General features: G+C 41.2%; 1 protein-coding gene across 2 annotated transcripts; it reads right to left on the reverse strand.

The window, feature by feature from the left end:
• Nucleotides 1-1683: 1683 nt before the first annotated feature.
• LOC140494589 (uncharacterized) lies at nucleotides 1684-32489 on the reverse strand. 2 transcript variants are annotated; one of them, XM_072593931.1, is made up of 9 exons: nucleotides 32100-32489; nucleotides 23573-23824; nucleotides 14352-14599; nucleotides 13797-13955; nucleotides 12521-12623; nucleotides 11971-12117; nucleotides 6676-6870; nucleotides 6150-6325; nucleotides 1684-2709 (listed from the first exon to the last, which is right to left on the reverse strand). In XM_072593931.1, exons 1-9 carry the CDS (start codon nucleotides 32344-32346, stop codon nucleotides 2560-2562), a joined length of 1677 nt encoding a protein of 558 aa, XP_072450032.1. In that variant the 5' UTR covers nucleotides 32347-32489; the 3' UTR covers nucleotides 1684-2559. The 2 variants fall into 2 exon arrangements, with proteins under 2 accessions (XP_072450032.1, XP_072450033.1); XM_072593932.1 differs by lacking the exon at nucleotides 6150-6325.
• Between the last annotated feature and the right edge of the window lie 39600 nt (nucleotides 32490-72089).

Below are 72089 nucleotides of genomic sequence, written 5' to 3' on the forward strand. Positions count from 1 at the left end.
TGGACTCCATCTTTCATTTAATGTTTAGTGAGGACCTTGTCATCCTTGCCTAATGTTTCCCTGCTTGTCCCTGCATATTTTGTATCCCAGTTATGGCCAAACCCTGAACCATATCTCCTGCCTGGGGAGGAACAGGTGTTTAGTCTGGCAGTCCACTTGAGTGTCTGAAAGCTTGGGTTTTTCTTCCTCCACCATCTGTGGACACATTAGTGATGTGCTCACCAGATTGTCACCTCAAGTGTACTCTAGTTAAACATTCAATGAAGGAAGGTGGGAGTGAATGCTTTATTAGTGAGTTCTATGAAGTGTCAGAGGCTTTTTCCTCAGAGTTGCTTGAGCTGGGCAGTCTCTGTGCCTGCTTTAATTTGGCTATCTGTTGACCCTCATACCTGTGGAAGAGGAGAGAGAATTAGATGAAGAAAAATGACCACTTATATAAAGTAAGTAAAGGAGAGACAACTGATGGTGGTTTGAGCTGAGCATCACCATGCCTCAGGTGAGGACAAGGTTGAGAAGGCAGGACTTTCATGGTGATCTGAGCCAGTGCGGGAACTTTATATAGAGGAATGTAAGAGTGTGGCTGCATTTGTGAGAATAATAATATTGCCTGCTGGCTTCTGCCATGCCTATCTCCCCTTCAGCACAAGATTGGTCTTGATTCTCATTTGCTAGTTCACCCATGTTTCTCCAATGTAGTGAGGACATGGAGATAAGGAAGCCCTCTACTAGTTGGATCTTCTCCTTCATGTTGTGCATCAGGTTGACCTGCAATGTGAGAAAGAGAAAGTTTAAGTGTGATGGGAATGTGTGTACAAACACGAGAAAGCATAATCTTGCCAGGCAGTGAGCCATCTCCTGTCAGTAGGATGTGCATGTACATGTGAACTATTAGAGGAATGGTAGTATAATGGGTGTGAGCCCTTCAGTGCACATCATGCATGTAATGATGAGCTGGGCATGTCTATGTAACATGATTATAAAGTTAGACCGAATAATGACCCTGAGCATGAGGATGCAGTGAGAAAATGTTGGCACTTATTTTTACAGAGCGATTATCCTCTTTCTACAATGGTTTCCAGTGCATTGATGTCTACTGGAGTTGCTAACCTCTACAAACTGGGCCAAGGCATAATGGGAGGACTTTTTCTGCCCTTCACAAAGGCTGCATCAGTGTGACATCATTAAAGCATCTTGAGATGCTTGGAAACATCTAGGCCAAGGGGATCTCTGGCTTGCAGCAAGTGGAGGAATGCTGGAATTCCCTTAAAGATGGTGCCAGAACCTTCAACACTGGAAGGTGCCAGGTGCAGGTGAGACTGGCTGTCAGCCACATGTGATTAACTTGCTATAGAAGCTGCTTACATACAAAAAGAGCTGAAGAGTCAATGGTAGCTCCAAAAAAACTTGTCACAGGCTGTAGTGGATGTGACACTATATCTGAACCCCAAAGTGGAAACCCTCACCCTATGTCAGTAATGTACACATTTCCAAAAATTAAATGGTCATTGCGCCACCTAGTCAGACTCTTATATATTTATTAATGAAACACCATGCAAACTATTCATTAAAGGACAAAAAGTGAGAACAATTGTTTCCTGCCAGTATTAAAAAAATGTTGTTTTAGGTAGCAACTATATTATTATATATTGTACATATTAGAAAATGTATACTATTATACATTTCTATTATTTGGTAGTTACACAGGAAAGAGTTTTATTTTCAAAATAAGTAATCCCCTTCCCACAGAAACATTATACATAAGTCACAAATTTTATATGTTTTCAATTTACATTCAGAATTGTATGAAAGGTTTAAATGAGGTATTCACTGACCTGATATTTGAGTTCTCTGTAGATACAAGTCTAAAACCAAAGAAACTGCTGCAGAACAGCTGTAAATAAATTTTAAAATTTTCTCTGTCATGGGGTCTTACCTCCACAGTTTTACCTTCCAAGTGTATGTGAGGAGGTTTCATTATAAGCTGTTGTGGTCTCAGGGATATATTTTTGGTAGTAACAAAATTGATTGTGTCTCATTTTTATTGTAGAGATGTAAAAGACTGGAAGTTAGATTGGAATAAACATTGCTGAGATTGAAAACTTAGCAGGAGTCTGGCTAGACAGCAGCAACATTTTAGGGATTGAGGGTTAAGTTTGTTGAGATGCCGGGTGCTGGGAGGTGGGACTAGATTGGGTTGGGATAGCTGGTCGGCATGGACTGGTTGGACCGAAGGGTCTGTTTCCATGCTGTACATCTCTATGACTCTATGTTGCTAATGAAATTTACTTATAGAACAGAGTAAAATGAGATAAGTTCCAGACCTAATTGTCAAATTAGTCTCAGCCAATGATCTCTTATCAAATACATCCCATATCTGTTCACCAAACACCGTTGCTGCCCATGCCCACTCTAACAAATAGCAATGACCTCACCGCATTGTATCCCACTGTTTCTGTGATGATTAAGTAGAGATAGAGCAATAGTCATAGTTTCTGATCTGCCTTTACTCTGTTAATGATTGATCTCTTCGTTTGGGTTTCAGGAAATGTTCCTTTCTTGCTAAATTAGCTTCCTGTACAAAACACTGGTTCCAAATTCTTCAAAGTCTTGGCGGGATACACACATCTGGTGGAAATTGGAAAGACCAGACAAAATGGCTGCTCCTTTCCACGAAAGGTAATTCCGGTTGGGAGGTGCATGAACCCTCACCTGTTGAAGGAGAGAAAAGAGCTTCAGATAAAGAAATGTGTTGGAATCTAGTTAGACCAGAAAGGAATTTGACTGAGTCATAGTTGGTTGTAATTAAAAAGTAATTTGCAATTTATTCCCCTTTGTCATAATTTAATTTGATCTATGCAAATCTTGCTAAACAGATCCTATCGGTCTCCCTGGTAACCAATGGGTGCTCAAGGCTACATCTGTCAAATATGTAGAATTATTCTGCTGTAAGATGCTTCTAAAGTGAACTTGAGCAGCTTTGGAACCACTAAAATACAAGTTTGCAGAAACAATAAATCTGCTTTCTTATTGAAATTAGAAATTTCAAGCGAGTCAAATATGAAATAAATTGCTGGCAAAAGCAGTTATTTCTGAACTAACTGAATAGCCTTCATTTGTTTTGGCAAATATGTTTTGATGTGAAATAGAATTGGCAATACGTATAGAGATAGTCAAATGCTGTGTGGAGCTAGATTTATTAAGCAAGAAGGAGCTAAAATAATTGCTAAAAACAGATATGACAGAAGTATAAGCATGAATATAAATTAGAAGAAAGTGAGGACTGCAGATGCTGCAGATCAGAGTCTCATTCCTGATGAAGGGCTTTAGCCCGAAATGTCGATTCTCCTGCTCCTCAGATGCTGCCTGACAGACTGTACTTTTTCAGCACCACACTCTCGACTCATGAATATAAGTTGCCTACCCTGAATTGGCAATTGGAGCAATATCCTGCCTATTGGAGCCAAGTTAACTAAACAAAGTGCAATGGGTTTGTCATAACTTTCTGATCTTTCTACTCTGATGAAAGGTGTCTAACATATGTTATATATTTTAATCATTTATAGAATGTAGACTTTACAATAGTGGGCATATGGAATTAGTTATTTTTATAGAGTTTTTAAAAAAAACTAGGTTAGACAGTCCTTTCATAACAGTGATCTACTCTGGTTTGTCAGAGAGCAGGGAATCCTGTGCTGGTTTATGACAGGGAATGTAAGAGGGCTATTGGATTGTTTTTGGTTCAGGATAACCATGGATTGATTTTGATTTGAAAATCTGGAGATAAAATGATTTTTGGGTGGTTAAGAGAAGATCTGATTGGGTTCAGAACTAAATATTGTTTATCTCATAAAGGGAAAACAGCAACCTCAAGAGAAAGGTTTAGTTTGTGCAAATTCTGGCCTGGAACTGTTTATTTAGACATCTATAGGTTACTAAAACACTGAGAAAATCCACTCTCTCAATTTATGAATATTCATATAAGATGACTTAACAGTTCACAGGAAGAAACTGGAGAGAATTGGCTACATCAAACTTAACGATATGATATTGAGGGATACTTTCTCTGTAACATGGTTGTGTTGGGGAATAGACTGAAACTGTATTTTGTTGGGTGCTTTCAATTTTTTCTCTGTGTTCTAGATCTGGATAGCTTGTTTTTGTCCTTTTGCAATAATAAACCTCTGTTGTTAAAAACAATCTGCAGCCATGTATGACTAAGTTACAGTAAATGACCATGATGTTAACTAACAAAAACATATGATCTATCAGGCCAGATTGGGATCTGAACTGTCCAGTTGGACCATCAGTTGGGACTTTACAAGTACATTAAAAAATATACCAGAATTTGAGAGACAATCAAATACTGACACCCATATCTAGGAAAGGGTAAGGGCAGTCCACCTATCTGTTGGACAGTCAGTTTAACATCAGTGGTGGGTAAGGTTTTGCAAAATAAAACAGAGGATAAAGAGGAGAGCCAGCATAGGTGTGTAAAAAGCAGACTGTGTCTAAATAAATGTTTGATGTATTACCAGAAAATCAGTTTGATAAACTATTTGACAAAGTACCGCATAAAGCTGGTTGACAGAATTGAGACTCAAGAAAAGGCAATGTCAGCGCCAGGATCAACTTGAATCAATAAAACACTTAAGGACTAAAAACAGTGTCAGGCAAAATGGTTGCTTATCATATTGGAGGATGGTAAATAGGGTTCTTCAAGGGTCAGGGCTATGGTCGTTAATTTATTTATAATTTATTTTTGATTTAAATAAATTGCTTGGATATTTGAATTGAGTAAAATTTCAAAATTTGCCAATGACATCAAATTTGGAGTGAGGATGATCTACCAATCAACTATAAATGGACATAACCTAAAAGAATGGGCAATTAGTAGGTGGTAATTTAATTTATAGATGTGAGGAAATATATTTTGGTAGAAGAGATGCATAAAGGCAGTATAAACTTAATGGCAGAGGATAGAGCTAATGCAAGGACAGGGAGTTTTGTGGATAGATCTTGGAAGGTCAAAAGACACAGTATGAGAGTATCTAGCAAAGCAGATGGGATTCTGAGCTTCACGAATGGAATTTTGAGTATGAAACCAGGGAGGGTCTGGTTCAGAAAGGGCAGAGGAGAATTACCAGAGTAATTCTGGAGTTCTGAGGTTGAGAACTTTTAGCCACAAAGTTAGGTTTGACATACTGTTTTGCCTAAGAAGAAAGCAATAGGAAGGAGGTTCGATAAAAATATACACGTTACAATGGATTTAGTAAGGTTGACTAAAAAACAACTGTTCCCTTTTGGCAATATACAAGGACTAAGCAATACAGTTTTAAGCATTTTAGATAGTAAGCATAGGAAGTTGGACTGGCATTCAAATTAACTAAACATGCAGGGAATAGAGCAGGTCAGTGCGTCTGTATGGGTTGGTGGACGGAAGGATAATGTGCACTTGAAGTATCAAACAGCTTTCTTTTATGCCATAAAGAACATTTCAAAAGATATATTAAGAATGATCAAAGAATGGATTGTGCCTGCACCATGAAAGACACTAGTTCAATGATGTGAATGGATCTTTTTATGCTGTGCTCGAAGCTCCAATGGACCAGCAATAGTGCCTAACCCAAGATTGGTTCGAATTTTCAGAGCAAGCAATGGCAGTTCTGACTTACCCAAAAACACTAACTTGTAATATTTGGCCCACACTATTAATACTGAGCTAAGAAGTCAGGAGACTATTAAATGCATAGCTGGAGAGAGAAAAATTGAGGACCATCTGGAAACTTCAGATTTAACCATTTCAGCAAGTGCTTGCTGTACAACAAAGAAATGATTGGGTTGATCTGATAAAGAAAAAGGGTTTGTTCGAGTCACATAGGCTGTTTCAATATTAACATTTTATTTGACCTTATATATTTGCAGTTTAAACTTTTACAAACAAATGACCTCCACTGGAACTTGTGTAAATGACTGGTATCTACAGGAGATGATTCGGAGGTGATCAAATAGCCTTAAGTCACTTTATATCTAGGCACATCCTGGGCAAATGAAAATGTAACTGAGAATGTAGGGGTGCTACAGTCAAAGAATCATATCCCATTAAGAGTCGATACCCTCTGGAGAAGATAGTAGAAAATATGGAAAAATACCTTTATCCCTGTTTTTACAAGGTTTGACATCTCCTGTTGTAGTCGTTCTTCCAAATTTCTAAACATATTGTTACCACCAGCTAGTACAATGTTGGTGTACAAGTCATTGCGGATCTCCTCACTGCATCTCTCAATCACTGAATGTGTCAATGCAGGCAGGTTCTGGATATCTTTGCCTGAAACAATGTGAGGTTTTTCATTGACGTACATTGTGCCAAAGCAAAACTTTTCTTTTAAAAAACTGCTATTTCACCCCACACCATCTGTGCTATTTCCAGCATCCATTTTTGAAGACTGTTGTAATTAAGTAATTCTGAAGAATCATGTTTAGAGATGAAATAAAAACAGAAATGAAAAGAAGTAATGAGCCACTTGTATTACAACTAAGTTAATTACCAGTTGAGCAGTGTAAAGTCAGGAGACAGATGTCACAAAGGAGATATTTTTCACTGAAACATTGTTCTACTGTCGATAATCTATAAACAGTGAAAAATGATCAAGAGTCCGGTTAAGTGCCTCAAGTTACCTATTAAAAATGGCTTATAGATGACTTCAGGGCAGATGAATTTTTGACTTGTGATAATCATATTTTGTCCATCTGGAAGCACATACTCTTCCTTTATTTCTTCTGGATTATTCTTGAAGTTCTCAAGTTCTGCTTCAAAATCACTGGCAACGTAACAAAATTTCTCCTTGATGTTTCTGATGATATCTAACCCAGCTGGAAATTGACACAAAATACAATTCAATATGTACAGAGTGGATCATTTAAATTATTGCTAGTGCATTTAAAGATTTCCCAGATCAATAAAATACTTTTGGAGTCAGGTTGCTGGATTGTATTTTCACATTAACTTGATGCAAGGGAATTGCATCAAGCTGTTACTACCTAGAGCAGGTAGGAGCATATCAACACCTTGTTGGTCTGCCTTGTTCTGTACTACGTTGTACGTTGCATCTTTACCGTGAGCCATCAGAAGTTGAGTTTTAACTGGTATACTTTCCATGTTAATAATTGAGATCCCATTATTTAATATTAGATCAAACCATATCTGATAAAGTCAGGTGGGAAGAGGATTGTCAGGGGAAAAAAAATCAAAGGCACTAACAGATTATACCAGATGGCTTGATTCTGCATGCAAAATGCTATGTAATATAAGAAACTTTAATGGAACATAGTGTCCTTTGCTGAGTTAACATGTTCACTTATGTCTCTGTGCTTCTCCTCCAGTCTGTTAGTGTTTTTTTAAGGAGACAGATAACAAACGAATGTCAGAAGAAAAACATCCTGTACTTCAGTGATTTTTTTTTACACAACGCAGTAGAGCTGTTATTCTTCAGCTTCACATTTGATCAGACTGACATAGGATACACATCATTAAATGCATGTGGGTGATGTTTGATGTTAACTAGTAAACTATTATATATTAAAATATAGTGGTAATTGGCACAATAAGCAATTAAAGTTAACAAAGAGGGACACTGAAACTTTTAGCTAGGTTGACCTTGCATTTTTTTAAACCATACAGGTCGTTCTTCTATAACTCCTGTTTCGTTAAATGCGAATTTGCTATAACATGATTGACACATTGGCAACACTGTTTCTAAAGCACAAACTTTTAAAGCATGTATTGGTTACAACACGATTCTGGCCCTATTTGTTTAAATGATGCTGCTATTACGCAATTTTCCTGAATACGGGACTGAAGGAGAACAGAAATACCGGGTTATAGCAGAACTGACTGTCGTTATATTAATTTTTCTATGAGCTGGATTTTTGGAAGAGTAATAGCCAGATTTTCACCTGCTTCTATAATTTATAGAGTCATAAAAGTCATATAGCACAGAAACAGACCCTTCAGTCCAACTTATCCATGCCGACCTGATTTCCCAAAATGAACTAGATCCATTTACATGTGTTTGGTTCATATCCCTCTAAAACTTTCCTAATTATGCACCTATCCAAATGTAACTGCATTTACCACTTCCTCTGGCAGTTCATTCCATATCCACGCCACCCTCAGAAAAAGTTGCCCCTCAGTTCCCTTTTAAATCTTTCCCCTCTCACCTTTAACCTATGGCCTCTGGTTTTGTACTCCCCTTCCCTAGGGAAAAGATATTTGCTATTCACCTTATGTATGTCTTTCATGATTTTAATAAACCTCTATAAAGTCACCACTCAACCTCCTATGCTCTAGGGAAAAAAGTCCCAGCCTATTCAGCCTCTCTTTGTAACTCAAAACCTCTAGATGTGGTAACATCCTCGTAAATCTTTTCTGTACTCCTTACAATTTAATAACATCCTTCCTGTAGCAGGCTGACCAGAACTGTCCATCTGTAGCACTCCAAATGTGGCCTTACCAATGTCCTGTATAGTTGTAATATGATATCCCAACTTCTTTACTCAAGGTTCTGACCAATGAAGGCAAGTGCGCCAAATGCCTTCTTCACCACCCTGTCTCCCTGTGATTCCACTTTCAAAGAATCGTGTATCTGCACCCCTAGGCCTCCGTGCTTGACAATACTCCCTAGGGCCTTACCATGTACTGTGTAAGTCCTGCCCTGGCTTGTCTTACCAAAATGCAACACCTCACGTTAATTTAAATAATTCTGCAGCTGCCACTGGCCAATTGGCCCAGCTGATCAAGATCCTGTTATACTCTTAGATAATCTTCTTGAGCTCTGACAAGAGATTTCAATTACGTTTCCTTCAGAAACACAGGAAACTTTTCGTTGAAGATTCTGATGAACAATTACCCAACACCTTGAACCCTCCAAAAGTGTCCATTTAAATTGTAGAATTCAGATAGCTCCATTGCAGTTGAGTAAATAATCACACAGGAAAAGTCCGATTATTAAATACCTAATCTAAAGCTTGAGTAGCTATTAAAGTGATTTCCACACTAACTTAACAGTTAGGCAGTCCCAGTTGATGTTTGGAAATTTAAAATCCCCTACCATAACTACCCTATTATTCTTACAGATAACTGAGATCTCCTTACAAGTTTGTTTCTCAATTTCCCTCTGACTATTAGGGGTGTCTATAATACAATCCCAATAAGATGATCATCCCTTTCTTATTTCTCAGTTCCACCCAAATAACTTCCCTGGATGTATTTCCAAGAATATCCTCCCTCAGCACAGCTGTAATGCTATCCCTTATCAAAAATGCCACTCCCCGCCTCTCTTGCCTCCCTTTCTATCCTTCCTGTAGCATTTGTATCCTGGAACATTAGAGAACTGGCCATTTGGATACAGAACTGGCTCAAAGGTAGAAGACAGAGGGTGGTGATGGAGGGTTGTTTTTCAGACTGGATGCCTGTGACCAGTGGAGTGCCACAAGGATCGGTGCTGGGTTCTCTACTTTTTGTCATTTATATAAATGATTTGGATACAAGCATAAGAGGTACAGTTAGTAAGTTTGTAGATGACAACAAAATTGGAGGTGTAGTGGACAGCAAAGAGGGTTACCTCCGATTACAACAGGATCTTGATCAGATGGGCCAATGGGCTGAGAAGTGGCAGATGGAGTTTAATTCAAATAAATGCGAGGTGCTGCATTTTGGGAAAGCAAATCTTAGCAGGACTTGTACACTTTATTGTAAGGTCCTGGGGAGTGTTGCTGAACAAAGAGATCTTGGAGTGCAGGTTCATAGCTCCTTGAAAGTGGAATCGCAGGTAGATAGGATAGTGAAGAAGGCGTTTGGTATGCTTTCCCTTATTGGTCAGAATATTGAGTACAGGAGTTGGGAGATCATGTTGCGGCTGTACAGGACATTGGTTAGGCCACTGTTGGAATATTGTGTGCAATTCTGGTCTCCTTCCTATCGGAAAGACGTTGTGAAACTTGAAAGGGTTCAGAAAAGATTTACAAGGATGTTGCCAGGTTTGGAAGATTTGAGCTATTGGGAGAGGCTGAACAGGCTGGGGCTATTTTCCCTGGAACGTCAGAGGCTGTGGGGTGACCTTACAGAGGTTTACAAAATTGAGGGGCATGGATAGGATAAATAGACAAAGTCTTTTCCCTGGGGTCGGGGAGTCCAGAACTAGAGGGCATAGGTTTAGGGTGAGAGGGGAAAGATATAAAAGAGACCTAAGGGGCAACCTTTTCACGCAGAGGGTGGATAAGATGGTGTTATTTTCTGGGTCTGTAGATTGTGAAGGAGCAAAAATGGCCTTTGCAGTGATATGTACTTTGTGTCAGATGTGTGAGTTTAAAGAGAGTTTAAGGGTTACTGCAGATTATATCTACCATAAATGCCATTGGATGCGAATCTTTTCAGATCGAGTGGATTGGTTGGAGAGACAGATAGAAGCGATGAGGAATTTGCAACAGCAACAGTATGTGATGGATGGCAGTTATAGGAAGGAGGGAAAGTCTCAGATACAGTCACATAGATGGGTTAACTCCAGGAAGGATAAGAGAGGTAGGCACCTAGGGCAGGAGTCTTTTGTGGATATAACCATTTCAAACATGTATGCTGTTTTAGAAAATGTAGGGGGTGATGGATTCTCAGGGGAACGTAGCATGAACAGCCAAGTTTCTGGTATTGAGATTGGCTCTAATACAACAAGGGGTATGCCAGCTTCCAAGAGATTAATTGTGTTAGGGGAAAGGGGATTCTGTAGTCCGAGGTACAGACAGATGTTTCTGTGGCCAGCAGACAAAAAGCAGAATGGTGTGTTGTTTCCCTGGTGCCAGGATCAAGGATATCTCAGAGAGGGTGCAGAATGTTCTCACGGGGGAGAGGGGCCAGCTGAATTCATCTGCCTTCCCCATTAGGCTCCTTGCATTGAAATAAATGGAGTTTGACTCACTTCTGTTCTCAACTTTACCAGTCTCAATTTGATCTCTTTCCTCACTATCTCCCTGGAGCCACCCCCCCCAACCTTACTAGTTTAAATCCTCTCAAGCAGTTCTAGCAAGTTTCCATGCTGTACATCTCTATGACTCTATGACTACAGATCTCCAGCTACACTTCCACAGAGCCATTAAACTTCCTCAGATCCTAACCCAACTCCCATCCCGATCCCTGAGTCCCAAAAGCCTGCCAACATCCCTCCATTGTTCTGAACTTGACTCACCATGACCCCATGACCTCAACACCAGGAAACGCATCTCTCAAATTGACCCCATTATTCAACCACTAGACCAAACCATCTACTCTGCCTCAGGACCAATGTTATCTCTAAACAGCAAGGCTTCTGGTCGTGCCAATTTTGCTGCTGACACATTGGGTTCCACATGGGCCTCAGCAATCTGTGGAACAGGAAAAAAACTAGGTGAACCAACACCCTGAGACCTGACACTCCACATCCAGTGGGATCCAAAGCCCACTCCCTCCTACCCACACCCACCAACCCTAAATGTTGCACAATTTAACTGCCGACCATGTGCCCAGCATCGTACGTACCAGGCACTCAACCCCTTGAAACCCTACCCAACCTATTTGGAAACCTACCCACCTGGCATCCTACTTACCTGACACCTTAACCTCGCACTTCCCTTACACACTTACCTTTTCAAAGAAGCTGTCAAAGTGGCTGACTGTGGTGCTGGACCTTTAAATCACAGATCATGCAATGGACTGCTATGAAAAATGTGTGGTTTGACTTCCCTCGAATTTTTATTTTGTGCATTACCTATCAGAAACTAAGTACAGTCTTGGATTTCTTAAGGAACCCTGATTGGAATCTTTCGTTGTGCAAAAAAGTAATGAAGTGGCAAGTCACATGTGATTTCCATGCCTCCGAGTATATGACTCAATCTCCCTATTCTGGGTGGTACCAGAGGTGGATGTTGGTAAGTTGTGAACATTACCTTTGGAAGTGAAGGACCAGCTATTATTTTCAGCCAGAGATCTCATCATGTACTCTGTCAGGTCCTCTCCTCCCAGGTGTACACTCTGAGTAATGTTCTCTAAAGCATCTCCTTCAATAATGGGAACTACATGTGTCACAGTTGATCCTGCAAGCAGTAAAATTAGGAAATAAATTCATTTTATGAAACAATTGATAATTTGGTATAGGAACAGGATACTAGCATCAACTACAAATGTTAACAGTTTACTGACCTGCTGCATTGTTTTAACAAAATCCTCTCTCAAAATGTAGTTTCTTTACTTTTTGTGGAAAGGTTTATGATGGACTACTAACTATATAAAGTTTGAAATCTAGAAGCAAATCATCAATAGGAGAGTTAAACACATTGATGAAATGTGATCTTTTTCAGCCATCCTACTTTCTGATCAGCTTAAATCCACTCTACGAAAGATTGAGAGACTGTCACCTGCAGTACAAGATCACCAGCCCTGGAATATAATGGATAGTTATTGAAATAATTCCAAGATCAATTAAGAAGACGTTGTTACCTGAATCAATAACAGTTCCTGTAACTTTGCCAGTGGAGTGTAGTGCCAGCACTGCCTGAACACCCAGAAATAAAGAAGGAACTTGAAATGCTTCAAAAAGAATCTATATTGAACAAAACAAATGCAACAGAATGTTAGTCGCAAAATTTAGATGAAATACACTCAAAATATTCATGTGGAATATTATCATATGTGCCTGAGAAATAGGAGTCAGGTTCATTTATGAACTAATTATGGAGAGGGTAGACAATCATTTCTGTGACTTTTAAAAAGGGTCATAAATATTTACCGACAAAGGTTAAGAACAGAAAGGCAGTCTTTATGTTGCTGTCCTTTGTTTGGTATGCATTCATTCATATTGTATGTAGGAACAGAAACTGATATATCAAGCTTACAGGTACAGCACTGGAGCATATTGATTGAGTAACTGGACTCGTGATCTGGAGACATGAATTAAAATCCTGGAACAGTAGTTTGGAAATTTAAATTTGGTCGATTAAATAAACCTGGAGTAAGAAGTTAGTATTGTGATTGTATAACTATGAGATTTATGTTAAAAACTCATCTAGATCACTTTTTCACTTTTATGAAATGGAATGTGCCATTCTTATATGGTTTGACCTAAATGCAACTCCAGGTCCACAGAAATATGGGTTGACTTCTGAAATGGTATATCAAGTCACTTATTTTTCAAGATCTCACCATTATCTCAAGGTCAATTATGGGTAATAAATGATAGCTTTGCCTGAATGGATAAGACGTGACATGAAGGAGGCACAACAGATTGTGTGAATTGGTTTGATCCTCATAAAGGAACATAAATAAGGAGGAAAAACATAGCAGATAAAATTTGAAGCAGGGAAATGTGAGATAATCAACTTTGAATATTTTCTTAATAATGAGGAAACCAGGACTTGTAAAGGAGCAAGAAATTTAGGCATTCTTGCGTAGAAGTCACTGATAGCTAATGCTCGGGTGCAAACGGTAATCAAAAAGGCTAATGGAATGTTAATCTTTGTCTCAAGGCAGTTGGAAATACGAAGCGAGAAAATGATGCTTCGGCCAGAATCTAGCTGAATTATGTTGAGTTTCGTGTATCAACCTTCAGAAGGGGTACACTGCCAATTCACTGGAATGAGATTAGTACTTAAATTGTGGAGGTAATTTAAATGAATGAAGGGTGACCTGATTAAAGTGCTTAAAATTATAAAAAAGATTTGAAAGCGTAGTCACAGAGAAACAGGTCCTCTGGTGGAGCTTGTTACTAATTTATTACCTCAGTTGTTCTCTCTCTGTTTTGCTGGGGGTTATTTGGTGGTTCTGTCATAACAATTGGGTGCTCCTGAATGTCAACACGCAACTCATTTTCAAACGCATGCCTCCAGAGCACTTCCATTTCTGTCCAGTTTGCAATCAGTCCATGTTGAATTGGATACTGCAACCAAACACAACTTCATCAAATATCTGAATAAGCACCTACTAATCAGCCCAGGAATAAGATTCTCCAAAGCTGCTATTCACCCCTTGTACAGATTGTATTTTCTGATGTACATATTTCAGCATTTTGGTTGAACTTTTGATGGATAAATATCATATTTGGGAAATTAAACCTTCATTATTTTCATCCAGTAGCAAACACGGTGATAGTGAATGAAATACGGCTATGTCTATTCTTTCTCAACCTAATCTAACCCAAGCCAAAAGTCTGCACTTACCTTAACCTCATATTGCAGCCAATGCATCCTTGTTGAGTGAAACTAACAACATGCCAAAGTAAGTGGGTAAATTATAAGAGGTTATCCCAATATTGGCACATAAGCATTTTACTTACAACCAAATGAAGAATGGTACGTTTTCTTTGGGCTTCTTCTCCAACATAAGTGCACCTTTCTGATAATCCAAAAACGTTCAATGTTGTGTTCTTTGGTCTTCCTACCACACTTGGAAAAACGTGCGTTGGTGAATGATTTCCTGAGAGTCCAGCTTTTATCAGCCCACTGCCATTATCAATTACAACTGGAGGATACAGGTCACTAGCTAAGCTGGAAGAAGAGCTAGTCAGCCTAAAAACTGAACAATCTGGAAAGAATTTGAATGAATGAAACAATAAGTATAGCAAAACATAGTTATGACTGCTGAAAACTGACATGTATCTGCATAACAGCACATCTAACCCAAGTAAAATCTATCTAAAGCTTAAAATTCAATGACAGTGAGTCTATTGTGCCTCAATACTGTAAGTTAGATACAAGTATGAATGGACAATATGCAAAAGAGATTGCCTTGGCCTAAAGAGGAGATAAACAATTAGTAATTTTCAGGTTATCACATTGGTAAGTATTATGATCTCTATGTCACAGAGTCATAGAGATGTGCAGCATGGAAACAGACCCTTTGGTCTAACCCGTTCTTGCCAACCAGATATCCCAACCCAATCTGGTTGCACCCAGTCCATATCCCTTCAAACCCTTCCTATTCATATATCCATCCAAATGCCTTTTAAATGTTGCAATTGTACCAGTCTCCACCACTTCCTCTGGCAGCTCATTCCATATACGCACCACCCTCTGCGTGAAAAAGTTGCCCCATAGGTACCTTTTATATCTTTTCCCTCTCAATCTAAACCTATGCCCTCTAGTTCTGGACTCCCCCACGCCAGGGAAAATACTTTGTCTATTTATCCTATCCATGCCCCTCATAATTTTATAAACCTCTATAAGGTCACCCCTCAGGCTCCGACACTCCAGGGAAAACAGTCCCAGTTTGTTCAGCCTCTCCCAATAGCTCAAATCCTCCAACCTTGGAAACATCCTTGTAAATCTTTTCTGAACCCTTTCAAGTTTCACAACATCTTTCCAATAGGAAGGAGACCAGAATGGCACACAATATTCCAACAGTGGCCTAACCAATGTCCTGGCCAATGAAAGAAAGCATACCAAACGCCTTCTTCACTATCCTATCTCCCTGCGACTCCACTTTCAAGGACTATGAACCTGCACTCCAAGGTATCTTTGTTCAGTAACACTCTCTAGGACCTTACCATTAAGTGTAAAAGTCCTGCTCTGATTTGCTTTCCCAAAATGCAGCACCTCGCATTTATCTGAATTAAACTCCATCTGCCACTTCTTGGCCCATTGGCCCACCTGATCAAGATCCTGTTGGAATCTGAGGTAACCCTCTTCGCTGTCCACTACATCTCCAATTTTGGTGTCATCTGCAAACTTATTAACTGTACCTCTTATGCTTGCATCCAAATCATTTATGTAAATGACAAAAAGTAGAGGAGCAACACTGATCCTTGTGGCACTCCACTGGTTACAGGCCTCTAGTCTGAAAAACAACCCTCCACGACCACCCTCTGTCTTCTGCCTTTGAGCCAGTTCTGTATCCAAATGGCTAGTTCTCCCTTTATTCCGTGAGATCTAACCTTGCTAACCAGTTTCTGATGGGGAACCTTGTTGAACACCTTACTGAAGTCCATATAGATCACATCTACCACCCAGCCCTCATCAATCTTCTTTGTTACTTCTTCAAAAAACTCAATCAAATTTGTGAGACATGATTTCGCACGCACAAAGCCATGTTGACTATCCCTAATCAGTCCTTGCCTTTCCACATACATGTACATCCCGTCCCTCAGGATTCCCTCCAACAACTTGCCCACCACCGTCAGGCTCACTGGTCTATAGTTCTCTGGCTTGTCCTTACTACCCTTCTTAAACAGTGGCACCACGTTAGCCAACCTCCAATCTTCCGACACCTCACCTGTGACTACCGATGATACAAATATCTCAGCAAGAGGCCCAACAATCACTTCTCTACAGAGCTCTAGGGTACACCTAATCGGGTCCTGGGGATTTATTCTCTGAATGCGTTTCAAGACATCCAGCACTTCCTCCTCTGTAATCTGGACATTTTGCAAGATGTAACCATCTGTTTCCCTACAGTCTATACCTTCCATGTCCTTTTCCACAGTAAATACTAATGCAAAATACTCGTTTACTATCTCCCCCATCTCCTGTGGCTCCACACAAAGGCTGCCTTGCTGATCTTTGAGGGGCCCTATTCTCTCCCTAGTTACCCTTTTGTCCTTAATGTATTTGTAAAAACCATTTCGATTCTCCTTAACTCTATTTGCCAAAGCTATCTCATGTCCCCTTTTTGCCCTCCTGATTTCCCTCTTAAGTATACTCCTACTGCCTTTATACTCTTCTAAGGATTCACTCAATCTATCCTGTCTATAACTGACATATGCTTCCCTCTTTTTCTTAACCAAACCCTCAATTTCTTTAGTCATCCAGCATTCCCTATACCTACCAGCCTTTCCTTTCACTCTGACAGGAATATACTTTCTCTGGATTCTTGTTATCTCATTTCTGAAGGCTTCCCATTTTCCAGCCGTCCCTTTACCTGCGAACATCTGCCCCCCAATCAGCTTTTGAAAGTTCTTGCCTAATACTGTCAAAATTGGCCTTTCTCCAATTTAGAACTTCAACTTTTAGATCTGGTCTATCCTTTTCCATTGCTATTTTAAATCTAATAGAATTATGGTCGCTGGCCCTAAAGTGCTCCCCCACTGACACCTCAGTCACCTGTCCTGCCTTTTTTCCCAAGAGTAGGTCAAGTTTTGCACCCTCTCCAGTAGGTACATCCACATACTGAATCAGAAAATTTTCTTGTACACACTTAAGAAATTCCTCTCCATCTAAACCCTTAACACTATGGCAGTCCCAGTCTATGTTCGGAAAGTTAAAATCCCCTACCATAACCACCCTATTATTCTTACAGATAGCTGAGATCTCCTTACAAGGATCGGAGAAATTTGAACTTGTAGTTAATAGCTTGAAGAATGCCACATTAAAATGTCATGTTTTAAAAGTTTTGCTGTAACAAATGACTAAAGTAAAACATAATTGACTAAACACTTTTTTAGGCCACCTTTGCTTTAAATTAATGAAAAGAGTACTTTCAAGTATCATCAAAAATATAAAGTTAAAAATCACACAACACCAGGTTATAGTCCAACAGGTTTAATTGGAAGCACACTAGCTTTCGGAGCAAAGCTCCTTCATCAGGTGGTAGTGGAGGGCTCAATCCTAACACACAGAATTGAGAGCAAAAATTTACAGTGTGATGTAACTGCAATTATACATTGAAAAATTGATTGTCTGTTAAGCCTTTCATCTGTTAGAATACAGTGATAGTTTCACTTCTTTCATGTGTAAATCACAAAATCTTTTTTTAAAAAGTTGCATTCTCGGGTTAGCTGTTAACAATGGTGATAGCTAGACAATATGTTGAAGGTGTTGGCCCCCTGTGTGTTCTCTGTCTATGACCTGATGTTTAGATTGATTCTAATCTAAAAAGTGAGATAACGGAGTTTTCCATAAATTCATGCAGTTTTTGAACTCCGAGTTCTACATGAATGCATGCAGTTTTTGAGCAAAGTACAATGTAACCCTGAAAGTACAAATTCACCCCACAAAATGTATGTGTGCATGTGGGTCTTTGTCTGTCTGGGTTGGGGGTTGTGAGTGTGAGAAAGTGTATGTGTGTGTGTGCAGTGAGTGCAGAGTGTCTTAAGTCTGTGAGGGGGTGCGTGTGTGAGTGTGTGTGTCTATAAGGGTGTGTGTGGGTGTCTGTGTGCATAGGAGTGCCTATGTGTGTGAGAGAGTGTGTGTGTGTGTGAGTGTGTGCGTGTGTAGGAGTATCTGTGTGTGTGTGTGTGTGTGTGTGTGTATCGTGCAATGGTGGTCACCTGTAATGTGACATGAACCCAAGGTCCCGGTTGAGGCCCTCCCTATGGGTACCGAACTTAGCTATCAGCCTCTGCTCAGCCACTTTCCTCTGCTGCCTGTCCCGAAGTCCACCTTGGAGGATGGTCACCCGAAGGTCCGAGGCTCAATGTCCTGGACCACTGAACTGTTCCCCAACTGGAGGGAACCCTCCTGTCTGTTGATTGTTGTGCGGTGCAGGCAGCAGAGAAAAGTGGCCGAGCAGAGGCTGATAGCTAAGTTCGGTACCCATAGGGAGGGCCTCAACCGGGACCTTGGGTTCATGTCACATTACAGGTGACCACCATTGCACTAAACACACACACACAGATACTCCTACACACACACACACACTCACACACACACACACAGGCACTCCTGTACACACATACACACGGACAAACATACACACAGACGTGCACACAGACACCCACACACACCCTTACAGACACACACACTCATGCACTCACACATGCACCCCCTCACAGACTTAAGACACTTTGCACTCACTGCACACACACACACACACACACACATACACTTTCTCACACGCACAACCCCCAACCCAGACAGACAGACAGACACACACAGACAAGCAAAGACCCACATGCGCACATATATTTTGTGAGGTGAATTTGTACTTGCAGGGTTACATTGTACTTTGCTCAAAAACTGCATACATTCATGTGGAACTCTGAGCTCAAAAACTGCATGAATTTATGGAAAACTCCGTTATCTCAATTTTTAAGATTAGAATCAATTTAAACATCATGGCATAGACAGAGAACACAGGGGCCAACACCTTCAACATATTGTCTAGCTATCACCATTGTTAACAGCTAACCCGAGAATGCAACTTTTTAAAAAAACGGTTTTGTGATTTACACATGAAAGAAGTGAAACTATCACTGTATTCTAACAGATGAAAGGCTTAACAGACAACCAATTTTTTAATGTATAATTTCAGTTACATCACACTGTAAATTTTTGCTCTCAATTCTGTGTGTTAGGATTGAGCCCTCCACTACCACCAATTAAACCTGTTGGACTATAACTGGTGTTGTGCGATTTTTAACTTTGTACATCCCAGTCCAACACCGGCATCTCCAAATCATCAAAAATATACTTCTACAATTATATATGTTACACCATCCCTTAAGTGGACAATTCATCCTCCAGGAACTATTCAAATTATTATGAACTCTTAGTGACTCGCTTTCTATTTTTTTCCTTTTAATCCCAGAACTGACTTCAACTGTGACAGTTATATTGTAAATTATTTCCCCAACCCAAGCTAGCTAGGTTTTCCGGCTTCCTTTTAATCCACAAAGACTTAGAACACCTCAATTTGGCCTTGAGCTCCCAATCATTTTCTATGTGAACAATAAAGTTAGCACTCCCTTCTGCTTCAGCTGCTGCACTGGCTGCTTGGCCCTCAACTGGCTGCAGTTCTGTAAGTTCTGAAGAAACGTCACAGAATCTGCTTTCTTTCCACAGAGGTTGCCAGACCTGCTGTATTATTCCAGCAATTTCTGATTCTGTCCATGATATTGGACACAGATTTAAGGTGAGTGGGGAAAGATATAAAAGGGACAACGTTTTCACGCAGAGAGTGACGCATGTATGGAATGAGCTGCCAGAGGAAATGGGAAGGCTAGAATAATTATAGCATTTAAAAGACATCTGGATAGGTACATGAATAGGAAGGGTTTAGAGGGATATGGGCCAAGTCCTGGAAAATGGGACTAGATTAGGTTGGGATATCGGTCGACATGGATGAGTTGGACCGAAGGGTTTCTCTCAGTGCTGTACATCTCTATTACTCTATGTATTGATTTGTAGGGAAACCTACAAGATGAGATTCTTTTGCCACCTTCCTCAAGACACCATGAAGCACACTAGCCTTGGATCTGCGTAGAGTTATTAGTTATCTTTAGATTACACTCCCTTATGGTATGGAAACAGGCCCTTCTGCCCAACACGTCCACACCGACCCTCCAAAGAGTAATCCACCCAGACCTATTCCTGTATTCACCCTGACAATGGGCAATTTAGCATGACCAATTCACCTAACCTACACATCTTTGGATTGTGGGAGAAACCAGAAGAAACCCACGCAGACACAGGGAGAATGTGCAAACTCCACACAGTTACCCAAGGCAGGAATTGAACTTGGGTCCTTGGTGCTGTGAGGCAGTAGTGTTAACCACTGAGCCACCATGCTGCCCGGATCCCGACTTGATCCCAACTCACTTTCATCTTAGAAAAGATAGTTTACAGCAAAGGTAATAGGATCATAGAGTCCGACAGCATGGAGACAGGCCCTTTGGCCCAAACTGGTCCATGCTGACCAAAATGTCCATTAACACTAACCCCATTTCCCTGCACTTGGCTCATATCCCTCTAAACCTTTCCTATCCATGCAGTTGTCCTAAAGCCTTTTAAATGTTGTTAATGTATCCACCTCAACCAGTTCCGATGATAGATCATTCCGTATGCATAAAACGTTGCCCCTCAGGTTCTCTTTTATTTTTTTCCCCTCTAACCATAAACTAATGCCCTTTAGTCCTCGATTTCCCAACCCTGGGAAAAAGACTGAGTGAATTCACCCTATCCATGCCTTTCATGATGTTATACAAAGATCTCCCCTAGGTCTCCTATGTTCTAATGAAAAAAGTCCTAGCTTGTCCAACATGTTCCTGTAACTCAGACCGTTGAGTCCTGGCAAGATCCTTAAATTTCTTCTGCACTCTTTCAATAACATTCTTCACAATTCTCCAATGTTAGCCTCACCAACGTCCTGTAGAATTGCATCATAACTTCCCAACTTCTGACTGATGAAGGCCAGAGTGCCAAAAGATTTTTTCACTGCTCTGTCTACCTGTGACTCCACTTTCAGAGAACTGTGCACCTGAACTCCAAGGTCCCTCTGTTCCACTGCACTCCTTAAGGCCCTACCATTCCACCATGAAACTCCTACCTTGATTTGACTTTCCAAAATGCAAAGCCACACACTTATTTATATTAAATTCTATTTGCCATTTCTTGACGCACTTTCCCAGCTGATCAAGGTTCTGCTGCAATTTCTGATAACCTTCTTCACTATCCATTGTACCACCTATTTTAGTGTCATCTGCAAACTTACTAATCACATCTTGTACCTTCTCATCCAAATCATTGATATAGATAACAAATCGTAATGGGCCTAGCACTGATCCCAGAGGTACTCCACTAGTCACAGGCCTCCAGTCTAACAGGCATCCTTCCACTATTACCCTCTGTTTCCTGCCATCAAGCAACGTTTGTGTCCAATTTGCCAGCTCCCCATGAATTCCATGTGATGTAATCTTCCAGGGCAGCATACCATGTGGAACCTTATCAAAGGCCTTATTGAAATCCATATAGACTATGTCTACTGCCCTGTCCTCATCAATCTTTCTGGTCACTTCATCAAAGAGCTCTAACATATTTATGAGGCACGATCTCCCACTCAAAGCCATGCTGACTACTCCTAATCAAACCCTGTTTTTCCAAATGTATGTATGTCTGATCCCTCAGCATCTTCTCAAGTAACTTACCTACCACAGATGTTAGTCTTACTGGTCTATAATTCCCAGGCTTTTCTTTGCAGCCCTTCTCGAATAATGACACAACATTTGCTACCCTCCAGTTTTCCAAGACCTCACCCCTGACTAATGATGATGCAAAAATATCAGCCAGGGCCCTGCAATTTCTTCTCCAGCCTCTTGCAGTGTTCTTGGATATATCTGGTCAGGACCAGGAGAATTATCCACCTTCATACATTCTAATACATCCAATACCTCCTCTACTGTGTAACAGACTGTCCCAAAGGTATCAGTATAAACCTCCCCAAATTCCCAAGTCTTCATGTCTTTCTCCATTTATAGTACAGAGGAGAAATATTCATTGATAACCTCCCCCATCTCCTACGGTTCTGCACATACATGTCCACTTTGGTCCTCGAGGGGTCCTACTCTCTCTCTAGTTATTCTTTTTCCTTTAATATGCTTAAAGAACCTCTTTGGATTCACCCTAATCCTCTCAGCCAAGGCTAACTAGATACTTACAACGTCTTTCCGGGACTTTGGGAGACTCGTTATATACTCTCATGACACTCTCAGAGTGCTATCATTGTCTCCATGGGTCAAACCTTTGCAGCTTCCACTCAATAAAACAATATAACTCTTCCTTTGTTTCCTAACAACCATTCTACTTAACTGTCAGGCAGACTGCAGAAAATATTACATGATCCCCTTAATATATCCTCAATTTCAAACTAAGGTTCCAAAATATAATTATGTTTTAAACCTCATAATAGTATCAAAAGTGTACATGAAAATCAATTAAGAACAATATTAGGGCTGTAAAGTTGTGATTATTACTATCCTGGCAGCACTCCCTATGTTTACAAAGGAAAATTAGCCATTTTAAGGAGGTGCAGGAGAACACCAGATAAATGAAAGAATATCCATTGAGAGCTCATGCCCGAAACGTCGATTCTCCTGCTCCTTGGATGCTGCCTGACCTGATGCGCTTTTCCAGCAACACATTTTCAGCTTGTAACAATGTCAGCCAGGTGAACTTCATAGGATCCGAGTTCCCTGATTGGGGAGGGGGGGAAATTGGGGAAGCTGTCCTAGAGGTGGTCGGAAAGTGTGTAGGGGTGGACCAAGAACTGGAAGGGGCATAGGGCGGACTGAGAGCCTGAAGGTGTGTAGGGATGGGCTGCCTTAGAATGGCCGGAAGGTGGGAAGGACGGGGGGCACTTGCTGGGTTTCTGGGGTCTGCATTGTATGCACTGTTTTTTCTGTAATTGGACTGTCTTGTATGTACAAATGTCATTGTTACTGTTTGGTAATGTTTGAAACTGGAATTTGAGGTTTGTTCTCATTTCCCTGAAATCAGTTTGAACGGTAGGGGTTAGGGCCTGGCTTTGCTGCTCCTCTCCCTTGTAAAATTGCTGTTTCTCTGATTACAGCTGTTAATGTTAATTGTTTTGTAAGCTGTGAATTGTTTAATAAAATTAAAGAAATAAACAGGAGTGTCTGAAGTTCTATTCCATATGAGAGCTGGCACTGAGGAGGCCGAACCAGTGTCAAGTACTGAGCATGTGTAGATAAATGGGACTTGGTGATGGGATATCATCCTCTGCGGAGCTATTTCAAGAATAAGCAGCTACAGTAGACGATGGGGGAATAAAGAAAACTACAGGCAATAGCACTTGATGTGAAGTTAAATGAATAAACGTATTTCTTACCATCATGTCTCATAAGCAGGTCTCTCTCACAATGTAGCATTTGGTTATGGAAATTAGCATTTTGTGTCTTGGTTGCTTCTGGCTGTGTTGGGTCATTTACATCGACCTGAACATTCACATTGACCTTGCTGATAGTCTGGCCCTGATCCTCAGGAACCAATTCTAGATTGTCTTTCAAAACATACTGCTGCTCTCCCAAATTCCTTTCATTACTCCTTTTGTTTCTCTCCACAGTAATTGAGCTGTTTGAATCTAAAATTAAAGAATTTGATGAGACTCATAACAAGAGACTTCTTAAAATTAATTCCCAGGATTGATATCCCATTTTTAGATGTGCCTGGTTTTACTCTTGATATTACTATATGCCCTCCTGGCCTTGTAGTGCCAGAGTTAATCCCAGCCCCACCCTTCATCTCCCCTCCCCAGCTTATTGGTAATGGTAGAATGGGGAGATATTACATCATATCTTTACAGAAGGTGGTTGATTCTTTTGCTGCCCAATATCATGTCTTTGATGCCCAGTTCTGAGTTGCCAAATCTGCTTTAAAACTATTCAATTTAGCACAATGGTAGTGCATTTCACACTAAAGGAGGATATGCTGAAAATGTGTTGCTGGAAAAGCGCAGCAGGTCAGGCAGCATCCAAGGAGCAGGAGAATCGACATTTCGAGCACAAGCCCTTCTTCAGGAAACACATGCTCATACCCGAAACGTCGATTCTCCTGCTCCTTGGATGCTGCCTGACCTGCTGCACTTTTCCAGCAACACATTTTCAGCTCTGATCTCCAGCATCTGCAGTCCTCACTTTCTCCTAAAGGGGGATATGCTCAATCGAAGGTGGATACTTTGCCTCTTCAATTACTATGTAGTGGTCACTCCAACCAGTAATGTTATGGACAGATATATCTATAGCACATTAACAGGTGAGGTCAAGTAGGCTTTTCCATTTTGTTAGATCATTCATCACCAGGACAAATCCAATCCTTTAAGATTTTAAAACAAAAACAGAAATTTTTGGAAAAGCTCTGGCAGCATCTGTGGAGTGAAATCAAAGTTAACGTTTTGAGTCGAGTGACCCTTCCTCAGACACTAACCATTTGGTCAGTGATGGTGCTACTGAGTTAATGAGGTGATAGTTATTGAAGTCCCCACCCAAAGAACATTTTATGTCCTTTCAGGTGCTTTCAAGTTGCATTCAACATGGGGGCATAATGCTTTATCAGCTGAGGTGCTGGTATATGGTACTAGGTGATCATCTCCAAGCTGCCCATGTTTGACCTGTTGGCATGAGAATTCATAATGTGTGCAGTCAATAATAAGTGCTACAAGGGTAACTCCAAAATGACTATATATTGCTAGTGGGTCTGTCAACATACCAGAGGGGATTGTAGTGTCTGGCACATAGTCATATTCATGGATTCATATCTGGCAATGTGAGGTTGTTGCTTGATCAGCCTGTGGGGCAGCTCTTCCAATTTTGATAAAAGTCCCCAGATGTTGGTAAAGAGGACTTTGTAGTGCTGACAGGGTTTGCCATTGTCATTTCCAGTGTCTAGGTCCATCCAAGTTCATTCCTTTTAGACATTTATCTGGCGTTTTTTGATACAACTGATTGGTTTCGTAGGCTCTTTCAAGGGGTATTTTTTTAGATTAGATAACTTACAGTGTGGAAACAGGCCCTTCGGCCCAACAAGTCCACACCGACCCGCCGAAGCTTATACCACCCAGACCCATACTCCTACATTTACCCCTTTACTTAACACTACGAGCAATTTAGCATGGCCAATTCACCTAACCTGCACATTTTTGGATTGTGGGAAGAAACCGGAGCACCCGGAAGAAACCCACTCAGACACGGGGAGAATGTGCAAACTCCACACAGAGAGTTGCCTGAGGCGGGAATTGAACTCTGGCGCTGTGAGGCAGCAGTGCTAACCACTGTACCACCGTGCTGCCCGTAAACAGTCAACCACATGATGCATCAAAAATGCCAGCTGTAAATTCCTTGATTCAGACTCTTCGTGATCCAGTGCTGAATAAATGGATCAAAAACTCAATCTTTTCCAACTGAACACTTGTCTTCAGCATTTTATCATTGAAGCTGCCAACCGCAACTCAATTGCTGAACTGGTGAACCATCGTTTGTTAATTACTTTTTTTTAAAGATAGGAAGTCTTTAAAATAAGATGTCTAATTTGGATAATCTTTCAATGGTCCTTGTGATGCTGAGTAAACAGATTGGTGTAATATGATCCATGCCCATGGTCCTAATTATACTTGGTTATTCTTAATCTCTCTAAATTATGTATTTAGATTAATACTAAACAGTGACAGTGAATTGTTTGCACAATTGGAGTTACTTTGGGTCTATGCATAAAAAGGGGAGAGGGAAAAAACAGTTACTATCAGTGCTGTCACATTATTTCTTTCACCTACAACATTTTACAAATCGTCTATTAAATTTGCTACCATAAATTTTAATTTTGGACAGACTATCCAATTGGTTACCAGCTGTATCTAGACTTTTTCTCTAAATCACCATCTGTTAACCCCCTTCTGAAATTTATATGTGAACACTAGGTGTGGACAGGCTGAGACTCAACTTCTTCTAATTAAATATCTTGGCACATGTATTCTGCAGTTTGCTTGCCAATTCTTAGGGTTGATCTATACTCCAGAAAGAGGAGGCAGGACAAATAAAAACCTTATATTTTAATATTAAAAAATTGTAATATTAAAAAATTTCCTGTATATTTAAATTTACACATCTACATATAGTCATATACAATGCTCTTGCACCACTTCTTATTTTGTGACTGAAAAGTAATGTATGAGTCTTGAATCTATATTCATAGTATTAAATCCAGCTTCCTTTACATTAATATAAAAAAAACTGCACCTGTAATTTTGCTACAGGCCAAGCTAGCTGGATTTAGAAGATAAATACTTTGCCACATTGAAATCAAAAGACATGGGATGCAGATTAAATCATATGTTTTAATTCTGCAGGTGATGAATATTCATTGAAACATCATTAAGCAATGGGTCAACATCTTTAAAAAAATGGGAAAAATGACTATCCCATTTGCCTTCTAGATATTTTTGGGTAATAGAAATCTCGAGTCCACAATTATGGGGGTAGCACTATAATGTGTAATCTCCAAATCATTCAAAAGACTTATGTTCTGCTATTAAGTAAAAATTTAAGAGTAAGGTGAATCCTCTTATGAACAAGGTCACAACATCTTTAACTTTGATAATCCTAATGCATTTCTTTCTACCTGGTTCTAAATCCTAGCCTTTAGCTGTCATTTAATTCTGACACTTGTTACAGAGTTAACTTCTGACTCGTGGAATCATGGATGCAGAGTACTTTGAAAATTAACTTTTTTGTTGTTAATTTTCACTAACAATATGAATAAAAGAAAAAGGAATCAAATCATTCAGATACTCAGAATTACAGGCTATGCAATAATGCTGGAGGTGTGACACTTTCAAGAGTTTTAAATCTTATCCTTCATTCAGACTATGAAAATAATATGATTTGTTGCTGAAACGATTGTGATTAAAACACCCCTAAACAGGAGGAATGGACTGCAAACATGAAGTTTTTATTCAGTGGACTTAAAGTGAATATTATAGAAAACCATATTTTTTCCTGATTATCCAAGGACATAGAAACATTGCAGTTGTGGATCTATGTTTTCAACATTGTTTCATTCCAACAATACTTGTAGGGATTTTCATTTCATTTTACCACTGTGCTTCCATAAAGGATTCTCTACATGTCCAAGCAAAACATATCTTTTGAAACACTAAAATATTTGAGGTATGAAAACAATATATAAATGTACTGGTGTTTTTTCATTTCTGCATTATTTCCCTCAGATTCCGTTCTGAAAATAATTCTGTCTAGTAATTTGATCAACAGCATGAACAAATATATTTCACTTTACTGGAAACAAAAACCTGCTGGAAATCCCAGCAGTTTAGGCAGTCTCCTCGGAGAGAGAGCAAGCTAACATTTCGAGTTTACATGACTTGAAACAGTAACTTGCTCTCTCTCCATGGACGATGCCTGACCCGCTTGGATTTCCAGCATTTTTTGTTTTCAGTACAGATTCAAGCATCTGCAGTAATTTGATCCTGTATTTCACTTTACCTCAGCTTTCACCAAATTTCCTATTTTGTTGGTCATTAACAACCTCTGCTTCATAAAATTGAAAACTCCAATTACTTCATCGACACATTTTCTTCCCAGAGACAGTAGATACATTTAAAATGGTGTCTAATCATCACCTTAAAACATTGCAAAGTGTTACAACCAATTCAAAATACAGTCATAGATGTTAAAGAAGCAACTGTAGCAGAAATTGTTGCATTCAACTAGGACCCACAACAACAGTTGAACAAGTGAGCCGAGAACCAATTTTGGGTGATATGGATTGAAGGAGTGATGCTGGCCAAGATATCAACTCTTTGAATAGTGTCTTTTGAAAGCACACATAACACCTTTATTTGTTGTTTTATCAAAAAGATAGCACTTTGAATAATGCAACATTTCCATAGTAGTGCAATGAAACAAGTTCTTAGAATTATTTAATTCAGTACAATTATAACTCCCATCACATATCACAGAACATGCATAGCTCAGCACTTCAATGCATTAGGAAACAGCTCCCCTGAATGTTATGGGTGAATAGCCATTTACTATGGGACTGGGTAAAACAGAATAGGAAGATTTTGTTACATCCCGAAGCTTTATTGGCAGCCATAGGTAAAATGGCAAAGTTGACCATTAAACTGTTAAGTCAGAGAGAAGAAACTAGCTGAGGTGTTGCTCCCAAAATATTATTGCCCAAGAATCCTTGAAGGCACAGGGCATGTGGATAAGGTGGCTAAGGGGGCATATGGGATACTTATTCATCAAGGCACTGAATACAAGAACAATGAGGTTATAATGGAGCTGAATATAATGTTAGGTAAAAACAATAACTGCAGATGCTGGAAACCAGATTCTGGATTAGTGGTGCTGGAAGAGCACAGCAGTTCAGGCAGCATCCAAGTAGCTTCGAAATCGACGTTTCGGACAAAAGCCCTTCATCAGGAATAAAGGCAGTGAGCCTGAAGCGTGGAGAGATAAGCTAGAGGAGGGTGGGGATGGGGAGAAAGTAGCATAGAGTAGAATGGGTGAGTGGGGGAGGGGATGAAGGTGATAGGTTAAGGAGGAGAGGGTGGAGTGGATAGGTGGAAAAGAAGATAGGCAGGTAGAACAAGTCCGGACAAGTCATGGGGACAGTTACTGAGCTGGAAGTTTAGAACTAGGGTGAGGTGGGGGAAGGGGAAATGAGGAAACTGTTGAAGAACACATTGATGCCCTGGGGTTGAAGTGTTCCGAGGCGGAAGATGAGGCGTTCTTCCTCCAGGCGTCTGGTGGTGAGGGAGCAGCGGTGAAGGAGGCCCAGGACCTCCATGTCCTCGGCAGAGTGGGAGGGGGAGTTGAAATGTTGGGCCACGGGGTGGTGTGGTTGATTGGTGCGGGTGTCCCGGAGATGTTCCCTAAAGCGCTCTGCTAGGAGGCGTCCAGTCTCCCCAATGTAGAGGAGACCGCATCGGGAGCAACGGATACAATAAATGATATTAGTGGATGTGCAGGTAAAACTTTGATGGATGTGGAAGGCTCCTTTAGGGCCTTGGATAGAGGTGATGGAGGAGGTGTGGGCACAGGTTTTACAGTTCCTGTGGTGGCAGGGGAAAGTGCCAGGATTGGAGGGTGGGTTGTTTGGGGGCGTGGACCTGACCAGGTAGTCGCAGAGGGAACGGTCTTTGTGGAAGGCGGAAAGGGGTGGGGAGGGAAATATATCCCTGGTAGTGGGGTCTGTTTGGAGGTGGCGGAAATGTCGGCGGATGATTTGGTTTATGCGAAGGTTGGTAGGGTGGAAGGTGAGCACCAGGGGCGTTCTGTCCTTGTTACGGTTGTGGGGGTGGGGTCTGAGGTGGAGGTGGGGGATGTAGACGAGATGCGCTGGAGGGCATCTTTAACCACGTGGGAAGGGAAATTGTGGTCTCTAAAGAAGGAGGCCATCTGGTGTGTTCTGTGGTGGAATTGGTCCTCCTGGGAGCAGATCCGGCGGAGGCGGAGGAATTGGGAATACGGAATGGCATTTTTGCAAGAGGTAGGGTGGGAAGAGGTGTAATCCAGGTAGCTGTGGGATTCGGTGGGTTTGTAAAAAATGTCAGTGTCAAGTCGGTCATCATTAATGGAGATGGAGAGTTCCAGGAAGGGGAGGGAGGTGTCAGAGATGGTCCAGGTAAATTTAAGGTCAGGGTGGAATGTGTTTGTGAAGTTGATGAATTGCTCAACCTCCTCACGGGAGCATGAGGTGGTGCCAATGCAGTCATCAATGTAGCGGAGGAAGAGGTGGGGAGTGGTGCTGGTGTAATTCCGGAAGATCAACTGCTCTACGTAGCCAACAAAGAGACAGGCATAGCTGGGGCCACACACGTATGGGTCCCAGCTATGCCTGTCTCTCTGTTGACTACATAGAGCAGTTGATCTTCCGTAATTACACCAGCACCACTCCCCACCTCTTCCTCCGCTACATTGATGACTGCATTGGTGCCACCTCATGCTCCCGCGAGGAGGTTGAGCAATTCATCAACTTCACCAACACATTCCACCCTGACCTTAAATTTACCTGGACCATCTCTGACACCTCCCTCCCCTTCCTGGAACTCTCCATCTCCATTAATGATGACCGACTTGACACTGACATTTTTTACAAACCCACCGAATCCCACAGCTACCTGGATTACACCTCTTCCCACCCTACCTCTTGCAAAAATGCCATTCCGTATTCCCAATTCCTCCGCCTCCGCCGGATCTGCTCCCAGGAGGACCAATTCCACCACAGAACACACCAGATGGCCTCCTTCTTTAGAGACCACAATTTCCCTTCCCACGTGGTTAAAGATGCCCTCCAGCGCATCTCGTCTACATCCCCCACCTCCACCTCAGACCCCACCCCCACAACCGTAACAAGGACAGAACGCTCCTCCCTCACCTCTATCCAAGGCCCTAAAGGACCCTTCCACATCCATCAAAGTTTTACTTGCACATCCACTAATATCATTTATTGTATCCGTTGCTCCCGATGCGGTCTCCTCTACATTGGGAAGACTGGACGCCTCCTAGCAGAGCGCTTTAGGGAACATCTCCGGGACACCCGCACCAATCAACCACACCGCCCCGTGGCCTAACATTTCAACTCCCCCTCCCACTCTGCCAAGGACATGGAGGTCCTGGGCCTCCTTCACCGCTGCTCCCTCACCACCAGACGCCTGGAGGAAGAACGCCTCATCTTCCGCCTCGGAACACTTCAACCCCAGGGCATCAATGTGGACTTCAACAGTTTCCTCATTTCCCCTTCCCCCACCTCACCCTAGTTCTAAACTTCCAGCTCAGTAACTGTCCCCGTGACTTGTCCGGACTTGTTCTACCTGCCTATCTTCTTTTCCATCTATCCACTCCACCCTCTCCTCCTTGACCTATCACCTTCATCCCCTCCCCCACTCACCCATTCCACTCTATGCTACTTTCTCCCCATCCCCACCCTCCTCTAGCTTATCTCTCCACACTTCAGGCTCACTGCCTTTATTCCTGATGAAGGGCTTTTGCCCGAAACGTCGATTTCGAAGCTACTTGGATGCTGCCTGAACTGCTGTGCTCTTCCAGCACCATTAATCCAGAATATAATGTTCGTTAGGCCATTGCTGCAGTACTGTTTGCTGTTCTGGTCTCCTCACATAGGTAGGATGTGATTGCACTAGAGGGTCCACAAGAGATTCACTCAGATATTACCTGGGTGATTCAGCTATGCAGAGAAACTACACAGGCTGGGTTATTTGCCCTACAGTAGAGAAGGACAAGAGGCACTCTGATTGAGGTATACAAAGTTCTGAAGGGAATAAGCAGGGGAGACAGGGATATTTGTTCCCTTTGTATAGGGGTGGGGGTCAATAATTAGCAGTAAGAAGCAGGAGGCTTAGAGGGATTTGAAGATTTATTTTCACCCCAGGGTTGTGGGTATCCAGAACTCTGCCTAAGAGGCAAGAATCCTCAAGGCAGTTAAGAAGTGTGTATGAACACTTGAAATAGCATACAAGGCCAAGTGCCAGAAAATGGAATTTGGATAAATCGATCTTTGGCGGCTATGATCGACCTGATGGGCCGAAGAGCCTCTTTCCCCGTATTGTTAAAAACTAACTCGTAATTTTTACTAGGTTCCCTGCTAAAATCGATGTTCAACGGTTAGGAAACCAATTATATGATTATGTTAGACCGCAGGAATCCAAACACTCACAGCTTATTGATTACTATTAACAGGTAGCATATTGTGTTCATTATGACTGAATCACTTCGTCAGGTTGATTGTAACTAATTGTTTAAGGAACTGATGAATGTTTTAGGAGCAACCTCAGATCTGAGAAGTTATGTCGTATTTTTGACATTACTGTAGGAACTTGCCTTCAGGACTGGAATCTGCGATTCTCTGGTCTACGTGTGACCGGGATTGGCACACGATCTCCCCGGTCTCCTGGTCTGCTGTCCCGCAGCCTGACACCAAACTCGGGAGGTTTTCCGGGGGCCGGTTGTGGTCGCCAGGATCCAAGCTGTCAGCGTCAGTGAGAGTGTTGCGGCTGGGTGGCTGTGGCCGGGGATCTCCAGGTGCCGAAGCGGCTGATGTTGTCTTTACGCTCGAGGCACAGCCCATGGCGAGTGAGCCTTTCCACTCTGCCCGGGGTTTACGACTAAACGATCGAACGTTTTTGTTTCCTCGACCCGGGGCCCTTTAGTTGAGGCATCAATGCGCTGCCAATTGTCCCAACTGCACATCTCCGCCAAGGAGAGAGGAAGCTTCAGTTTACATGGCAAAGGCTTGGCGTTGCTAAGCTACGCCCGGTATTAACATTGGCAATGGTGGAGCATTGTATTCCAGCCAAGAACCATTTAAAGGTACAGTGCTTATTAGCAATAGCTTGTATCACTGGCTTTTGCACACACACACACACACAAAAATCCATGAAGGAATATATTGCAACGAAATAATTTTATAGAACAATGGTTTATTTAAATTATTTCTAAAAACTGATTTTAAAACTCTAAATATAAACAATTGCACCAAAAAGGAAAGAAAATCAAGCGACCCACATAACGCAAATCCTTTTATATCGGACAGTAACATTGCAATACCAATACATTTAAACAGGTGCCTCAACTTTTCTTCAATCTGCTGAGGAAAGCCATCAGTCTACAGGAATCACTCGTTCATGGCCCGCCAAATCTCATGTTTATAAACATCGTCTCATTCTAGGTAAACTACTCAGGTTAGATTAAGGAAGGAAAGTTGTTGGTGATTTGTTGGAAAGGCAGAATGTCAGGTTTCGCCATTTGTCACCGACTGTTCACTCAGCGCAGGAACAGCGGCAGATTCCCAGACAACTGCCGTCACCGAACCGACACCTGGTGGAAAGGACATGATCGTCCCAAATACTTTCATAATTGTGGAGATAAGCGTGTAAGAAAAAAGTGAGTGAGGGGGCACTGTACCAGGTGGGTAGGCGGTAGGTTGGTTTGTAGGGGGCTTGTCAGGTCAGAGGGGAATAGGGTCGGACTGGGAGGGTAATCAGCTCAGGGGAGGCGGTAGGAGGTTAATCAAGTCAGATCGCTTTGAAGAATGTCAGGGACAGAAACTGGACAGTTTTGTAGTTACATAAGAATTACAACAGGTTTTCAAATTACTCTGATTTTCTAGAATAACTATCCAAAGTCAAAAAGTGTGGTGCTGGAAAAGCACAGCCGGTCAGGCAGCATCCGAGGAGCAGGAAAATCGACCACTTTCCTGATGAAGGGCTTTTGCCCGAAACGTTAACTCTCCTGCTCCTCGGATGCTGTCTGACCGGCTTTCCACCACCACACTTTTTGACTCTGACTCTCCAGTCCTTACTTTCTCCTAGGGTAACTATCCAGCTAGGTTAAGGAGCTACCCGAAGTTTCCAACTCCTGGATCTTTTACAGAGAGTCCTGGCTTTTACAGTCGGAGCTCACTAGCCTCCCAATTCAATGAGGTAAAAACAATGACTGCCAGATGCTGGAAAGCAAATACTGGATTAGTGGTGCTGGAAGAGCACAGCAGTTCAGGCAGCATCCAACAAGCAGCGAAATCGACGTTTCGGGCAAAAGCCCTTCATCAGGAATAAAGACAGTGAGCCTGAGTGCGTGGAGAGATAAGCTAGAGGAGGGTGGGGGTGGGGAGAAAGTAGCATAGAGTACAATGGGTGAGTGGGGGAGGGGATAAAGGTGATAGGTCAAGGAGGAGAGGGTGGAGTGGATAGGTGGAAAAGGAGATAGGCAGGTCGGACAAGTCAAGGAGACAGTGCTGAGCTGTAGGTTTGAAACTAGGATGAGGTGGGGGAAGGGGAAATGAGGAAGCTGTTGAAGTCCACATTGATGCCCTGGGGTTGAAGTGTTCCGAGGCGGAAGATGAGACGTTCTTCCTCCAGGTGTCTGGTGGTGAGGGAGCGGCGGTGAAGGAGGCCCAGGACCTCCATGTCCTCGGCAGAGTGGGAGGGGGAGTTGAAATGTTGGGCCACGGGGCGGTTTGGTTGATTGGTGCGGGTGTCTCGGAGATGTTCCCTAAAGCGGTCTGCTAGGAGGCGCCCGGTCTCCCCAATGTAGAGGAGACCACATCGGGAGCAATGGATACAATAAATGATATTGGTGGATGTGCAGGTAAAACTTTGATGGATGTGGAAGGCTCCTTTAGGGCCTTGGATAGAGGTGAGGGAGGAGGTGTGGGCACAGGTTTTACAGTTCCTGCGGTGGCAGGGGAAAGTGCCAGAATGGGAGGGTGGGTTGTAGGGGGGTGTGGACCTGACCAGGTAGTCGCGGAGGGAACGGACTTTGTGGAAGGCGGAAAGGGGTGGGGAGGGAAATATATCCCTAGTGGTGGGGTCTTTTTGGAGGTGGCGGAAATGTCGGCGGATGATTTGGTTTATGCGAAGGTTTGTAGGGTGGAAGGTGAGCACCAGGGGCGATCTGTCCTTGTTACGGTTGGAGGGGTGGGGTTTGAGGGCAAAGGTGCGGGATGTGGACGAGATGCGTTGGAGGGCATCTTTAACCACGTGGGAAGGGAAATTGCGGTCTCTAAAGAAGGAGTCCATCTGGTGTGTTCTATGGTGGAACTGGTCCTCCTGGGAGCAGATACGGCGGAGGCGGAGAAATTGGGAATACGGGATGGCATTTTTGCAAGAGATAGGGTGGGAAGAGGTGTAATCCAGGTAGCTGTGGGAATCGGTGGGTTTGTAAAAAATGTCAGTGTCAAGTCGGTCGTCACTAATGGAGATGGAGAGGTCCAGGAAGGGGAGGGAGGTGTCAGAGATGGTCCAGGTAAATTTAATGTCAGGGTGGAATGTGTTGGTGAAGTTGATGAATTGCTCAACCTCCTCGCGGGAGCACGAGGTGGCGCCAATGCAGTCATCAATGTAGCGGAGGAAGAGGTGGGGAGTGGTGCCGGTGTAATTACGGAAGATCAATTGTTCTACATAGCCAACAAAGAGACAGGCATAGCTGGGGCCCATACGTTTGCCCATGGCTATGCCTTTGGTCTGGAGGAAGTGGGAGGATTCAAAGGAGAAATTGTTAAGGGTGAGGACCAGTTCGGCCAAATGAATGAGAGTGTCAGTGGAAGGGTACTGTTGGGGACGTCTGGAGAGGAAAAAACGGAGGGCTTGGAGGCCCTGGTCATGGCGGATGGAGGTGTAGAGGGATTGGCTATCCATGGTGAAGATGAGGCGTTGGGGGCCGGGGAAACGGAAATCTTGGAGGAGGTGGAGGGCGTGGGTGGTGTCTCGAACGTATGTGGGGAGTTCCTGGACTAGGGGGGATAGGACAGTGCCGAGGTAGGTAGAGATGGGTTCAGTGGGGCAGGAGCATGCTGAGACAATGGGTCGGCCAGGGTGGTCAGGCTTGTGGATCTTGGGAAGGAGGTAGAACCGGGCAGTGCGGGGTTCCTGGACTATGAGGTTGGAAGCTGTGGGTGGGAGATCTCCTGAGGTGATGAGTTTCTGTATGGTCTGGGAGATGATGGTTTGGTGATGGGGGGTGGTGTCATGGTCGAGGGGGCAGTAGGAAGAGGTGCCCAATTCAACCCTAGCCCCCTGACCCCACTGACCTCCCGCAAACCAACTTGGCACTGTGCCCACTTTCCCTACACTCTTCACAATTTATTAAAGTGCATCTGGGTCCATTAAACTCGTTTTCAACAGATCTCGTGCCGAGATTAAGGTATCCTGGCCTCTAGCACGGATTCTGCGTTGAGTGAATTGCGAGCCTGGAACTTATTCAAACATTTGAAAATGCCAGAAAGTTGTCCATCGGAAGTTTAAATTTCCCGCCTATTTTCCCACAAGGTTGGCTGTGTTAGAATTTATGTCTGGTTCCGACTGCAACTTCTTTCTACGCTTCAGCAAGGACAATCTTCCAATCATAATTCACATCTTTAAATAAACGCGCATAAAGCTTTCATGCTGTGAACTTTTGACGTTTGATGAAGAATACAATCGGCAAATTGCTGCAACATAAGCCCTGAAATTACGAACAAGAAAGGTCGAAAATACCCAACAGATCAGACAGCTGTGAAAGAGAAAGGCAGAGTAGGACGATAACGCATGGGAGCAGAAATTAGGCCATTCAGTCTCCCCCACCATTCTAAGTTTCTCAACCCCACTCTCCTAGTAACCCTTGATCCTCAAAACCCTATCTATCTCAGTCTGAAATATACTCAATGACCTGGCCTCCACAGCCTTTGTGCAATTGTAGCAGAACGTCCCTGCTCTTAAATTCAGTCCCTTTAGCAATGAAGGCAAATATTCTGTTTGACCTCCTGTTTATCACTTGCATCTACAAATCAATTTTTACCCTTTACACAACAGCATGCTGCAATCTTTCACCATTTAAATAATACTGACCTACTATATTTATTTCCAACATTGTACTCCATCTGTCAGACCCTTGTCCACTCACTTAACCTATCTAAATCTCCCTGCAGACCCTCCACATCCTCTGCACAGTTTATCTTTTCACTCAATTTAGTTTCATCAGCAAACATGGATGTATTACACTCTGTCTCCTCTTCCAAATCATTTATATAAATCATGAACAATTGTGAATGACCCCTCGCGGCATCCCACTCACCACTGATCTCTAACCAGAGAAACATCTGTTTTTCCAACTCTCTGCTTTCTATTGGTTAATCAGTTCTCTACCCATGCTAGTATATTCCCTGCAACTCTATGCATATCTAATGAATGAATCTTTTATGTAGCACCTTATTGAATGCCTTCTGGAAATCTAAATACACAATATCCACTGTGCCTATTACATCCTCAAAGAACTCCAGTAAGTTTGTCAAACACAACCTTCCCTTCCTGAATCCATGCTGAGTCTACCTGATGGAACCCTTTCCATCCAGATGTCTCACTATTTCTTCATTAATGATAGCCTCCAGCATTTTCCCAACTGCAGATGTTAAGCTAACTCACCTATAGTTACGTGCCTTTTGCCTACACCCTTTTTTAAACAGCAGTATGACATTTGCTATCACCCAGTCTGCTGGCACCTGCTCGGAGTCCAATGAATTTTGGTGAATTACCACTAACACATCTACTATAACTTCCACCATTTCTTTCAGCACTCTGGGGTGCATTCCATCAGGACCAGGGGACTTACCTACCCTCAGACCCTCAAGTTGCTCAACACTACCCCTTTAGTGATAACAACTAAATTGAGGTCCTCACCTCCTATCATACCCTTAACATCATGCTTTGGCATGTTAGACTTATCTTCCACTGTGAAGACTGCCACAAAATAGTTATTCAAGACCTTGGCCGTTTCAGCCTTACCCAGTACTAATTCCCCTTTCTCATCCTGCGAAGGAACTATGTCCACTTTAGCCACCCTTTTTTGTTTTATGTATTTATAAAAATGTTTCCTATCTGTTTTTATGTTCTGTGTTAGGTTGCATTCATAATCTATCTTTTCTTTCTTTATTGATTGCTTTGTGGTTTTTTGTTGCTTTTTAAACTTTTCCCAATCTTCCTGTTTCCCTACTACTCTTGGCTACTTTGTAAGTCTGAACTTTTAATTGATGCCTTCCTTTATATTCTTGGTTATCCAAGGCTGGCTCTTCCTATCCTTGCTATCTGCGCTTTTGACAGGAATATACTTTCCTTGAGCACTGTAAAAAATCTCTTTGAATGTCCTCCACTGTTCCACCATAAAATTTATGCTCCCAGTCTAATTTAGCCAACTCCTTCCTCATCCCATTATGGTCTCCCTTGTTTAAGCATAACACCCTGGTTTTAGATTTCACCCTCCATTTGCATCCAAAATTCAAATCATACTGTAATCACTCTTTCCAAAAGGATCCTTAACTACAAAATCACTCATTTTACCTGTGGCATTACACAGGACCAGATTGAAGATTGCACCCTCCCTTGTAGGTTTGGTAACATTCTGTTCAAGAAAGTTATCACAGAAGAGTTCTATGAACTCCTCTCCAAGACTGCCTCTATCAATTGATTCGACCAATGTGCATGTTAAAGTTCCGCATGACTACTGCCACCAGATATTTCTTGATTGATCACCTGTGCCATTGTAGCATTATTATTGGGTGGCCTATAGACTACCCCACCAGGGACTCCTTCCCCTTATTATTTCTGATCTCCACCCAAATGGATTCAATATTTTGCTTCTTAGATCCTACATAATCACTCCCTATCGCCCTAATTCCATCCTTAATTAAGAGCATGACCCCACCTCCCTTACCTTCATGCCTATCCTTCCTAAATTACCTGATATACTTGGATATTTAATTCCCTGTCATCATTGCCCTGCAAGCATGTTTCTGTAATGGCAACTAAATCATACCCCTTTGTACTGATTTTAATGAACTTATTATGCATTTTTCTGAATGCCTGTATATTCGAAACAAAGTGGCCTTATACTCATTGTCCCTTTAGAATTTAGCAATCTCATCATTTGCATATGATTCTGTTGCCCAATTTTACTTTTCTCTTTTCCAACTTTTGATCAGGTCTCTGCACTGCTTCTTTCTGCCTGGACTCCCATCCTCTTGCCATTAGCCTACCCTTCCTCAGTCTCTCTGCTCATTGCATCTACCTTTACACCCAGCTGCTGCATCTTCTGACCTGACGCTCTGGTTCCCACACCCCTACCAACCTAGTTTAAAGTTTCTCTAAAAGCTCTAGCAAACCTGTCCAGAAGGATATTGGCTCCCCTTGAGTTCAGGTGTCACCCATCCCTTTTATATAGGTCATATCTTCCCCAGAAAAGAACTCAATGATCCAAAGATCTGAAACCCTGCCTCCTGCACCAACTCTTCATCCATATTTGCCTGTCATACTTTCCTGTTCTTGCCCTCACTAACATGTGGCATAGGCAGTAATCCAGAGATTACTACCCTTGAGTTTCTCCTTTTTAACTTCCTTCCTAACTCCCTAAATTCACTTTTCATGACCTCATCCCTTTTCCTAGCTATGTTATTGGTACCGACATGTACAATGACACCCGGCTGCTCACCCTCCCCTTTAAGAATACCATAGACTCGATTAGAGACATCCCTGACCCTGGCACCTGGGAGGCAACATACAATCCAGCAGTCTCGTTCTCATCCTCAATCTCCTGGCTGTTCCCCATACCACTGAATCCCCTATCACTAGCGCTCTCCTCTTCTCCCCCCTTCCCTTCTGAGCCACAAGGCCAGACTCAGTGCGAGAGGCCCGGCCATTGTGGCTTTCCCCTGGTAGGTCGTTTTCCCTAATAGTACTCAAAATGGTACACTTGATCTGGAGGGGAACGGCCACAGTGAATCCCCACACTGACTGCTGATACCCTTTCACTCTTGTGACGGTTATCCAACTACCTTCATCTTGTAACCTGGGCATGACTACCTTCCTGTATCTCCTCTCTATCAACTCCTCAGCCTCCCAAATGATCCGGAGTTCATCCAGCTCCAGCTCCAGGTCCCTAATGTGGTCTGTGAGGAGCTGAATTGGGGTGTACTTCTTGCAGGTAAAGTCAGCAGGGACACTGGTCATGACCTTGACCTCCCACATCCTGCAAAGAGGAGCTTGCAACTACTCTAGCCTCCATCCTCACTGCTCCAAAAAAAAACCTTACCTGAGCCACACTCTAACCCCCTCTCATCAAAATCTCCAACACAAAGCCTCACACGACACTACCCCTCAGCACGGTCAGTCCCAAAATGAAGAATCTTTCTTGCCCTCCTCTAAGTGCCCTTTTCTTCATCCCTGGGACAATTCTTGTGAACTTCCTCTGAACGGGCTCCAAGCCAGTACATCCTTCCTAAGATAATGGAGCCCAAAACTGCACACAATACTCCAAATGTGGTTTGACCAGAGCCTAAAAGAGCCTCAGAAGTACATCCCTGTTTTTATATTCAAATCCTCAAAATAAATGCCAGCATTACATTTGCCTTCCTAACTACTGACTCAACCTACAAGTTTACCTTAAGGGGATCCTGGACTAGAACTCCCAAGTTTCTTTGCACTTCAGACTTCTGAATTTTCTCCCCATTTAGAAAATAGTCCATGCCTCCATTCTTCCTACCAAAGTGCATTACCTTGCACTTTCCAACATCGCACTCTATCTGCCACTTTTTTGCCCACTTCTTAACCTACCCAAATCCTTGTGCAGCCTCCCCACCTCCTCATTGCTATATGTCCCTGTACCTATCTTTGTATTGTCTGAAAAATCTTAGCCAGAATGCCCTCAGTTCCTCTATCTAGATTGTTAATGTATAAAGTGAAAAGTTGTGGTCCCAACACTGAGCCTTGCGGAACACCACTTGCCACCAGCAGTCATCTGAGACAGACCTTTTTATCCCCACTCTCTGCTTTCTGTCAGATAGCCCAGCATCTATTCATGCTAGCACCTTGCCTCTAAACACCATGGCCCCTTATCTTACTCAGCAGCCTCCTGTGCAGTACCTTGTCAAAGGCCTTCTTGAAGTCTAGGTTGATAATATCCATTGGCTCATCTTGGTCTAACCTGCACGTTACTTCCTCGAAGAATTCCAGTAGATTTGTCAGGCATGACCTCCCCTTGATGAAACCATGCTGACTTTGCCCTATTTTACCATACACTTTCAAGTATTCAGAAATCTCATCCTTCACAATGGATTCCAGGACCTTACACACGACTGAGGTTATGCTGATCAATCTGCAATTTTCCATCTTTTGCCTTACTCCCTTTTTAAACAGGATGTCATGATAGTGATTTTCTAGTCCTCTGGGACCTTCCCTGATCCTAGCGATTCCTGCAAGGTCACCACTCACACCTCCACGATCTCTTCAGCTGACTTCCTTAGAACTCTGGGGTGTGGTCCATCTGGTCCAGGTGATTTAGCCACTTTCAGGCCATTGGGGTTTTCTAGCACTTTCTCCTTAGTAATGGCTACCATACTTACCTCTGCCCTGGGACTCATGAATCTTTGGGATATGATTCATATCTTCCATGTGAAGACTGATGCAAAGTAATTATTCATTTCCTCAGCAGTTTCCTTGTTTCCCACTATTATCTCTCCAGCATCATTTTCTACTGGTTCAATGTCAATTTTTGCCTCTCTTTTACCCTTTATATATCAAAACAAACTCTTACAGTCTTCCTTTATATTACTGGTTAGCTTACATTATATTTAATCTTCTCCCTCATTTTTTGTTGCCCTCTGTTGGTCTTTGTAAGTTTCCCAATCCTCTGGTTTCCAACTGCCCTTCACCACATTATATGCTTTTGCTTTTGCTTTTATGCTATCCTTAACTTCCTTGGTCAGCCATGGTTGCCTCATCCTCCCTGTACTGTGCTTCTTTTTCATCAGAATGAATCACTGCTGTGATTCCCGAATTACTCCCAGAAACTCCTGCGATTATTGATCCACTGTCTTTCCTGCAAGGCTCCTCTCCCAGTCAGTTCTGCCTACTTTGTAGTTGCCATTATTCCGTAGTAATACCGTTACCTTTGATTCATTCAATCTTCTCCCTTTCAAATTGCAGAGTAAATTCAATCATATTATGATCATTACCTCCTAAGGATGCCTCCTCCTTAAGCTCTCTTATCAAGTTTGCCTCATTTCACAACACTAAATCCAGTATTGCCTGTTCCCTTGTGGGCTCCACCACAAGCTGCTCCAAAAAGCCACTCACAGACATTCCACAAATTCCTTTTCTTGCAATCCACGACCAACCTGATTTTTCCACCTGCATATTGAAATTCCCCATGATCACCAAGTTTGCCTTTCATACACATCTTTTCTATCTCCTGCTGTATCTTGCACCCCAGCTCCTAACAACTATTTGGAGGCCTGTACATAACTCCAACTACAGTATTTTTAACTTTGTGGCTCCTCAATTCTACCCACACAGATTCTACATCTTCTGACCCTTTCTTTCTTGCTATTGATTTAATTTCATTTCTTACTAAGAAGGCAACCCTACCCTCTTTCCGCACCTGCTCTTTCCCATCTTTTCGATAGGATATATATCCTTTAATATTCAGCTCCCAGTCCTGATCCCCTTGCAGCCATGTCTCCATGATGCCCACCGTGTCATTCCTGCCAAGTTTGATCTGCGCCACAAACTCATTCACCTTAGTCCTTATACTGTGTGCATTCAGATACAATATTCTCCGTCTGGTTAAAAAAATCCCTCTTCTCATTAGCATTAATTTGTCCAGTGTGCTTGAAGTTTGATTGCTAACACTTTTCATACATTTGAACCTATGTATCCATGTTGGAAATTGTAATAACTTCTCCTGCGTTCTACCCTCTTGCCTCCTCCTTTAGTTTGGGTTTTCTAATTTTCCCCATAACTGAACCCCCTTTCTCCCTCCCTGTCCGCCTCCCCAACCCAACCCAACCCAAACATAGACTGGGACTGCCATTATGTTAAGGGTTTAGATGGAGATGAATTTAAGTGTGGAAAGACAATTTTCTGATTCAGTATGTGGATGTACCTACCAGAGAAGGTGCAAAACTTGACCTACTCTTGGGAAATAAGGCAGCGCAGGTGACTGAGGTGTCAGTGGGGGAGCACTTTGTAGCCAGCAACCATTGTTCTATTGGATTTAAATAGTGATTGATAAAGATAGACCGGAACGAAAAGTTGAAGCTCTAAGTTGGAGGAAGGCTAATTTTGATGGTATTAGGCAAGAACTTTCAAAAGTTGATTTGGAACATATGTTCACAGGTAAAGAGATGGCTGGAAAATGGGAAGCCTTCAAAACAAAAATGGGTTAATGAGAGTCCAGAGACAAAATATTCCTGTTAGGGTGAAAGGTAGGGCTGGTAGGTGTAGGAAATAGTGGATGACTACAGAAATTGAGGGTTTGGTTAAGAAAAAGGAGGAAGCATAGGTACGATATCGGCAGCAGAGATCACTTGAATCCCTGGAAGAGTATAAAGGCAGTAGGAGTATACTTAAGAAGAAAAGGAGGGGAAAATGGGGATATGCGATAGCTTTGGCAAATAGGGTTAAGGAGAATCCAAAGAGATTCTATAAATACATTAAGGACAAAAGGGTAACTAGGGAGTGAATAGGGCCCCTCAAATATCAGCAAGGCGGCCTATGTGTGGAGCCGCAGGAGGCGGGGGGGGAGATACGAAACAAGTATTCTGCATCAGTGTTTACTGTGGAGAAGGGCATGAAAGATATAGATTGTGGGGAAATAGATGGTTAGGAAATAGATGGTGACATCTTGAAAAATGTCCATATTATAGAGGTGGTGGTGCTGGATATCTTAAAAAACGTTAAGGTGGATAAATCCCCAGGATCCGATCAGGTGTACCCTAGAACATTGTGGGAAGCTAGGGAAGTGATTGCTGGGCCCCTGGCTGAGATATTTGTATCATTGTTAGTCACAAGTGAGGTGCCGGAAGATTGGAGGTTGGTTAATGTGGTGCCACTATTTAAGAAGGGTGGTAAGGAAAAGCCAGGGAACTATAAACCAGCGAGCCTGACATCAATGATGGGCAAGTTGTTGGAGGGAACCCTGAGGGACAGGACTTGTATTTAGAAAGGCAAAGACTGATTAGGGATAGTCAACATGGCTTTGCGAGTGGGAAATCATGAACTTGATGGAGTTTTTTAAGAAGAAATAAAGAGGATTTATGAGAGTAGAGTAGTGGACGTGATCCGCGTGGACTTCAGGAAGGCGTTCAACAAGGTTCTCATGATAGACTGGTCAGCAAGTTTAGATCTCATGGAATACAGGGAGAACTAACTATTTGGATTCAGAACTGGCTTGAAGGTAGAAGTCAGAGGGTGGTGGTGAAGGGATACCTTTCAGGCTGGAGACCTCTGACCAGTGGTGTGCCACAAAGATCGGTGCTGGGTCTGCTACTTTTCATCATTTACATAAAAGATTTGGATGTGAACAAAGGAGGTATAGTTAGTAAGTTTGCAGATGACACCAAAATTGGAGGTGCAGTGGACAACAAAGGAGGTTACCTCAGAGTACAATGGGATCTTGGTCTGATGGGCCAATGGGCTGAGAAGTGGCAGATGGAGTTTAATTTAGAAAAATGTGAGGTGCTGCATTTTGGAAAAGCAAATCAGTGTAGGACTTATACACTTAATGGTAAGGTCTTGGGGAGTGTTGCTGAACAAAGAGACCTTAAAGTGCAGGCTCAAGATTCCTTGAAAGTGGAGTCATAGGTAGATAGAATAGTGAAAGTGACATTTGGTATGCTTTCCTTTATTGGTCAGAGCATTGAGTTAATGAGTTAGGAAGTCATGTTGCAGCTGTACAGGATATTGGTTAGGCCACTTTTGGAATATTGCATGCAATTCTGTTCATCGTCCTATCAGAATGAGGTTGTGAATCTTGAAAGGGTTCAGAAAAGATTTACAAGGATGTTGCCAGGGTTGGAGGTTTTGAGCTACAGGGAGGGGCTGAACAGGCTGGGACTGACTTCCCTGGAGCATTGGAGACTGAGGGGCGGTCTTACAGAGGCTTATAAAACCATGAGGGGTATGGATAGGGTAAATAGTCAAGGTAGATCTCGACAGGTGTGGCAACATCTGTAAGGAGAGAAAAGAGCTGACGTTTCGAGCGCTTTGACAAAGGGTCAGTTAGACTCGAAACGTCAGCTCTTTTCTCTCCTTACAGATGCTGCCAGACCTGCTGAGACTTTTCAGCATTTTCTCTTTCGGTTTGAGATTCCAGCATCCGCAGTAATTTGCTTTTATTTAAATAGTCAAGGTGTTTTTCCTGGGGTGGGGGAGTCCAGAACTAGAGGGCATAGGTTTACAGTGAGAGGGGAAAGATTTAAAAGGACCTAAAGGACAACGTTTTCATGCAGAATGTGGTGATTGTATAGGAATGAGCTGCCAAAGGAGTGAAGGCTAGTACAATTACAACATTTCAAAGGCATCTGGATGGGTATATGAATAGGAAGGATTTAGAGGAATATGGGCCAAGTGCTGGCAAATGGGGCTAGTTTGGATTGGGATATCTGGTTGGCATGGATAAGTTGTACACCACTATGACTAATTCAAGCCCACTTCTCCCACACCAATCTTTGGGCCACACATTTACCTGCTTTATCTTATTGACCTTGTGCCAATGAGCTCATGGGTCAGGCAGTAATTCAGAGATTATTGCCTTTTTGGTACTATTTCTTAAATTTAGCTCCTAGCTGCTCATACTCCCTTATTAGAACCCATGTCCTAGTTTTATCTATGCTACCTACGTGTACCAGGACCAGTAGATCTTAACCCTCCCACTCAGAGTTCCTCTGCAGTCTAGCTGAGATATCCCGAACCTGAGCACCAGACAAGCAACACAACCTTCGGGATTCTCAATCTTGGTCACAGTATAGTCAGGGACATAGAGAACAATGTCTATCTCCAATTACAACAACATTTCTCTTCTGCACCACAGTGCTGTGGTCAGTCAGCTCATCCACCCTGCAGTTCCCATTCCCATCCACACAGGGAGCAAAACTCTGGAACCTGTTGGACAAGGGCAGGGGCAGGGGCTGAAGCTCCTGCAACTCTATCTCCAGGATTTCTCTACCTGCCTTACTCACAATCACACCCTCCTGTCCTGACAACTGGCTGAATTCAAGTCAGTTAGTCTAAAGGGTGTGACTGTCTCCTGACTCTCCTCCTCCTTGATGTGTCACAATGTTTGAAGCTCAGACTCCAGCTCATCTAGGACCAGGTGGGTGTGTAAAAGCCCATAAGACCGATAGCTCCAGAAAATCTAGGCATGTATAAAGTTGGAGAAAATAAATCATAAGGTAAAGGAGGGAGGAGAGACAGAGTGGAAAGACAAAAGATAAAACAGGTATCATAGAGAGTGAACAACTTAAAAGAGGCAAACAGAAATCCTGAAAAATAGAATTTCCAGGTTTCCATACTCAAAAGTGATAGCAAATCACAAAAAAAGCTTTTAAGTGCTGGAAATATGAAATCTAAATTGTATTATGGACCAGACAAAACCCCCTACAAAATATATCAAGGATATAGCCTAAAACCTAACCTTCAGCTTTTTTAAAGGGCAAGTATAAGGTGCTGCGTTCCAGATGTAATTTGATTGATCACTCCTCTCGGTTTTAAGCAAAATACACTTTATTCTTACCCCTAGTTAATGAGAAAAAAATAAAGATATAAATTTAACTCTATTGAAAACTTAGAATAATAGGGTATTTAACCACTAAGCAGCAACTGTTCCAATATAGTCACATCCCATAAACATACCCATTGGCAAAGGTCAAAAGTCACACTACACCAGATTATAGTCCAACAGGTTTATTTGAAATCTCAAACTTTCAGAGCACTGCTGCTTTTCACTTCACCTGACAAAGGGGAAGGGGAATATATTAATGCTAGTTTGAAGGTGGATAGGTACAAAACCATAACATTTCTGTGCGGATGAAACATAAGGATGGCAAGATTCTGGAACCCTAGAAGACAAGAGATATTGCAAGTTTAGTCAAAACAAAAAAGGAAGCACCTATAGGGTTTAGGAAACTGAAAACAGCCAAGGTCCTTAAGGAATATAAAAGGAAGCTGGAAAGAACTTAAACAAGAAATTAAGAGGGCTAAAAGAGGCCACGAAATGTCCTTGACAAGTAGGATTAAAGAGAATCCCAAGGCATTTTATACATAGGAGGAGCAAGAGGATAGCTAGGGAAAAAGAAGGTTCACTCATGGACAAAGAGGGGGAATTTATGCATCGAACTAGCTGAAGTGGGTGAGGTCCTTAATGAGTACTTTACATTGGTGTTGACTAAAGAGAAGGACATGCACAATGGTAAGATTAGGGAGGGCTAAGTTGATTTTTGGGGCATACTGATATTGAGGAGGAAGAGGAGGAAAAGATATTGGATATCTTGAAAAATATTAAGGTAGCAAATCCCCAGGACTTGATGGGAATTGATATCAGGATACTGAAGGAGTCAAGGGAGAAGATTGCTAGGGCCTCAACAGAGCTCTGTGGCCACAGGCAAGGTCCCAGAATACTGGAGAAGAGTCAAATTTGTTCCTTTAAGGTGGGTGACAGGAATAATCCAGGAAATTACAATTCAGTGAGGCTTAAATCAATGGTAGGAAATTATTGGAGAAGATTCTTAGAGACAGGATTTACCCACATTTGGAAAAGAATTGCCTTATTAGAGATCACCAGCATAGCTGTGTTCAGGGGGTCTTGACTCACAAATTTGAATTTTTTAAGGAAGTGACAAAGATGATTGATGAAGATAGGACAATGGATGTTGTCTACACGGGCTTTACTTAAGCATTTGAGAAGGTCCCTTGTGGTAGGTTGGTCTGGAAGATTAAGTCACATGGGATCCATGTTGAGTTGCTAAGTTGGATATAAAATTGGCTTGGTCTTAAATGATAGAGGCTAGTTGCAAATGGATGTTTTTCTGACTGGAGATCTGTGACCAGTGTTGTCCCATAAGGATTAATGTGGGGATCTCTGGTATTTACAATATATAAATGATTTGGATGAAAATGTACGTGGGTCTGATCAGTAAGTTTGCAGATGACACGAAAATTGGAGTTGTGGATAATGAAAAAGTTTGGCAGAAGATACAGCAGGATAAAGAGTAGTTAGAAAATAAGGTAAAGAAATGGGAGTTTAATCTGAACGTGTTGCATTTTGGGAGGTCAAATGCAAGCAGAAAGCATACAGCAAATGGCTGGGCTCTTAGGAGCATTGATACACAGAGGGATTTTGGCATGCAAGTTCGTAGATCCCTAAAAGTAGTAACACAAGTGGATAAGGTCATAAAGATGAAGAATGATATGTTTGCCTTCATCGGTCAGAGCATTGAGTATAAAAGTTGACAAGTGGTGTTGCATAAAATTTTACTTAAGGCGCATTTGGAGAAATGTACACGGTTCTGGTCACCACAGTATAGAAAGGATGTGGAGGCTTTGCAGAGTGTGCAAAAGAGATTTACTAGGATGTTGCTTAGTTGGAGTGTATTGGCTATAAAGGAGAGGTTGACAAATTTGGATTATTTTCACTCAAGTGTCAGAGGCTGTGGGTCTACCTGAGAAATATAAAATTATGAGCAGCATGGATTGGGTGGATAGTACAAGTTTTTAACCCCAGGGTGAAAATATGAAATACTAGGACATAGGTTTAAGGTGAGGGGGGTAAAGTTTAAGGGGGATGTGTAAGGCAAATTTTATTTCCAGATGGTGGAAGGTGCCTTGAATGCTCTGCCAGGTACGATAGCAACATTTAAGAGGCATTTAAACAGATGTGTGAACAGGCAGGGAATAGAGGGATACAGACGATGTGCAAACAGATGGGATTGGTTTAGAATAATATCATAGTAATATTGCAGAGACTGGAAATCTGAAATAAACATTAAGTACTAAAAAAAGTCAGCAGGTCTAGCAACACCAATGGAGAGAGAAACAGAGTAACGTTGTGTCAAATATGATCTTCCTTCAGGTGCTAAAATGACAAGCATTGTTGAACAGCTCAACATTTGGACAAAGGAAAAGAAATATAATCCAGATAGCATACAGGTTGAGTTAGCTAGAATTTTGTTGCAAACTAAACATTTTGGAGTCAGAATGCCCAAGTAAAATAAAAGAAAATTTAAATTAGAATTCCAAAGGCAAGGAAAATGTTGGACTTTCCAAAAAGAGGAAAAGAACAGCAAAGCCTTGAATTTCAAAGGGAAACAGAAAATAAACTGCTGTAAGACAAATTAGAATGGAAATTTGAACTTGACAGAGAAGCCCTTAGATTATTTTACAGAATAGCAAGGCAGTTTGAAGAGATGCAGTGTAACATCTGATTCCGTTTTGGCAAGGAATGCTTGCCTAGTGCCTAAATTCTGAGGAAGGAATTGAAATACTTTTTCCTCACATAACACAAATACATTTCAAACTTACAAAAGTCCAAGCAAAATGCATTTATATAGAAAGCATTTCAAGCATATTTGTTTCTTTCAGATGCACAGTATAGTAGTTATGACAATATAGTTAGTGTCAAGTTCACAGACAAAAGCTAACAAATGAGAAAATAATAGATTTAGTCTTTTGTGGAATTTGCTAAGGAAAAGAGAAGCATATTTGATAGATAGTAGAAGGCTATGAAAATTGGCCTAGATTGACATTAGTTGTCTAAGGTTTTCTCAAAAGGAAGAATTCAAATCAGTTTCCTTTTCAAAATATGGTTCCACCTCGAAGGTCATTGAGTTTCTCAGTCATAGGTTACTGCAAAAATGCTGAGTACAAATAACCTCAAAAGGTGAGTGACAGCAGATTATTGTAAAGCCACAGAGGAACTAGAAAGATAAGAGATCTGACAACGAACAGTATACTGGTCGAGGGAGATAGCAGAAGTAAAAAGGCAAAAGTAGTGAAAAAAAGCACAGAGGATAAATATGATCCAAGGTAATCATCATGTTATTTTTGTCATAGGACAGGACTTCAGAAGGTAGGTTGTTAAAAAGTAAAAGCTAAAACAGTTGTGGTATGCACTTTGTGACTACATAAAACAACAGCTCTGAATGCAGTTACGATTACAAAAAATTGGAGCATAGGGAGTTAAAAGATTCTATAAACAGGGAAGTCTCCATAGTTTTTTTTTGCTTAGCTTATGAAACAAGATTAGACATAATGGTCATCGCAGTCACTGATAGAAATAGGGGAGAGAAAACCTTCTATAGAAGAAAAACAATTTAAGGCTATTTATTACCAAGACATTAATGGAGGTTGTTTAGTTGCTCCATCACATGACGTTTACTGCCAACACAACTGCAGGGACTGCATTTATCATGGATGCAGTTGCAGTGTCTGTGATATCACTACATTCCACCAGCAACTCTGCAATAACAACTTGTAGGAGATCACCATAACAGTTCATTCTGAAAATATGTCCCACTCAAGGCATAGGGAAAAATGATTTATTTACATTCTATATCCTTTAAAAAGTATGGATCAATTAATGCAATTATAATGTTTAAGTACAGATTTATCATGATCCCGAAACATTCTGCTCTTTAATAAAGTACTTGATCAGAAATGCAATGTGTTCTAATTTGATTCCGTAAATGTAACTTTCTGGAGGTAAAATTCCAACTTCTGAACAAGAGCTGCAACGAAGCAGAAAGGAGAATAGAGAAAGGAAGTGAGGGGAATAGCAAGGAGAGTGGTTAGGGAAAGGAAGCAACAATGGGTGCTCAACTCTGATGCCAGTGTAGCATGGGTGCACAATGACGCCATCAACCATGTTGATTCATTATTTTAGTATGTTGGCAGGTGTACAATATAACTCGGATGGGTTTTAACTTTCCAGTAATGGTGTTAATTTCATACTATGAAATAACATTGCTGGAGTAACTAGTCCTATGTGAGGCAGGTCCAATAACTGCTGAAATTTAAAAATGTACAAAATAAATCAAATGGCTAGAACAAAGAATCTCCGTATCCCTGCTGTAACCAAAAATGTGTCCAAAAAGTCAAACGTTTGGGCTGATGAGGTTGAAGGAACTTTAGAACATTTGACTTAGAGTTAAAAGCAGATGTAAATGAATTGAGGCTAGCTAACTAAATTAAGCATTTAGGTAGACCCTAAGTCCAAACCAATAACATTAGCACTTGAAGCTGATGATCAAATAAAGGAAAGCAATAGTTTAAGATCAAATTATTTTGCTGTATCTAATACTAATATAATGGAGCAAAAAAGAAAGGTACATGTTCTCAAATGGACATTACAACATCAAAATGAGACAGCAGTTGTAAATGTTAGGGAAAATATTAAAGCTATTGAGAAATAAGTTATTGCAGGACACTTGAATAAGTTCACAATAAGTTAGGTAGAGTCAATATGAATTTGTGAAAGACAAACCACCTTTGACCAATCTATTGGAGGTTTTGACAAGGTAATATGAGGTGCATAAAGGGGAACAAATGAATATACTACCCTAGATTTGATAAAGTTTGAGGCAAGTAAAACCTCATGGCATAGAAGGTAGCATATTGGCATAGATAGAAAATTGGATGGCTAATTACAAGCAGAGAAGGTCCAAATGGATCTTTTTCAGATTAGCAAAATGTAACAAGTCATGTGCCGTGGGCATCAACTATTACCTACACTCAGTACTCTTAAAATGTGTGGATCACTTAACACAATTATAATATTTATTATCTCCAAACATTATGCTCTTTAACAAACTATTTGACAAGAAATGTGATGTGTGTAAATATGTAAGTAAATTAGGTGAACGAATTAAGGGTACGCATGGAAAATTTGTTGGTAATACAAAGATAAACAGGAAAGTAAACTGTGAAGGAGGTTACAAAAATATTTAGATAGGTTAAATGAGTGGGCAAAGATGTGGCAAATGGAATGTAATACAGAAAACTGAAACTATTAATTTTGCTGGAAGAATAAGAAACAAAACATATTACTTAAAGGGCGAGAGATTACAGAGCTCTGAGCTGCAGTAGGATTTGGGTGTCCCTATGCACGAATTGAAAAATGTTTACATGCAGATCCAGAATACAAATCAAGTAGGGAGTTTACATTTCCAATACTGTACACAGCACTGGTCATTTCATTTAAGGAGGCATCTGAAAATGTATGAGATAGTTCATAGAAGGTTTATCAGATTCATGCTAGGTAAGTGGGTTAAAACAGGTGAAGACAAATGACTGCAGATGCTGGAAACCAGATTTTGGATTAGTGGTGCTGGAAGAGCACAGCAGTTCAGGCAGCATTTGAGGAGCCTGAAGCTCTTCAACCATGTCCTGAAACAAACTTGCTACCACAGCCACATTTGCTTCCTCAGTGCCTGCCTCCGTAACCAACTCATCCCACACGGACTCCGGAACACGTTTAAACCAGCAGAGTTTGGACCCGAACAGGACAAACAGTACAGGCTACAGATTCAAAAACACCAGCAACAGTTCTCCTTCAAGATCCTCCGCTCCACGCTTGCAGCAATGTGCCGGCACCTAATCTCTCTACAGTCAGCCCTGCCTCAGCTGAGGGCCACACTCTCTCAGAATTGCAAAGGACCCACTCTGTACTACATCCTCAGGAGAATTCATACTCTCAACAAACAGTATTTCAACTCCATCTCAAACATCAAAAAAAGGTAAGTGTGGGTTGCCTTATGAGGACAGTCTGGCTTGTAACTGCTGTTCGGATGAGTTGGGGTGACTTAATTGAAACATATAAACTCTTGAAGGCCTTTGACAGTAGAGAGAATGTTTCTTATTGTAATAATCTAGAACTCCACTGCTTTTCATCATTTATATAAATAATTTTGATGTGAACATATGAGGTATGGTGAGTAAGTTTGCAGATGACACCAAAATTGGAGGCATTGTGGACAGCAAAGGAAGGCTACCTCACAGTACAATGGGATCTTGATCAGATGGGCCAATGGAGTTTAAATTTAGATAAACATTTTGGAAAAACATATCAGGGCTTATGCACTTAATGGTAAGGCACTGGAGAGTGTTGCTGAACAAAGAGACCTTGGAGAGCAGGTGCAAAGTTCCCTGAAAGTGAGCCTCAGGTAGATAGGATAGTGAAGGCGGCATTCGGTGTGCTTGCCTTGATTGGTCAGTGGATTGAGAATAGGAGTTGGGAGGTCACGTTGTAGCTGTACAGGACATTGGTTAGGCTGCTTTTGAACACTGCATTCAATTCTGTCCTCCCTGCTTAAGGACGGATGGTATGAAACATGAAAGCGTACAGAAAAAGATTTACAAGGATGTTGCTAGGTTGGAGAGTTTGACCCATAGGGTCAAATAAACTGGGGCTGTCTTCCCTAGAGCATCGGAGGTTGAGGGGTGACATTATAGAGGTTTATAAAATCATGAGGGGCATGGATAGGGTGAATGGTCAAGGTGTTTTCCCTGGGGTGGGGGAGTTCAGAACTAGAGGGCATAGGTTTAGGGCAAGAGGGAAAAGATTTAAAAGGGACCTAAGGGGCAACTAATTCATGCAGAGGGTGGTGCGTATGCAGAATGGGCTGCTAGAGGAAGTGGTGGAGGCTGGTATTATTACAACATTTAAGAGGCATTTGGATGGGTATGTGAATAGGAAGAGTTTAGAGGGATATGGACCAAATGCTGGCAAATGGGACTAGGTTTATAATATCTGGTCAGCATGGAAGAATTGGACTGAAAGGTCCGTTTCCATGCTGTACATCTCTAAGTGAATATCTTTCTCTCAGGAGGTCATGGGTCTTTGGATAAGGTGGGTTGAAACACCTACAAATATTTTAAAACAAAAACTGTTAAGTAAGGAGTTGAATGGATAGGTAGGAATGCAGATATGAGGATACAATCAGAGCAGCTGTGATATTATTGAAGGGTGGGACAGAATTCAAGGGGCTGAATGGCTTACTCCCGCACTTGATTTTATGTCTCTTGTGGGTGAGTGAGTGAGTGGTGCATAAAAAAAAGTAAAAATGGAAAGTAAGTAAAAACAACAAATAAATAGAAAGCAAGGACAAGTTTAAAATTTTAGAAGAGTGAACTAACTAAAAAGGCTCTTTTGACTAATCATTAACATGAAATTAATAATATTCTTCAAGCAGTTAAGAATTTGAATATCCTGAGAAAAACAGTGAAAGTTTAAATGATAGGATTACTTTTTGTCATTAAGTTCAAACCTATCTTAAGGATTCAGACAACAGCTGAACAGCTGGCTGAGATTTCCTTCAGAGTCTTGGACATTCAAAAAGGTTCGAGAATGGAACTCAAGACTTACATTAAGCTGACAGCTGCAAAGACTGTGCTCAAAGGTCAATACTTTGATAATATTATAATATAAAACTATAAGACCATAACACATGGGAGCAGAAGTTAGGTCATTCAGCCCATTGAGGATATGGGTCAAATGCTGGCAAATGGGACTAGATTAATTTAGGATTTCTGGTCGGCATGGACGAGTTCAACCAAAGGCTCGTTTCTGTGCTGTACATTTCTATGACTATGTCACAGTAGCTCCTTGAAACTTATTTACATAATAATCACTACTACTAAATCACCATTTACTGCATTGTGAAGAATCATATTAATTTGAGAAATTGGCTACTAAAGTGTAGGGAAAGTGGATTTTAGTTCTTAGATTCTCTGAAGATCCGAGTTTTTTTGAAAAGGTTAGAAAGTCATTTCAAGGTCAGAATGGTATCTAAAAAAAACCCACTGTTCACTAATGTTCTTTAGGAAAGGAAACTGCTGTCCTTACCTGGACTGGTCTACATGCAACTCCAGAGCCACAGCAACATGCTTGACTCTTAACTGTCCTCTGAGCAATTAGGGATTGGCAATAAATACTTACTTAGCCTGTGATAGCCACATCCTAGAAATGAATAAAAAAAAATACTGATTTCAGCTAAATGACTAGCCAATGAGGGCAATAATTGCTCAGGTGTTTTCTGAGTTCTATGAGCACCAGAAAGTGGGGACCAGAAACAGTTTCATTCATGGGGAAAGGTGTCCATGAGACAGAGGTGCTGTAATGAGAAGTGTACAGGCAGTCAAAGATAGTAAGAACTCCCAAGGTGCTAAGAAATTATGAGGACATAAGAATTAGGAACAGGAATAGGCAATTCAGTCTCAAGTCTGTTCCATTATATTATATGATTATGGCTGATCTCATCTCAGCCTCAACTTCACTTTTTTGCTGCTCCCTGTAAACCTTTAACCTATTAAAAATTTTTAAAAATCTATTCATCTGCTCAAATTTATTCAGTGTCCTGGAGTACTGTGGTGTAATGAACTCCATAAATCCACGAGCCTTTGAAAGTAGTTATTCCTCCTCATCTGTTTTAAATGTGCAATCCCTTAGCCTAAAACTGTGACTGCCTCATTCCTGAATTACCCCACAAAGGGAAATGTCTGCACTACATCTACTTCTTCAATCCACCCTAGCAGCTTATATACCTCAATTAGGTCTCCTCTCAACCTTCTAAACTTTAATGAGTATAGGCCAAAACTGCTCAGTCTCTTCTCTTCAGACAAAGCTTTCATCTCTGGCATTAAACCAGTTAACTTCAGAAGCACAAGCATGTGTGTGGTTGTGGTGGTTGGAGGTTGGAGGTTGCGGGGGGGGGAAAAAGGTGGGAGAAGGGGGAGCTGGGAGGGGTTGTTGGCAGGAGAAGACATCCTACAATATTGCTGAAGATATCAATTTAGGGAACCTGTGTTAACTAAAATGAATTACAACAGCATATTGTTTTCAGGCTCTTGGGGAAGATACATTAATGGAAGAAAGTAGCTCTAGTGAAAGTGCAGAAATTTGCTAAAAGAAACAGATTAAAGCTTTTAGCTTTGCTGACATAACTGTAATGTGGAATTAAGAGTGACTGTTGACTGAGGTTGGAGTGCCTGTAAGGATGCTGCCAGGATCAAAGGGATAAGCCTTTCTGTCTGGTGTTTGTAATGAATTGCCTGAATGATTTTCACACAGTACAATATTGTTTTTATTTTGTGTAATAAGCATTTTGTTAAATGCACATTGACCATATTCATAAAAAGCTGCCAGTGACTGATCTCAATTTAAACAAAAAGAACAACAGACTTATAGTCCATTAGGTCAAATTTTATTTTGGGATCTGAAGTTTCTGGTATTACCATCAGCTGGGATTATAGCAAATGTAACATATTCCACTTTCTCCACTTCATTTTCCAGAGCCAGATCCAGTACAGCTTCATTTTCCATTGAACTGGAAATATAGGAAAAACGTTCTTCTGTATATTCAAGGACAAAGACAGTGAATAATTCGGATAGTCATTTTGACTAGCTGAAAATAATGAAGACAATTGGATTCCCTTATGGCAGACCATTATTTGTTCTCTGCAATGTGCTTACACTTTTGCTCTTGAATCTTTTTCTCAACATTTAGTGGATAGTAGTAAATATCCAGTAACATTAACTCCTTTTCTGTCCATTATACTTCTCTGTGAAATAAGTTCTCCGCGTTCATTGTTTCTGACTGAAAACTCTAAGCTCTCACTACTTTCACTGATAATACTAGCTTGCACATATTATAATCCTAAGGGCTTCCTGTATGCCCACCTTTCCCTCCATCCCCCCCATTTACTGTCTCTCCCTCAAGCTTTCTGAAGCTGTGAGATTACCATCTGCTGAAATATGCAATCCACAGAATTCTGAGCCTCCTTGAGCACTATCAACTTTGCCAATTCTATTGATGCTGTCAAACCGAGAAATTCTGAAAATGACTAATTAGAAGCACTTTACCAAGACACACACTTGGCACAGAAAGTTCTTGTGATGGGACCCAGCTGTCTACCCTATTAGCAAACAGTTCTATAAGAGCTAACCACCACAATGATGGGCTGGTTACCTCTTCAAAGTCACCAAAAGATGAAACAAATTCCTGTGATTACTTGAAGTGTATTTCAGTATTTTCCATAATTATAGATAAAGAAAGACTTGCACTTATAAAGCAATTTTCATGATCAGCAGATGTCTCAAAGTGCTTCATACCCAATTGAATACTTTTTCAAGTGTATTCGTTTTGTAATGTAGAAATTTGTGCTGAATAACTACCACAAAAGCAATATGATAATGGCTAAATTCTATTCTTTAGTGTAATGTCTCATTTAAAATAATAGTATCTTTGAAAGTAAATTTCTCTCTCAGGACTGCACTGGAGTGTCAGTCTTGATTTGTTTACTCAAGTCCTGGAGGAAGACTTGAATGCAAAATCTTGTGACTTATAAGAGATGAATTTACTGTCATTTGAGTCACAGCTGACACTCCTATTATAGAGGTTCACATATAATTCCTAAATTTGCTTATGAAATTTAATATTAATTACACTGGGAGAGATAATTTTTTAAAATCAAATTGAATTTACTGACAGAAATATGCAAAGGTCTTGATCACCAGTGAGCCCGACCCCCATCATCCTAGCAGCAATAAATAAAGCCGCCAAAGAAATATTTTGATCGGGTTTCCAGACACATGAAATTTATTAAAGCTGGTAACTAGGAGAGTAACCTAAATAGGGTCCTTTGGGGCAGTAGTAGTATTTCTACCCCTCGGTTCAAGTCCCACCTATTCCAAATAAACCTGTTGGACTATAACCTCATGTTTAGAGATTTTTATTCCTGTTCCAGAGTGTGTGATCACATCTCTGAACCAGTTGATTATAAAAATAATTAGTTTTTGTTTAAAAAAAGAGGAATGTAACCTACAAAGGGCCCGTTAGCACAGTGGTAATACTCCTACCTTTCAGACAAGAGACCAAGTCCCACCTGTTCCAAAGGTGTGAAGGTTCCAAACAGGTTCATTAGAAAATATCCAGGAGAGTAACCCAATAGCTACAGGCTCTTCTTGGTACTGGGATTTAATAGTGTTTCCAGGAATCCCAGGCAGATACAAACCAATAGCTTCTGTCCTCCTACCTCAAACTGACAATCAAGAGTCCCAACCCAGTTCCATCATTCAAGGCCCCATGATCCTAGCAGCCGACAAACCAGTCTAAATTTTCTTTAAGTATTTTCATAACTTCCAATCCATTATTTTACTCAGCCACGTGGAGAATTCAAATCTCCGGGCAGCCGCTAATAATGTACTTGAGTATTTTGGTCTAAAGGAAAAAAAGTGAGGACTGCAGATGCTGGAGTACCAGAGTTGAAAAATGTGGTGCTAGGAAAACACAGCAGGCTAGGCAGCATCCGAGGAGCAGGAGTATGGAACGTTATCTCCCTGGAAACGTCGATTCTCCTGCTCCTCGGATGCTGCCTGGTCTGCTGTGTTTTTCCAACACCACATTTTTCAACTATTTTGGTCTAAATACTATCCACACAATATATAAATGCTGAAAGTCACCGCTTACAGTAATATACAAGCTGGGCAACTAAATGAAAAAATTGGCCGATGAAACTGGGATATTTGAACTGAGATCATGGATCACAAGAGGAAGGTGTTATTAAAGATGCATCTCAATATCACTGTACAAATAATGATATATTTCCTAAATTTGCACTTTTTCAATTACCATTTCAAACGTATTTTCCATACATGGACACCGCCGCTACGAAATTTACAAAAACTGTTGAATGTCACAACCAGAAGGAACTTTCAATTGTTGCTTGGAATGCGCCAATTCCTCTTCAGAATCTCCAATTGTTCATTTTCCGAACATTTCGTTATAGTATGGAACGTTATCGCCCTGGAAACCCATCGACAAACATTATATTTACTGTCTTTAACACATTAAGTCGCTTTCTCGCTTGACTACAAAAGCTGGACTCAAAATGCAGCGTTCGACAGGATTTCAGAACGAGGGATTTTCACAGAGATCGAACCTTTCTCTCCCGGGACAAGCGGTAGCCCAGTTCCCATCCAGCTCAACAAGGCGATACGTTCTGCAAGAACATCAAGGTAAGTTATGTTTCAATTTATTTTTATTTCATGATTATATTCTTGAATTCCACACTTGTTGCATCCCTTTAGATGTACGGGTGCCTCGTACTGAATTTCGTTCAACTCGTTGTTATCCCATAACTCAACTGTTATCTGTTATATATTTCCAAACTTAAACCTAATTAGCTAAATAAAAACAAAATAAATATTGTAGGCCTGGTGATGTATTACAGCTATTGCATGTGGATGCTGATCCAGCGTGATCTATAAATCAGTGAGCTGTGTCTGTATTTCCCCAGTTTAAACTACTCCCGTCATTTGACGGGATAAAATCTAAAGCTCACCAGTCAATCACCTACTTGCTCGCCTAATTAATGGCTTCAATATCTAGTGGAGGCTTAAAAGAACTAAAAAAAACAAACAAACAGCTATTTCTTCCTCTACACCAAATTCCCAAAAGCTTAGAATTCTCAAATTAGCACTTGTTGCACTCTGCTACTTCCGCTATCAATAGGTCTTGCCAGTTTCAAAGGTCTATGTACATGAACACCTAAGCTCTTTCATCACAAAACAATCTTCAGAACATTAAATGTTAGTCTCTTCTTATCGTTCCACTGCAACTGTCAGCAGCTTGAGGAACTTTGTCTTAGTTGATGAGCTGGGCCTCTGCCACTGCAATATATCAGGGAAGGGAAATGTTACCTGGACACGTGTTTCCAAGATAGGCAAGTAGGAGGCTGGAAGAACATAGCAAGACAGGAAGCATCAGGTGGAGAGGTTGACGTTTCGGACGTCAGGACGGAAGAAGGGTTACACCATGCTGCCTGGTTTGCTGTGTTCTTCCAGCCTCCTGCTAATCAACCTTTGATTCCAGCATCTGCAGTTCTTTTTTTGTCTTTAACTTTTCCCAAGAGGCAATCACACCCTTTAGTCTAGGTACTTGAGATTTCATTTGTAGTCAAGGACAAGAGGTCATGACTGAAAGTGATGTACAATGATGTGGAAGGTATTAGGAAGGAACAATATAGTTAGGAGATAGTTGATGATGTGTTGTTAGGTCCTTGCCAAGGGGTTAAGGTCCTATCTTCAGGATTGCCAAATGTCAGAGTGGAAGTGGAAAGATCAGTTCTAATGAACCAGCATAAAGGAGGACTACAAAAGGCAGCTCCGCTGAGGGACAAGTATGAATGACTAGGAGCTAAATTGAACTGCTAAATTGCAAAGAATAATGTCCGATTTATACCTGAGCCAGAAGCAAATTGGCAGAGTAAATAAGACGCATGTCTCAGAGACTAGTGTAGAAAAAATGCGCTTCAATTCACAGTATTGGGGAAAGGAGAATCTATACTGTGGCACAGTAATTATTTGAACTGCACTGCAATGTCTTAGCGAGTCAAATAACTTAGGCTGCATTGACGGCTTTGAATTAAACAGCTGTTGGGGTGGGGAGGATCTGATGGGAGATTAGGAAAAGCAGAAATTTAGATAGTGGAAAGAGAAAGACAAAGAGAAAGGAAAAGGCAGTAATAATAACAGCCAGATAATAACAAGGAGGAACGGAACATAAAAGTCGACAAAAAAAACAGTTGACATTTTTCCAACTAGAGGAGGGAATTTTAGACAGCCAAACAAAGTAGAGGCAGTTGAAAAATACATTGCTATCATTGAAAGCAAATAAAAACGGCAGAATTTACCAGTAATAGTGCTTCAGAGAATAGAGTGCATGCAAATAATACAAATAAATTGTTTAGATTTAGTTGCCATTATATGGCAATATAACAACTATAAAATAATCAAAGCTGATAAAATTTGATACTGCAAAAAGCATAGCAGGTTAGACAGTATCTGAGGAGAAAAAAAAGATTCAATGTTTCAGGCTTAACCCTTCACCAGGGCTGGGTAGGGGGAAAATGGGGTTGAGAAATAAATGGGGGAAGAGCGTGTAAGATGATCAAAGTTGGTAAATACATATTCTAGACTACACATTTCAGGGACAGGTACAGTGAAAGGGGGGGGGGGGGGGGGGAATGTGCTGATGATAAAGTTTGATCAAAAGGATACCAGTAAGAAAGAAGTTTAGCTCAGAAATTCAAGTTAAATCAGTATGGGTGGAAATTATAAATTGCAAGGCTAAAAAACACTAAAATGTAATCTTTGGTTCTCCCTTATGCAAATTGAACCATTGAACAGAGCATTGAACAATGAATTATTAGAACCTATCACAAAGGCAATGTAATATTTATAGAGGACCTCTTAATCTTCAAACAGACTCCATAAAATTGGAAAAGGTGGTTTGAATTATTAGTCATAGAATAGTTTGGTGACCGCTTCCTGGAGCGATTTTTTTAGTACAAACAACTATTTTAGGACTGGTACTGTGGAATCAGGTGGGTTCATTGATAAAGAACAGTAAAAGATCCACTAGGAAACAGTAATCATAACAATTCAGTTCCACATTAGGTTTGAAAATAACACACTTTGATCATACAAAAAAAAGAATATTAAAGATAATTATATAGGTTTAAGGGGGAGCTGACTATTGATTAGCTAAGCAGATTAAAATGAATAGTTGTGAATAAACATTGTGAAGCATTTGAAGAATTACATTCCACTGAAAAACAAACAACAAAAAAAAAGGTACATCTGTGGCCTAAGAATGTTAAAATTCTATTAGTTTAGAAGAAGTGGTTTTTAATGTGTGAACATAGATAATAATAAGTCAGGGGAATGAAAGTGTTCCAGAAACCAGAAAAAGGGCCAGTAAAAAAGTTGATAAAAAGAGAAAACGTAGAATGAAAATAAACCAGTCAGGAGTTTAAAAACATTGCAAGAGCTTTGACATGCATGTGGGAAAAAAAGGAGCTAGAATAAATTTTGATACCTTAGAAGCAGAGACAGGAGAAATCATACAAAAGATGCAAATTTGGAGCAGGAAAAGGCCATTCAACACATTAACCCGGTCCCACAATTCAATAAAATTATGGCTGTCTGATTATTTTATATTCCTGCCAACATACAATAACATTGCACTGGTTCTCAGGAATCTACCTCTGTCTTAAAGATATTCAAAGACTCTGCTTCCACCACTTTTTGAAGGGGAGTTCCAAAGCTACTCAACCCTCTAGAGCAGAAATGTCTTCGCATCTCCATCTGAAAGGAGTGATACTTAATTTATAAATAGTGATCCTTAGCTATGGTGCTCCCATAATAGAAAACATCTTCTCTGCATCTAACCAGTCAAGAACACTCAATCTTCCATGTTTCAATTAAGTCACCGCTTATTCTTCCAAACTCCAGTACAAACAAGCCTAGATTGTCCAATCTTTTCTCATTAGACAACATTCCCTTCCAACCATTAATCAAGTGAATCTTCTCTGAACTGTTTCTAATAAATTTACATCTTTTTCACTAATAAGGGACGAATACTGTGCATAGTACTCCAGATGTGGACTAGGAGAAAGTGAGGACTGCAGATGCTGGAGTACCAGAGTTGAAAAATGTGGTGCTGGAAAAACACAGCAGGCTAGGCAGCATCCAAGGAGCAGGAGAATAGACGTTTCGGGCATAAGCCCTTCCTGAAGAAGAGCTCATGCCCGAAACGTCGATTCTCCTGCTCTTCGGATGCTGCCTGGCCTGTTGTGTTTTCCAGCACCACATTTTTCAACTCAGATGTGGACTCACCAGTACCCTGTATAAATAAACCATAACCTCCCTTCTTGTAATCAACTCCCTGTTGCAGTGAAGGCCATTTGTTTTGTATTACTTGCTGTATCTGCATGCTAGCTTTTTACAATTCAAGCATGAGGACAACAAAGTCCCTCTGCATCTCAGAGCTCTGCAATCTCTCACCAGTTAAATTTATTTTCCCTGCTAAAATAGACAATTAACCTATCAATATCTCTTTGCAGTCTCGTTTTCTCTTCATACCTCGGTCCTAACTGTTCTGCATCATCAATGGAGAGGCAGTGGTATAGTGGCAATGTCACTGGGCTAGTAATCCAGAACCCCAAGATCGTGCTCTGGGAACATGGGTTCAAATCACACCATGGAGAAAGCAAGGACTGTAGATGCTGCAGATCAGAGTTGAGAGTGCGCTGCTGGAAAAACACAGCAGGTCAGGCAGCATCCAAAGAGCAGGAGAATTGACTCCTACTGCATTGATAAAGGGTTTATGCCTGAAACACTGATTCTCCTACTCCTTAGATGCTGCCTGACTTGCTGGGCTTTTCCAGCACCACTCTCTCAACTGAAATCACATCATGACAGATAACAAAATTTGAATGCAGTAAAAGACTGAAATTAAAAGCTGGCCTGGTAGCAACTATGTAATGATTGCTATAAGAATCCATCTTGTTTGATCATGCCTTTTATAGAAGGAAATGTTGTCTTTACATGCAACTCTAGACCCATTATAATGTAGTTGGCTCCTAACTGCCCTCAATGGTCCTAACAAGCCACTCGGATCAAAGGAACAGGCAATAAATGCTGGCTTAGCCAGCAATGTCCACATCCCATGAACAAATTTAAAAAAAAACTTGCTCAGTTTATTTGCCATCTCTATTTTCCATTAATTTTCCAAAACTTTCTATCAATTTGAAATGCACTTTGGTAACTTGAAATGAATTTATAGAAACGCTGACTATGTGTTTCTGTATTTAGCCAGATTTTTCTCCTCTTTTCCTTTTCCTTCCTTTTTATTACTCATTTCATTTTTTTTGCTTTGTCTTTATATTCTCTTCTATCTAACCTTCTGATCTACCACCCATGTTTGCATAATTATGTTTTTTACTCAAACGAGATACTATCTTTAACATTTTAGGTAACCAAAATATGATGGGTTCACTCCTTGGAATTTCTATTCTGCACTGTTTAAACCAACTGAATTCAACACCCAGAACAAAAAACACGAACACCTACCATTTGCTGCCTTCAAGTCCAGCAACCCTAATCCCAATTTGGAACTGTAGAACAAACTGTAGAACTGTAGGTGTAACACGGATATTCCACGAGAGATACCGTTGGCTAAACCACTTTGTTTTAAATGAAATAATTTATTTACAAGATTACTGAATGGAACACAAAGGAGAATAAATAACTTAATCTATCCAAAAACCCAAATGAACAGTTAATGCTGCTGTTCGAAATACTTGTAACAATCCCCATAAACACCCCTTGGCACAAAATGTAAAATCAAACACAGGGTCTTACAGGAGAGACGTTAGAAAGTTCAGCATGTACATGATTCTGTGGATTCAGCAGCTTCACAACTGCCTGACTGGTTTCAGTGAATAGCCAGACTAAACCAAACCAGAGAAGAGCTGAGCTAGGAGAACTGGCCACTCCCCTTTCATTGTATTAGTGTTTTTTTTAAACTTAAAAGCCTTTTGCCTGATGTGGTATCTGTTACCTATAAATCAAATTGGCCCTAAAACACTTTCAGAGTCTGTGCCTTTTACGACCTCTCTTGGAAAAAAACCCAAGGAAACCATAACCTTGCTAAAGGAGCATCATCACCACAAATGGCAGAATTATGCAATGGCTACAGATTTACTGAACAAATCAGAACAATACAAATTGCTACACTCCTAAGATAGTCAGACAGTGGCTGCTTTGAAACATAGAAAAAAAAGTCAAAAATGTTAAAAGCTTTGAAGGCATGCTTTCAGCCACATAAGCATTATGCATGAACGGTACATATGCAATACTACAGAACAAAGTGAAAGAGAGTCCAGTGATCATTATGTAACATCATTAACTCAGCTTGCAGTAACCTATAAATTTATACAATTAAAAGGATGAGGTCATTAGAGATGGCTTGCATTAAGAATAAGGGATTCAACAGCAAAAGCATGCCTACCGCATGAAGACAAATTTACACTCAGCAGAGCAATTATCCAGTATAGAAGCATCGAGATTTTAAATCAACAGCTAGAGCACAAGAACATAAGAAATAGGAGGAGTAAGCCATCTGCCCCCTTAGATTTTGCTTTAAAAACAAAGAGTAATAACCTCAAATACTTCACTGGGCAGGGAATTCCACAGATTCACAACCCTTTGGGTGAAGACATTTCTCCTCAAAACTATGCCCCCTACGTTTAGCTCCACTCACCAGTGGAAACAACTTTTCTGCTTCTATCTTATCTATTCCCTTTGCATTTTGTATTTTCAATAGGATCCCCTCTCATCCTCCTAAATTCCAATGAGTATAGTCTCGGTCTACTCAATCTCTCGGCATAAGCCAACCCCCCCCAATTCTGGAATCAACTTAAAGAACCTCGTCTGCACACCCTCCAGTGCCAATACATCCTTTCTTGTGCAAGGAGAATAAAACTGTACACAATATTCCAGGTGTGGCCTCATGAGCACCCTAAAGAGCTGCAGCATAACCTCCCTATTTTTACACTTCACCCCTTGAGAGACCCTTGCCCACTCAATCTATTCATATCCCTCTGCAGACTTTGCTATACCACTCACTTTAGTGTTATCTGCAATCTCGTTCACAGCAAAACAGACCAGGTATTGCATTAAGCTGACAGATACTCCAGGCACACATGGTAATAAAGTCACAAAAGGCAAACCCAGTGCAGAAGAAAAGAAGCCATGTTGAGTGAGGTGAAACCAGGTTCTTACTGCAAAAAGCTGTATAACTTTGTGCACAGGCATATGATAAAGAATACGAGCAACAAACAGGTAGATGTGGCCACTGTAGAGCTAGTGGCTGAAGATTCTGATGAATCCGCTATATTCTATCCAACAAGTTGGTTCAGTCAGGTCAACAGGTGAGACATGGTTTGAGTACACGGGAATGAGGATTGCAGAAGAACAACAGTGGGCCAGTATAAAATGTCTGAAAGACACTGCTGCATCAAGTAATATCAGAACAAAGATGTGTTCCCAGGGTTGGGATGTTTTCCATGAGAATATTATGTTGAAGGGGATGAAAATGTAAAATCAGTTTAGCATTTGTAAAGGAAAGTTCCAGCTGCCTTGGAGGCCTGCCTTAAAGACAAGATATAAGAGAGTTGGAAAAAAAGTGAAAGCTTCTGCACACTGGATGAGCAATATGGCAGCAGCGGAACATCCTGGTGATTGAGAATATGCAATGACCCATTGGATCTAAGTAAAGCCCTAAAGAGATATCACTACCCCACGTAAAACACAGAAGGAATTATGTCACAACTCGCAAAGGTAATAATCTTCACCATCCGAGGTGTGAAAAATGGTTACTGGCAAGTGAAACTAGATGAAAGTAGCAACTTTCTAACTACATTCTGAACCACCCTGGAGGAAATACAGATAACTGCGTATGCTGTTTGGCATTTTCACTATTCTAGAAGAATATCAACATAAGACAGTTAGTGATCTTCCCGAGGAAGCTCCAATGAATGATCTGCTAATTTATGGATTGGAAACACAAGAGAAGAATTTATTGCTCACCTAGATCAAAATCTGGTGCGACTGATTGACAGAGGTGAACTTGAAGTCGAAGAAGAAAAAGAAATATGTTCCCTGAAGTCAAGAACATAGGCTATGTGCTTCACCTAGAAAGATCGTTACCTAGATTTTGAGATGAGAGCTGTAGCAGCGACCATTAGATTTAAAAGTACTGCACAGATTGGCTGGATTTGTGAACTATTTGAAAAAGTATTGGCCCATCCATCATCACAAATATGGGGCAGCACAGTGGCTCAGTGATTAGCACTGCTACCTCACAGCACCAGGGTCCCAGGTTCGATTCCAGCCTTATGTGACTTGTCTGTGTGGAGTTTGCACATTCCCCCCGTGTCTGCGTGGGTTTCCTCTGGGTGCTCAGTTTTCCTCCAATAGTCCAAAGATGTGCAGGTCAGGTGAATTGGCCATGCTAAATTGCCCATAGTGTTAGGTGCATCAGTCAGAGGGAAATGGGCCTGGGTGGGTTACTCTTCGGAGGGTCAGTGTGGACTGGTTGGGCTGAAGGGCCTGTTTTCACACTGTAGGGAATCTAATCTAATGTAATGTATTATGCTGGCTCATAACCAAGATGTGCAAATGATATCAGGGTATAGAACAAAAAGCAACATTTACTAAAATCAAGCTGCATGTGTCAGCAATGCCGGTGCTAAAAGACTACAATATAAAGTGATGAATTCGCCCTACAGGGTGATTCCAACAAGTCAGGACTTGGAGCAACTTTAATGCAGCAAGCTTAATCTATTCACAGCTAGATGCTAGCATTAACAGGACCTTATGCTTAGATTGAGATAGAGCTAGCCATTGTCCTTGCCTGTGAACATTTTCACAAATATCTGCTTGGACAGTGAAGTCCAACTAAAAGCCATTTCAAAACATTTTCTGCAAACTGCTACTAGCTGCTTCAAAGCCTCTGCAAAGAATGTTGCTGAGTACAGAAATATCATCAAGATATAACATTAAAGTAAGAGAAGCAGATGGATATTGCAGACATGCTGTCGAGAGCACCTCTCCAAATGAAAAAAGTGGAGGATGCTACAACAGAACATGACATCTTTCAGGTTCAATGTGGAGCAGCAGTTTGCCAAGCTGTGGAAGTAATCAACCCAGCACAGACATTGAATGCTTAAATTAAGCATGCCATCTAAGATGTAAATCTCCAACTATTGCAAGTGACAACGATAAAACACTGACCAAAGAGCAAATACATAAACACAGAACATTGAACAGTCCAGCACAGTGCAGGCTCTTCGGCCTTCGATGTTGTGCTGGCCTTTCATCCTATTCTAAGATCAGACTAATCTACATATCCTTCATTGTACCATCATGCATGTGCCTATCCAAGAGTCGCTTAAATGTCCCTAATGGATGTTAGTCTACTACAACTGCTGGCAGTGCATTCCATTCACCCACCATTCTGTGTAAAGAACCTACCTCTGACATCGCCCCAAAACCTTCCTTCAATCACCTTAAAATTATGCCCCCTCGTGATAGACTTTTCCACCATGAGAAAGTCTCTGGCCATCTGCTCTATGCCCCTCAACATCTTGTACACCTCTATCAAATCACCTCTCATTCTTCTTCACTTCAATGAGAAAAGCCCTAGCTCCCTTAACCTAAGACATGCCCTCTAGTCCAGGCAGCATCCTGGTAAATCTCCTTTGCACCATCTCTAAAGCTTCCACATCTTTCCTATGGAGGTGACCAGAACAGAACACAATATTCCAAGTGTGGTCTAACCAGGGATCTTTGGAGTTGCAGCATAATCTTGTGGCTCTTCAACTCAATCCTCCTGCTAATGAAAGCAGACACACCATTCACCTTCTCAACAACCCTATCAACCCCCAAGATCCCTTTGTTCCTCCACACTGCTGAGAATCCTGTATTTAACCCTGCATTCTGCATTCAACCTTCCAAAGTGAATGACTTCACATTTTTTCATGTCTAACTCCATCTGCCATTTCTCAGCCCAATTCTGCATCCCGTCAATGCCCCGTGGCAACCTACATCAGCCCTCTACACTATCTACAACTCCACTAACCCTAGTGTCATCAGCAAACTTATTAAGCCACCCTTCCACTTCCTCATCCAAGTCATTTATAAAAATCAGAGCAGAGGTCCCAGGACTGATCCCTATGGAACACCATAGGTCACCAAGCTCCAGGCTGAATACTTTTGATCTACCCTCTATGGGCCAACCAATTCTGTATTCAGACAGCCAGATTTCCCTGTATCCTATGCCTCCTTACTTAATGAGCCTACCATGGGGAACCTTATCATATGCCTTGCTAAAATCCACATCCACTGCTCTACCTTCATCAAGGCATTTTGTTACATCCTCAAGAGAATTCAAAAAGTTATGCTGACTATCTCTAATCAAAACCATGGTTTTTTTCCAGATAATCATAAATCCTGTATCTCAGAATCCTCTTGAATACTTTGCCCAGCACTGACATGAGACTGACTAGTCTGTAATTCTCAGGGTTATCCCTATTCCCTTCAACAAGGGAATAACATTTGCCATCCTCCAATCATCTAGTATTACTCCAGTGGACAGCGAGGACAGAAAGATCACCACCAAAAGGTGCAGCAATCTCTTCCCGTAGTAACCCTAGGGTATATCCCATCTGGCCCAGGTGAATTAACTATCCTTCTGTTTTTCAAAATTTTCTGTGCATCCTCCTTCCTAACAACCTGTTCTAGCGCATCAGTCTGTTTCACACTGTGCTCAGAAACGTCAGTAGTGAATACAGAAGTAAAATATTCATTAAGGACATCCCCTACTTCCTCCAAATACAGGCACAAGTTCTCTTCACTATCCCTGATCGGCCCTACCCTCACTCTGGCCATTCTCTTGTTCCTCACATAAGTGCAAAGCACCCTAAGGTTTTCCTTAATCCTACCCACTAAAACTTTTTCATGCCCCCTTCTAGCTCTCCTAAATCCATTCTTCAGTTCCTTCCTGGCTACCTTGTAACCCTCTAAAACCCCTGTCTAAACCTTATCTCCTTAACCTTAAGCAAGCTTCCTTCTTCCCCTGTTGCTATATAGAGTATATTGGACATATAAAGATTAATTTACAGCCCAAGATAACAATTTTGTACAAAGGAACTACAGTCCAAAGATGTGCGGGTTAGGTAAATTGGCCATGCTAAATTGCCCATAGTGTTAGGTCATTAGTCAGAGGGGAAGTGGGTCTGTGTGGGTTATTCTTCAGAGAATCGGTGTGGACTGGTTGGGCTGAAGGGTCTGTTTCCACACTGTAGGTAATCTAATCTAATTATCCAAAGGAATTATGAGAAGAGTTGCTCGAGCACATGGAAACAAACCATTAAAGGAATTGGTCAAGAATGACTAAGTCAAGAGATGTGCTGTATTGGCCAAACTCTAGCAATAAAATCAAGGACCCAGTCAGCCAGTGTGGTGCTTGAGTAGCAAGCTCGAGAGCTGCTGATACAAAATCCTAGAATGAAAATGGATGAAGCTTGGGAGTAGATATTGTCACACTTATGGGAACTGATCATCTTATCACAGTAAACTACTATTCTAACTACTGGGAAACAGACCAGGTGAATTCAATAACTACCACTGACACTGATGCAAGCTGAAAAGCATACTTCAGCTGTAGTACTCCTGATACTGTCACGAGTGTCAATGGTTCTTAGTTCATGAGGGAAGAATTCAATCACTTCATGAAAGATTCAAGAAAAGAACTCAGCACCACATATCTCCACACTCATCCCTGACAAATCAAAAGGCTGAGGCATGCAGTGATAATCACCAAAGTGATCATCAAGAATCCAACAAATCCAACATGAATGTATGCAAGGAGAAAGCGAGGACTGCAGATCCGATTTAAAAAGCGTGGTGCTGGAAAAGCACAACAGGTCAGGCAGCATCTGAGGAATAGGAGAGTCGACATTTCGGGCATAAGCTCTTAATCAGGAATGTATACAAGGCAATCCTTGAGTGTAAAGCAACTGCTGAAGAGATGAAAAGTAATCCAATACAAAAGGTCTTTGTCATGCTGTTCACATATTTCTCTTTCAAGAGTAAAAAGCTACTGAAGCCAGAAGTAGTCATAGCTGACATGTAAACCATTGCCAGAATTGGAGTATCGGAGAGTCAGTTAGAGTTCAAACATTAAACAATCTCAACTAAATCCAGCTCAATTGGTAGCTTGAGATCGGTGTGGAGCAGTTGACAATGCAATTGTACATGGAAAATGAAAAACCAGTTATACCATCAAAACTGCACGCTCAACTACAAAAAATTTTCTTCAGTTGCAGGTGGCTGATTAGGAAGAAACGAACATTACACTGTCACAGAACATACATTAACCATCAGACCCAGAGGTCCATAGGAACACAACAGAAATAAAACTAAGACAGCAACAACAAATAATGCAGAAGAGACACTCTGGTGAAACAACATGTAGATATGCATGTTTTTCTTGTTAATTGCCTAAGTACCATTATGAGACCAGCAAGATTTAAGAACTGTGTGCAATCATACTCAAACTATTAGCGAAATAATGAATTGCCAAGGCATCAGAAGAATAATTGCAGGTCATCGTTAAAGTGGGTAACTACAAAATGTACATGGCAATGCATGCTATTTTTTAATATTTTCGGGGATGTTTGGACTGAAATGCAATCATGTACAAATGCTTGTCCTAGTCTGCCATAATCATGGCCTTTGCCATTAGCCATATACCCTGCAGAATCTTAAGCTTCAACTTGAACACCAATGTTGTATTGTACACTCAAAACAGGTCTTTACTTTGGAAGAAATGAATTACATACTGGAATTAGATGGTAAACTAGGTGATAGAGCGAGGACATAAATATAATTAACAGCAAAATTGAAGAAACTCATCCAAAATATAAAGAAATTGCTTGAATGTAGGGCAACAGATCATAACGTTCTAAAAGTGATAACTGCAGAGATAGAGGATCTGCCATAATTTTCCAAAATTCTCTAGATTCTAGAATGATCTCAGCAGATTGGGAGTTAGCAAGTGTAACACTGGTATTCAAGAAAGAAGGGAGAGAGAAAGATCAGGAACTACAGGCCAGATAGCCTAACGTCAGTGGTTGGGTAAGTGCTGGTGTTAATTATTAAAGAAAACTTAAAACACACCAAGAATAGTGCTAGTTGAACGATACAAAATAGTTTTACAAAAGTGAAATCCTGTTTGATAAATTTATCATTTCTGAGGACATAATTTGTGAAGCAGATAAGGGAAACCTGTCTAGAAACCAGACAATATGGAAGGGTTAGTTAAATGGGCTGAACAGTGGCAAGTGAAACTTAATCCTGATGATTATGAGCTGATGCAATTTCGGAGGGTGAACAAGACAAGTGAGTATACATTGAATGGTAAGACCCTAGAAAGAGCAAAGTTTCATATTTTGTACATATCCATAGATCCTTGAAGGCAGCAGGACAGACAAATAAATAATGTAGTTAAGGTGGTATGGGATAGTTACCATCATTCACCAAGTCATTCAATACAAGAGAGAGATCATGATAAGGTTTCTTTCTAAGCTGCATACAGCTGCTGCACCAGTCTGCACACATCAATTGCACGCTAGCACCATTCACATCTGGTTCCAGATGCACATCAACCTCACAGATCTCTACAGAAACAACCAGCTTAGCAGGAATGCTAGTAATGATGGAGCTTATAGAACTTCAATTGTCACACTATTAGAAGAATGTGATTGCACTAGAAATGGATGCAGAGGAGATTCAGCAGATTGTTACCTTGGCTGAAGTAAATCTACTATGAAGATTGGCAAGAGTTGTGTTTCTAAGAACATAGGCTCTGATTGGGACAATTGTTTGAGGTTTACAAAGTATAGATAGGAAGAACCTGTGTCAGTTAGTAGAGGGGTCAATAACTGGAGCACAGCTTCAAGCTTCAGGAGGTTGAGAGGATTTGAGAAAACAATCTTTTCACACAGATGGTGGTGGGCACCTGAAACTTACTGTCTAAAAAGGGTAGTAGAGGGGAACACTCAAAACATGCAAGAACAATTTAGAAGAGCACTTGAAATGCCATCCCAG

The sequence above is a fragment of the Chiloscyllium punctatum genome, chromosome 24, assembly GCF_047496795.1.
Source record: "Chiloscyllium punctatum isolate Juve2018m chromosome 24, sChiPun1.3, whole genome shotgun sequence".
In the NCBI taxonomy this organism is placed as follows: domain Eukaryota; kingdom Metazoa; phylum Chordata; class Chondrichthyes; order Orectolobiformes; family Hemiscylliidae; genus Chiloscyllium; species Chiloscyllium punctatum.

Bases quoted from the DNA above. Each gene is read 5' to 3' on its own strand.
- LOC140494589 (XM_072593931.1), bottom strand. From the start codon at position 32,346: ATGGGCTGTGCCTCGAGCGTAAAGACAACATCAGCCGCTTCGGCACCT. The intron at 12,118-12,520 runs GTAACAACGTCT...TACTGCTTGCAG, and splicing joins AGGAACTGTTATTGATTCAG to GATCAACTGTGACACATGTA. The intron at 6,871-11,970 runs GTAATGTTCACA...GTCAATTTCCAG, and splicing joins CTGGTCCTTCACTTCCAAAG to CTGGGTTAGATATCATCAGA.